Here is a 62,466-nt window from a genome sequence, read left to right as displayed (position 1 = left end):
ATCTAACTGGTTTATAAACTTCTCTTGGACGAAATGTTTAGTTATGGACCCAAATTAAGACTTGAATTCCAAAAGAACTAATTGTCCTAGGTCCTGCAGATTTGGATCGAACCTGATCGGTCTCACCGAAAGGATTCCAGTTCTAATTTATTGAAGTAAGGTCCAACTCAAATTCAACTTGATGCGAGGCCCAGTTGTGCCAACTAGCAATCCTATAAGTGATTGGACCCTACCGATTCTGAGGTCTTTCTTTTCTTCCTATAAGATTCGAGCCGGTTCACTCTAAAGCTACTCTTAAGTATTTATGAATATATACCTATGATTTTGCTAGTTGTACTGACCCAACTAATAAAACTCATATGATTTTAAGCCCAATCATCCAAATATGCCCTAAGCAAAAACATCATCTAAATCATATACCAAAAACTAATTTAAACTAGAATCGAATCTAGTTGGACCGGAACCCATTCAAGTTGTAGCCTATTGTAGCATTTGGGAAGTGTGGCCGCTAACGGGCCAAATCTCGCAATGGTAAATTAGCCCCACAAACCAGTGATGGTAACGTTAGTTGCTCGTAAATGATTAGTCCCACGTCGACTGTGTTATATAAAGGTGGCAATCCCTCTTTGCCTCATGGATCCAAGCCAACTCTACGCTTTGCGAACAATTAATAATTTACACTGCGTTTTGCACTGAATTTAGTATTTCTTCTCAATCAAATACCCCAGCAACCCACCCTCTTGTTCGCTTTTATTTTCTTTTATCTCTTTGTTGTCCAAAACTCACTAACACCATCCGAAGAGCAGCTTATTTTCCTTTCCTTTCCTTTTCCTTTTTTTTTTTTTTTTTTGCAAATGAAATTTTCTATACACTAGATTTAGAATTCTATTTGCCTTTCTATAGTTGTCAAGATGAGTTGTAGCATTCCTTGGATGCAGTACCCCACATTAGAGAATAGGATGGCTTCCCTAAGTTGCAATTGGTGAAAAAAATAATTTTCCATTGTAGCTAACATGGTCACTTAGATCAGATGGTTGGCAACAATTTATTTGTGACATCACTGGTATGGATCCCTCATTAATTGTACTGCCTTATGAGCCTGTCCTTCAAGTCTATTCTACACGAGTTCTCCTTCAATTATATTCCTCAATCCATAGGATAGATTATCCAATCCATCTTTGCTCTCGCATCTTTTGCATCAATTCTAGCAACGGCAAATTGGACCAGTCCTCCGATGTAACTTTATAGAATATTTGTTTTTTTTTTTGGTTAAAATAGATGATCTATATAATTCTAGCACGGACATATTCAAAAATACTAAAATATTGTACCTTCCGGAGCACTCTAGGCACAACTCACTTTTCTGGCCCACAAGGTACCTTCAGAGTGATTGGCCACATACGAGACTACCTAGTCCGTAGCCCCATAACCTTTTTATATATATGTTTAGCTTGGACAATCATGCTACTACTAACTATAATTCAAATATCTCGAAGCAGAGGATAACACCCACATAAAAAAAATCTGAACATAACCAATTTGTTCAGAAGATGATGAATTCAACTTCTTCTTCCCGCTGCCGCCTTGGTTTTGCATGCTAGAAGGACCAATTAAATCAAAAGAACGCTTTCCAACTGCAACTCAACATCCATTGTTTCATTAGCTGATTACTCCCTACAAATATAAAAAATACAATGGCCGTTGAAACTTTGTAGTAAAAAAAGTTTGATGTAGCTGGCAATTTGGCATCTAGTTCATAGTCTCTCTCTACCTCTCTTTGTTTAACTGCATATTTTAATAATTTCTTAATCTAATGCCGTATGAGCTGTGAAAACACGGATGCCGCAATTTTGCTTCCATTTATTTTTTTTTAAAAATGGTTGAAATCTTAAGTTTTAAATTATTAAAGAGTAAAAAGGTAAGGATGGACTAGAAATGTGAAAGATATTGCTCAAATTACGGTCGTAGTCTAGTTAAATTTCTAACCAAAAAAAGAAAAAAAGAAAAAAAATTGTTCCAAAATTTTGTAAAAATTGAATAATAAATAATAAATAATTAAAAAATCAAAAAATGAATGGTTGACTTAAGCTAAACCCTAGAAGGTGCCCACCTTGTTTTGAACTTGATTCCAACCTTAAGTCCCAAAATATGACCACATATAGTTCCTAAATAAAGAACTAACCTTCCATTCAAGAAGTTAAGATATGGCGGCATAAGGTATTGGACTCCCTTAGATTAAACCCTAACTTGAAATTGATCTTAGAATTGGATGCAGCTCAACTAAACTTTTACTCGGCCCAGACTCAACATGGAAAAAATTTAATAATTTCGTCCGAATCTAAGTTTCAGCCAAATATTAAAAATTTTACTTAACCCAACTTACTAGTTGCAGTCGAATATTAAATTTTTTTATCAAACTCTAATGGAATTTGAACAAATTTAAGTTAAACATCCCAAGGGGATTAGGGTTTAAAGATAAGCATCACAAAGTCAAATATTTTATGGAGAACACCAATCATCCATTTCCACCGGTGCTCCGTTTGATGGTGCCTAAAACTGCCATACTACCCCAAAAATATTGAGTGCCAAAGCCCCTTGATCTATGAGGCTAATAAAAAAAAGGGCTAGTTAACTAAATTCTTTTCTTTGACTAGAAGGAAATATATTTTATAGAATAAAAACCAACATGCTATAATCCAGTGGCCGTCGAATCCTGCAGCGGTTTTCCGGGTTTAGTGGATTCCGTTGCTTGCTATTCGGTATAAGCGAAAACTCCCATGTCTTATTTTGCACCTCTAAGAATAAGACAAACTACAAGTCTAATATAGATTAGGGTTGCAACTCATGCCTTCTTTATCGGAACCTAACTTCACCGGCTTATAATTTAGAATGAATTGGACCAATGTATACCTAACTTAAGTTGGCCTTGGATCCCAAAAATGTCAATTCCACTTCTGGTTTAAGAGCTTAGACAACTTGGCCCAACTAAGATCTCTATATTAGAACAACCAATTAGATCCAATCCAAGCCCAACTCCAATCTCTTTATAATTTGTCTCACATGATTTTTTTTTTTTTTCATGATATATGATAATTGTATACTCATGGAAGAGTTACTTTTTCATATCCGTTCTTTAAAAACTTCAACCAAATATAAGATATTTTTTTATTTTTTTTGTTGACTATAGTTTCTCTCCTCTTCCTGCAAATCAAATAAGTCATCATATTTACACAGTTGGCTATCGGTCTAGAGTATTCAAGCCATTCATGAAGCAACTTGACCTAGTCTCTTCCAGGCTAGCCCAATTCTATCTTTTTATGGATTGGGTACCGTTTATGGTTGGATTGGGTCGGGTTTACGTTGCATAGTTTTTGAACTAAGATTGACCTCGAGCTGAACCTCTGCAACGTCCGGATCTGGCCAATGGCTTTAACGAACCAAGGATATCCGGTTTACAAATGAGTGGAATAGGAGCAGTAGAACGGGACACCGGTTTTAGCCTTTCCTAGGCGCAGGCAGAAGCCGCTGCATAAGGTATCCCGGCGACAGCGAAGCTGAATAGAATAGAATAGAACACTAGTGGACGGAATAAAAAAAGTCAACCGCTCTTTGCCTATAAAAAGCCGTTACCACTCCCGTTCTTCTCCAAGTAGCCACAGGGAAGAATAAGGCATTTGTTGTGATCTCTATAGGGGCATTTGAGGAACATTAATAGAAAGAGAAAAGTATCGCAAGGGCTAGAATTGGAAGAGATGTCGAGCACAGCTGGAAAGGTGATAAAATGCCGAGGTTAGTACCTCGTCTTTTTTTTTTCTTTTCTTCTTTATTTTTTTTCTAAAGATTAGGCGGCCGTATTCACACTTATCGTGTATGAGCTGCCGTTGTATAAAAAAAAAAATCTTACTAGATTGGTATTTTTATCTTTTTATCTCTCTCTTTTTTTTAATTACTGTACGATCTTGGATTATCCTCTCGGTATAACCTAGAATAAAAGAAAAAAAAATTTGTGCTACTATAAAGACTCTAAACTCTTCCCCATTACCGATTTCTATAGATTTTTGGTTCGGCCTTCTAATGAAATTGAGGTCCTTGGATAGGTGTCCCATCTTTAAGACTTGCTTGCTCATGTGGTTCCCCAAGTGGGAGGAATGCCATCAACTAGGGCGCTATTTGCCGTTAACCACTCGCTTAAAAAATATTAAAGGGGCATTTTGGGAAGTTTAACTATTGTGCTTGAAAAGTTTTAACTACTTTTCCTCTCTCTTCAGGAAATTTTGGCTATGTCACTGTTCTGGACCTATATGGGCTTGCAAATAAAAGCTTATAACTTATTGTGATATCCTTAAGGATGGCTGCTAAAATAAAAGGGATAGAATCCTGTTTTTTATCATTGAAGAAAAAGGTTCTGCTTACTTATTTGTTAGGAATTTATGGACAGGGGATACATCTTACAATCAATTTTATGTATTCTATTATTACCTTTTTTTTTATTTCTCTTTTTAAATTTATTTTTGGAGAAAACTGGGCTGCTATGTGTCAAGTAAAAGAAGGCACATTTATATTTATAATAAAACTTGATCCATTTTTCATTTGATCTCTATGTTATTATGTGCAGCGGCCGTTGCCTGGGAGGCAGGGAAGCCATTGGTGATGGAGGAGGTCGAGGTGGCCCCACCACAGGCAATGGAGGTCCGTCTGAAGATTCTCTACACTGCCCTCTGCCACACTGATGTTTTCTTCTGGGAAGCCAAGGTTTATTTAAATCATGGTTACTGATTACATGTTTCCTAAATAATTTCTCATTTCATCCTATAATTCATGGTTAATTAACTTACAGTGTGAAGTGTAGAACAGATGATCTTTTTCATAACTCTAAGCATCATATAAGTTGGATTACTAAATGAATTTCTCTTTACTTTTTGAATTTTACAGGGTCAGAATCCTCTTTTCCCAAGGATCTTTGGCCATGAGGCAGGAGGGTATGATTCCTAATCACCATTTCAACCTTGAACTTTCCAAATTCTTTTACATTCTAGAGATTTGTCTTTAGCTTTTCTGAATTACCCACTACCATCATATGCCACATTACATGTTCATACTTCTTAATTTTTTTCTCTTAATATAGTATTTCTCACATCAATAATACCTTTGTTTTTTAAACATTGGCTTGTTGATGCTGTATGAATTGGTAGGTTGCAGTGTTTTGCAAAACTTTAACAATGATTTACTAAAGAAAATCTCTAGATTTTAGCTTTAAATAATATTAGTGGAAGTATTTTGCTACAATCAAGTTGGAAAAAATCCATCTCTCTCAATTAAAGATACCAATATCCTGGATCATAGTCTGCAACTTTGTGTTCATTGATTTTGAATTATTGTCGATTTTAGGATCATCGAGAGTGTAGGGGAGGGTGTGACTGATCTTGCACCAGGAGACCATGTCCTCCCAGTATTCACTGGTGAATGCAGAGAGTGTGCCCATTGCTTGTCTGAGGAGAGCAACATGTGTGAGCTCCTGAGGATCAACACTGACAGGGGAGTGATGATAAATGATGGGAAATCCAGGTTCTCCATCAATGGAAAGCCCATTTACCACTTTGTTGGTACCTCCACTTTCAGCGAGTACACCGTCGTTCACTCTGGCTGTGTAGCCAAGATCAACCCTTCGGCACCCCTCAACACTGTTTGCATTCTTAGCTGTGGCATTTCAACAGGTGAGACCACTTCTGAAAACTCTATATATTTTACTTGCATTTGAAAAATTGTTGCAAATATAAACAATTTTGATCATTGTAATTTCTCTGTGTCTTTATCTTCAGGCCTTGGTGCCACTTTAAATGTTGCAAAACCGACAAGGGGTTCGACGGTGGCTGTTTTCGGGTTGGGAGCTGTTGGCCTTGCTGTGAGTGTCATTCTTTCTTTTTCTTTTTTTTTTCTCTCTGTAATTTTATTTTCTTCAAGTTTTTTGAATATATCATGATATATCATCATCTCTGTAAACTAAATCGCTAATCTCTTTGACTACATAGCTATGTCCTTCAATTATTGATTCCCAACACATTTCTCTTGGATATAAGAAGAATAGTTCTTTCCTTCTGATCTGAATTTTAAATATCTAATTTGAATCATTGTGTTATGTAGGCTGCTGAAGGGGCTAGGATTGCAGGTGCTTCGAGAATTATTGGTGTTGATTTGAACCCAAGGAGATTTCATGAAGGTGAAATGATTCCTACTCTCAATCCTAGGAACTTTTTTACTCTGCAAATCTATTTTTAGCTCCAGTTTTAACTTTTTTTTTAGTTGGCATGAACTCATATTTCTGTATTTTCCTCGGAATTATGGATTCCCTCTCCTTATATACCAATTATACTGTGGTTTCTCTGTTACCTGCAGCCAAGAAGTTTGGCGTCAACGAGTTTGTAAATCCAAAAGACTACAACAAGCCAGTTCAAGAGGTTAGCAAATTTTTCTGTGATGATAAAATGGCTTCTCTTATGTTCATCACTAGTAGCCTATCCTCCTCTTCTTCTCTTGACAACATTACTAGCCTATTCAAGAGATAAGCCATTACTCCATAATAGATTTTGTAAGCCATTACTGAATATTATCAGGTGATTGCTGAGATGACTAATGGTGGAGTCGACCGAAGCATCGAATGCGTTGGAAATATTGATGCCATGGTATCTGCTTTCGAATGCGTTCGTGATGTAATTCCTCGCATCCTTGACATACTTGGATTTCAGAAACTTCTGCATGAATATATTGCTTCCAATTTGAACCACCATGGGAAGCATTTTTAACACTAGTGATTAAATCTCAGGGTTGGGGTGTTGCTGTACTTGTTGGTGTACCTCACAAAGATGCCTCGTTTAAGACCCATCCTGTGAATTTCTTGAATGAAAGGACCCTCAAGGGAACCTTCTTTGGAAACTACAAACCACGTTCGGATCTTCCTGCAGTTGTCGAGATGTATATGAACAAGGTCAGCAAATGATCTCAAAATCCCTTTTTATTGAGCTTTTCCGACTTTATGAACTCTAGTCCTCAAGGAGTTAAGATTGTTGGAGTTATTTAACCAAGAATTACATTTGCATATGGATTTATATTGTCAGAACATTGAATCGTTCTTCTACGATGGTTAAATGGTGCAGGAACTGGAACTGGAGAAATTCATCACCCATGAAATACCCTTCTCTGAGATCAACGAGGCATTTGACCTCATGCTTCAAGGGGACAGCCTCCGCTGCGTCATCCGAATGGATGGTTAGAGCCAATCCCAGATGTTGTAAGCAATTGCTCAGTTGAACTATACGTGTTTGTGAAGCTGCTGTCTGGTTGAATGGAGATGTGGCTTGGAATATATAGGTGTTCTTTGTGATAATTTTCTGCTTGTTTTTAATATGTCCTTTCCCTCTTGTTTCAGCTTTGCGTGTCTTTTGTAAAAAAATTCATGTACTGTACATAAGAAGTTTGTTGCTTCTTGGTTTGCTTTCTCGTTTCTTAAATTATGAAGCTTCTTTTCCTTTATTCAACATTTTACTAAGATTGGGGGCTCTTTCTTTTCCTTGACAATTTGCTTTAATGCTCTCTTTATCATCATATGTGAGGGCCCAAGCAGGCGTGCATTTAGTCCCACATCGATTATTCGCTAGGTAGATCTTGGGTACTTATACAGGATCATGGAACTCAAATAATATCTTTCGGCTAGCCATTTTGTGTAAGGTCCGCGATTGTTACATCATCTTCATTCAACTAGCAGGAATATGTATATGGTGTTTTTCTAAAATTTGGATACAGTTTAGGTCTACAGGAAGATTTTGAGATTCTGTTAAGAGCTCACCTACGGTATACAGAATACAGCTTCAATATATAAGTAGAACGTAAGTATGAAAGCCAACATGCATTGCAACATCTTTCTTAGGTGCTGTGCTCATGCTGATTGTTGCCTTTCTTTGGTGCTGCTGGAAGGAACGAAATAATGGAATCTTTCTGAATCGTAGTTTCTTACCTTCTTCCACTGTCTTCTTTGCTATCGAATTGTTCTCTTTGATCATATTAGGAAGCTTTGAGGATCACGTATTTCCTCTTTAGATGAGCATGGATGATGCATTCTTTCTGTTGTTGCTGGTGTCAGGCTCTCTCTCACAGTAATCCGCATAAAACGTTTATGCGGACTTGTATTGTATAAAACGCTGGTGTGCCTGCCGCAAGATCCGCATAATTATTTCTATGCGTATTTACTTTCGCATGGAAATTTTACGAACGTGTTCGGAAATCTCCACATGAAACTTATATGAGGGGCTGCTCCTCGCCACTCGATCAAGATCAGATGGTTGACGTTTATAATGGTATCCTGGTGCGGGTGCAAGATGGGGTCTCCTCGGCCACCGCCCGGCCTCCTCCCCGTCGGTCGGCTCTGCCCGGTCGATCCTTTCCGTTTGCCACCACCACCGGCCGGCCTTTCTTCCGCCGGCATCGCCGCTAATGACTTCTGGTACCTGGACAGTGGACACCAAGCAAAGTCAAACCAGCCAAGCGAAGGAACCGAGTCATTGACCACGAGTCAAACGCTCCTACTGAACTGCTTTGACCTGTCCTTTTGTTCATCCTTCTCATTAATTGGCCAAAGGGGCTCATCATATCTGACCATTCACCTGAGTTTCCGGTTTCCACTCTCCTTCTTCCATCCCCCTCACTTTGAATCCTGATGCTTGGCCACCAAGCAGACGACTTCTTCGGCCTGTACCAAGCGTGTCGATGATCTCTCCATTTCCATGCCTTGCTCGTCATTTAGAGCAAGTTATATAAGGCCACCATGGCTAGCTTCCAAAGCCCACGATTCACTAAAATACCAGTGGTTTGGATAATTGGGTGCTATAAGAGCCGGGATGGGTGTCAGCCTTTCTTGCTTGCCATATTTCAGCAAGTCTTCTCCCATGAGTTCGCTGCAGCCAAAAGAAGTAGTTCCATATTCCAAGCCAAATATAAAAGATTGTAGCAATAAGGAGGAGCAAGAGAAGAAAACTGTGGAGGAGGAGAAGGTTAGGCCAGAGGGTGCAGCCTTAGTAGTGCCTCACTTCCCTTTCCACTCTCTCCCAGGACTTCTCTAAGCGCATCTCTCTCTCTCTCTCTCTCTCTCTCTCTCTCTCTCTCTCCATCCTCTTGGAGTGCCTTTGTACGCCATGATCACCGAGGATAGCTTCGCCCAGTATGTAACTAAGATGCTTAGATTTATATAAGTTGGCTTGAGGAGGTTTCAAGGCTTCACATGTTATACGTGCGAAGGATGTAGTTTTGCAGGTTCAGAAGGCATTGTGTAGGTTTTATGTGAGTTGGCTTCAGAGGCTTCCTACTCTGAAAAATGATGTGGAGGCTCACGGAGGTGACGATGATGACTATGGAGAGAAGAGAAGGAAGGAGGTGGCCATGTCCATGGGCGAGACCAGTTTTGATTAGATGATCCATGGATTTGATACACGACCCTTCTGCTTGGCCCCAAATCCTGTCCCATTTTCTGTGCATATATATGCATGCATTTGGTCAGATTTCTCATCAGTTCTTGGATGGGCAATGTTTGCACAGATGCTTATGGGCCAATGCATGTGAAGCTGTGATAATACGAGAGAAAACATTGATGGCTATGGTTCTTGTTTCATCAATATACTCACACTTTTCATTGATGCATTCCTGTCATTTAAAAAAAAAAAAAACAACATGCTCGAGGAACTCAAAAAGTCACTCAAAAACTTGCCCTATGATTATTTTTAGTTACTCTCAAAAGTAGGGCATGTAGCATGTATTCACTATAATATAAAAATATTATCCGAACTGTTGAAGGGTTTTTAAATTATTTGTGATATTTTCTTGGGCATATATATATGTCTGTTTATATAACTCTCTAGTAACTGGGGGTTTATGAGAACAAGTAATTATATTTAATGTCCTCTCAAAAAATAATCAAATTGGTAAAGAATTATGTTAATTAATGATTTTTGAATGGCATGATTAGGATTTCATAAGCCTTCTGTTATTTTTATGGCGGCCTCCCATTGCTTCGTATAAATAAGACCTTAGGTTGCACCATCCTCTATTATTCTCCAAACAAGTCTTTATTTCCTGTCGGCTTAATCAGATGACAAAGAAAAGTTACTCTCAAAGATTGGGGATGAATAAAATTAGCAACAGCTGCAACCGAAGCTTGAGACAATTTTATTGGATGCACATATAAGCAATAAGTAGCATCTTTTTTTTTTTCTAGAAAAATTCGTACCAGTACAGAAAAATAAAATAGACAGCATCAGCTTGAGATTTTGGCATTAAATTTTAAGTAAACAAATATTAGCCCATATTTATATGATTTTCTTCTAAATCAAGAAAGCTTTGTTTCAATATCAAGTACTCTACATTTGAAATTTCAATTGTTATATTTATTTATTTTTTTATTGACTAAGTTTTTTTATTATTACATTTAATTCTTTGTACAAATAAATTTCAAAATTAATATAATATTAACTTTGAAATAATCGTGCGGGCTGGGCCGGCGGGGACGAACCCGACGCCTCTTGCGTTTGGGCTTCCCAAGTGATCTGACCATGTATTCTTGGATCACCATTTCCTCTAGATTTCATTGTTCGAGATCGATCTCCCGGCTCTCCCCCTCCCGCTCCGATGGGGAGCCTGAACCGGAGCCGGATCCCCTTCTCCGCTGCCGGCGGCGGGTCCCACCACCACCACAACCACACCCTCCCTGTCTTCACGAGGGCCCACCAGATCGGCGCCCTCGCTCTCGTCTTCGCCACCTTCCTCCTCACCCGCGCCTTTGACCGCCTCTCGTGTGTCTTCCCTTCCCCTGCTCCCCTCTCCACCGGCCGCTCCGCCGCCTCCCTCTTCGACCGCGCCGGCGCCCTCTCCTGGCCCGACCGGGGCTACGGCTCCGGCCTCGACCTCAAGATCTACGTCTACGAGGAGCGCGAGGTCGACGGCCTCCGCGAGCTCATGCGCGGCCGCGACGGCAACATCTCCCCCCAGGCCTGCCTCAAAGGACAATGGGGCACTCAGGTTTACTGCCATTAGCGATCTAGGGTCTTTATTTTTTTGTGCTTGCCTCGCTTGTTTGTAATCTGATAGGATTCAATTTTCTTGAGAACCAATTTTCTTGTACATATGGTCATAGAAAACGCTCAGTTTTTTTTTTTTAACTTTATCTCTTTGGTTAAATTTATTATGTTTATGGTTTCTTGATCCCTATGCATAGCGAAATGGCGAAAATAATAGAAGGCATATTCCGGATATCCGGAAAGTAAGATTTTAGTGGACGAAGTGTGGACGGTAGGGCTAAACAAAATAAATGATATGCAGAATTATTTAATTTTTGGGGAGATATATGGAGATGTGATTGTTGAGGTGACCATTGGTAGAACTAAAAACAACACAGATGTGCTTTTTTTTGTGTGTATGGTTGTGCGCCAATTTAGATTAAGGAATTTCATCAAGGCTGCAATAAGGCTGTATGGCTCATAATATTTTGTCTAACGAGAGGGTCAAAGAGAGCAAAATTGAGCACCATAGTGATGAGATTGTGGGAATGTCGTTTGGGTAAATTTATGATATTATCTGATATCTTAAGGATAACATGATGATTAGTTAATTCAGATAGTAATAACTATATGGTCATTTATTACAGATTCAAAAGATACTCCTGCAAGGATAGGAGCTTAGATTTGTGCAGAAAGGTCAAAAATGAGGATTGCATGCAGGGATGGGATGGTGCGAGGTGGGGTTGTGGGGTGCTGTTGAGGGATGATTGGTGGAGTGGTAGGTTTAGAAAGACCTGGATTGGAGCCATGTGGTAACGTCTGAAAATTTTTGTGCTGGGTCATTATTGAGCTAGCTTTGATAGGAAATACAGTTGCCAATTGATCCACGCTGCTCAAGTTCAGCTCAATATTTAAATTGGTCATATAATACATAATATGCACATAGACATAATATGTAATCGACCGTTGGAATAAATCTAATATCTGATGTTTGGGGCACTTCAGGTGAGAAAGCCAAACATTATTTGGGAAACTATAATGCAAGCTTGAACTGACTTCATTTTAATTTTGAACCTAGTTTTTATTCAAGCTCAGACCAAGCTTCAATAGATCATTAATCGAGCTTGTTTCAAGATTGATACAAACTTGACCGAATTTGGCTCAAGGCAATCAAGCTGATTGGAATAGGCTTATATGTTCAGCTTGGTTTGAAATTAGGCTTGATAAAATAGTAAACAAGCTGAGCTTGGTCTCAAAAGTCAAGCTTGATTGTACTGAAAACTCAATCAACCTTGGGCTTATTACATCCCCAATAGGATCAAGTATTGGTGGACATTTTGGACTCAGTTTATGAATCCTTCTTGACCTGATCAGCCATAAATGAGGTATGGCTTCATTTTTGTAGCTTATGCATTTGGAGTGCGTGAAGTTCTTGTAATTTCATTAAAAAAAAAAGGTTTGCATCAGGTAGGAAGGACTTCTTATTGTATGATGTGGTAATGCTGCCATGTAGTAGCAGGGTTATCATATTTTCATAGAGTTTCTCCGATATGTCTTACAGAAATGAGATTACCTTTTCTATCAATGAAGTTTTCATTTGTTTTTTTCCAAAATTTGGATTGACTGAAACTAGCCAGTGGGAGACCGAAAGTTACAAGCTGGTTCCGGCAAGGTAGTTCCGAACCTCAAGATGGCCAAATGAGACACCAAAGCTTGGCAAGAACATAAGCTGACAATCAATGATGTTTAATTGCAACAATATGCACTTACATAAGCTTACAGATATGCTGCATTTTCTTGATATCTGCTTATACTGATGTTCCATTCTGTTAGTTAATACCTGCATTTTGAAATTTGTGGAGCACATAGAAATGTTGACATGTTAACCTGTTTCTTCTTAAACTCATCTTGTCAACATACAGTGTGAAACAAGTAGGTTTACTGTTAAAGCAGTTTCATGCTGACCATCTAGCAGGTCCAGTCAAGTGGATCAAGCGTTTAATTGTTGACACAAGAAGCTGATCCAATCTGTACCTGACTTGATGTTTTCCACCTTTAGGAATTTAAGGGCCAAACCCAAATGTATAACAATTTTCATGTTTCATTATTGCGATTATTAAGCTTCTGAGGTTTGTCTTATCTAGGAGGTAAGAGCATTCATTCATTTTTTTTATATTTATTTTTATGTATTTCCTCTCTTTAGGTCAAAATCCACCAGTTACTTCTCAAGTCAAGATTCCGGACATTGAAGAAGGACGAGGCAGATTTATTCTTCGTTCCAGCTTATGTTAAATGTGTTCGGATGATGGGTGGTTTGAATGATACAGAGATAAATCAGACCTATGTGAAGGTAAACTTTGGTTGTGAAATTGGTGGTATTTTCTATATTCTGACCTCATATGCCGAAAATCATATGGCATGCTGATTAATGTGGCTCAGCAGGCTGCATGTTGTGATTGTGTGCCACTTTTTGTTCTTTAGATGTTGAGCACATGTTATATTGTCATTTATGTTTCAATTTCTTTGTTGCTGGCAAGAAAGTGGGATTCCTCAAAAGCTCATGAAACATGCCCTTTTGTAGTCATAGAAAGTTTGAACAAATCATGGGAGTAATCCCTCTATCTCTGACTTTTTTTGTAACATGCTTTGCTTTCAAAGTTTTCTGAAGGATGCTCATAATATTGCTCGACATTCAGGTTCTGAGCCAAATGCCATATTTCCGGTATTCAGGTGGTCGTGATCACATCTTTGTCTTCCCTAGGTATCATATTTCCAATTCTGCTGTGAAATACCCTTAATGCTTTCCGTACCAGGCATCCTTAGATTTGTTGATCGGATCATTTCTTATGATTTGTTCCTCTTGTTTGGGCTATTGCTTTAGTTGCTTGATACTCCCTTCCTGTGTGCTTACACTTCGTTTTTTTGACAAAAAATGCAGTGGTGCTGGTGCTCACTTATTTCGCTCCTGGGCAAAATATTTGAATCGATCCATCATCCTCACTCCAGAGGTATCATGTGCAATATGTGGTTATCCATGAGTGAAAAAAGAAAGAAGTTGAAATGACTTTTATCGGCTCATTCTTTTTTTTTTTTCTTTTGAGCAAACTGGTCTTTAATTATTTTCTTTCCTTCTACTTGTAATCAGACTCAGAATACTGCAATTACTACTGCTGATTATTTTAATATTATCTTAACCAAAATACACAAGGCTTTCTACATATGGTTGGATTTGTGGATCAAAATATATTCATCTAAGTTCGAAACTGTTTTATGGTAGACTTTGTGTTCACCATCCAACAAATCCATGCGTAATTCCTGCTTAAGGTAATTTCTAGTAAATGAAAATAGAATGATTGTCTGTATAGGGTAATCTAGTTGATTATTTTAGCTCAACGAATTGTAGTATATTACTTATCCTAACCTAATCTATTAGGACTAGGTTTACCTGGTCTTGTTATGCAGTTGATATCATTTGTGGTAGGTGGTTGATGATGGAGGTTTAGATTATGATTTAGATTATTTTTAGATGACACATTATCAAATTACGCTTAAGACTGCATTTGGATGCAAAATAGCTAGCCACCCCTTGAATAATTTTAACCATTCGTATTCACGCCTTAACCGGCTAACCAGCTAATAACTTTATTTGCTATCTGGTTGGTGCTTCCATGGTTAGTGGAATATAGTTGGGAAAAAGTGAAAGAATAGAGAGGGGGGAGAGAGAGAGCTTTGGGTGTTTAAAGTTATTTCACCCTCTATCCTGAAATAACTTTAATCTGGTTAAGTACCATTTTCACCTGTTGACTGAATAAATTTATTCACCACTTTTGTAAGTTTATTAAATAGCTCCTCTTTTAGTGAATAAGGTTAGCATTCCATAAGAAACCCAGAAATAGTGGGGTTGGTTAGGAAAGTGTTGATATTGCAATTTAAGTAACTTCATCAGGAAAAAAAAAGCAGCATTGTTGTTTCCAAAATCAATCAAGAGCAGCTTAGTGATTAGTGTCATTCACATGATTATTTCAAAAAAGATGTCTTTAGAAGTATCACAAAAGGTGCGACATACTAGAAGCTGTTATAGTTTCCACAACAGGGAGACCAAGTAATATTGCAATTTTTCATGCTTTGATTCTTACTTAACTCTTTAAGGACTGATTTATATATTCCTAGTCCAGATGTACATGAATCATAGCTATATGCAGACATCTATATTATTCATACTTTAAATTACTATACTATATGAACAATGTTAAGTTTTCTGTTATCTTAAGCCCTATATTTCTACTTGGCCACCATCCATCCTGTTCTGATACTTACTTCCAGGGAACGCATCAAGCAATACCAAACCTCCACTTGTTACCTGGTGTAACACTTCTGTATGCATAATTCTTGACTCTGTCCTCATCCACATGTGTGCATGTTCATGTGCATCCATGAAGCATGGTCAAGGATCAGACTTATGTATGCAACATAATACAGATAGGTTGATACAACTCTGTGGAAAAAAAGAGAAATGATATGGCTGGGTATCACGTGTGCGAGCACACACATATATGTATGTATATCTATGTATTTGTCTGTGTCCATATGCCATGCAGTAGCATCATCATTGAAAACTCCAGCCATTCATTATTCATTATTGAAAGGCCAACATTTATCAGAAAAGAAAAAAGAAAGGAAAAAGAAATGACTTCTCATCTGTGGAGTTATCTAAAAGTATCCCAAGCATATCTAAGAAGTATTAGGAGCCCTTTTTTTTCTAATTTAAGAAAAGGATACTTAAAATAAGTACCTGAAACATTTCCTAGCTGTATCCAACAAGTATAGATACACAAACATGGTATGCAATTTGAAGTGTCCATGCTTCCTAAAAGTGCATGTGCTCTCACATACTACATCAATAACTAGGATTTGTCCTAACTTTGGGTAGTGATTTTTTTTTTTGGTAACTATATTGACTTTTGTTGATGCACATAATTTTAGGGTTTTTTGTGTAATTCCATTTCGAACATAGAAAACAGTATTATTTACTTAGATGATCTGAAATTTTAGTTTGACTGTTGATTTGTTTTGTATTCCCATATAACAGTGCTGATGTTTTATTGTTAATTGAAGATGCTTACAAGTAACTATTTATTGATCGGTGCTGGGTTTTGTATAGGGGGACCGCACAGATAAGCGAGCTACAAGTGCTTTTAATACATGGAAAGATATCATCATCCCCGGGAATGTTGATGATGGGATGACTACAGTTCATGGATCCACTATTGTCCAACCATTACCCCTATCCAAGAGGAAATATCTGGCGAATTTTCTAGGGCGTGCCCAGGGAAAGGTTGGACGTCTTCAATTGGTGGAGCTAGCTAAGCAATATCCTGATAAGGTTAGCCTTTTATTACCACAAAGTCAATTTATTTTGGCATAAAATTTACTTTTACGGGAGCTTTCTCTTGTGAAATCATCGTTAGTTATGGTTATTTGTGACAATGGAAAAAATTAAAAAGAAAAAACTGGAAAACATAATCAAGGTAACAGCAATGTGATGCTGGCCCAAAATACTTCTGGCTGATTCGAGGAATCTTTAAGACTTGTGAATATCATAAATTTTCATGATTATAATTAATGAATTATAAAAGATGTTTGTACTTTGCATGAAACAGGCTTCATTTTCATGAATAAATGGATTAAAATAAGCTATACTGGTACTCTTTGGAAGCGGATATTAAAAAAATCTTTATCTAGAATCCTTAAGCCAAAAGCAAATATTAGAGATTTATGGACCTATTTTGGGAATGTATGTCTATAGCAGTGGAAAATTAACTAGATCAGGTTAAATGGCCTCTATGTTGCTGAATATAATTACAATTACTCAGTGCACATCCTAAAAACAGTTGGTTGCAATGGCAATGTCATGAGTTGATATTCCATTTTGAAGCTAGTCTTTACGTGTCGGCTTTCAAATGAGCAATTATTGATTCAAAGTAATCCCACAAGTATACATATGGAAAAACATTTAGAAAGTTATGCTATGGTGGTATGGTGGTATGGTGGTACTAGTTATTTAATATGATACTAAGCTTGCCTTTTCTGGCTTCCACCAAGCAAACCTCACTTTCTTCAATAATTAATTCTAATATGTACAGAAGTTATACATCCCATTGATTGTCAATATGGTTCTGGAATTTTGGAGGTCAGTAGCGTTTTTTTTTATAAAGAAACTCCAATGTCCGACCTCATAACATGATATTTACAACTGGCTTCATGGTGAAGTTATTGCCCTTATTCTACCAACAAAATTTTACATCTTGTCTGAAGATTGGCAGACAACATGTAGTCAACGTATTTGAGATAAGATACTAAAATGGTAAAACTTTTGCAGAAGTTTTATACTTGACCTGCATGCCTTGTTTCATCTATTTGCATCTGGATTAGTGGATCAGAGTATGATACAACATAGTTTGAGGAAATCAGCTCTCAACCAAAGCCAACATTTTGGATTGGTGCTGCACTATTTGTCCAAGCAATTTGGAAAGTGGGCTAATAAGAACCCTGTAAGAACATTGGGAAAAGGTCACATAACTTATTTGTTAAATTGCTTAGCTCATTCTATTAAATTTTATTGGACTTGGAAGGGGCTTTGACCAAGGTTTTAAATCCCGTGGGATGGGGCCATCCTGGTTTTTATATAGAACGGGGCATGCAGCCGTCTCGCCCCGTCCCAACATTTAGGATAGGGGATGCCCAGGATGCGCTAATTGGGATGCTAGGACGATGCAGGATGATCCTGTCTCGACACTTGGGATGCTACCCTGTCCAACATCGAGACATCCCTCCGGGATTGGAAACCATGGGTTTGACAAGAGGAAAGATGACAAGATTTATAAAGAATTATGTTCATCTTTGAGGCACCAATTATAAGCCAAAGAACCAAATAAATAAGGCTAATAAGCTGTCAACTTTTAACAAAGCGTGTGTATCAAGAAGTAAATTTCTATATGTTATCACAATGAAGAAGACTGTCTCACTGTTATTCGAAGCTACTATCCCTTAGTCAAATTCTAGGCTATTTTGGGTCACTTGTTAGGTTCCTTCCTTTAAATGCTGTAATGTATCCCTTAATCAAATTCTAGGCTATCTTGGGTACTTGTTAGGTTTTTTCCTTCAAATGCTGTATTGTTGTGATGTTAACTAACCAAAAGAAGGGATGTCTTTGAGCTTGAAATCAGAAAAAAAAAAAGGGAAAAGGTTCTGGTTTTATTGATCAATGCATTCTAAGCTTCATACTTCCATATGAAGATGTTTTTGAGTCTTACTTTATTGGCGGTTATCAAAGGTTGAATTTTGCAAAGAGAACTAATTGATGTTGATTTCTAAAGGGTGATAAAGAAGTGAACATGCTAAACTCTTTTGGTACCATGGTATGCTGTACCGGTCTGAACTGGACGGTATGGGGCGTTTCATACCGTACCGATTCTGAACTGGTACTTGGTATGGGTGGCGTGCCGACACTTGGTACGCTGAAAATACCGCACCAACATTGTGCTAGTGTGGCACCGGTACGGAGTCCAGTACTGAGACAGCGAACCTTGTCAGACACCAAGACTATCAAGTTGAAGCTTTTATAGGAATAGGTAGACTGTTGAGATTTAAAGGAGCTTTTTGGGAAAAAGGGGAACTTACATGATTTTTTGGCCTGAAGAGTAAGATATCCAACTTCTTTAGTACATATAAAGTTCTCTAAATATGTTTTGCAAGTTTAGTGGATTAAATGAAGGATTAAAGAAGGTACTTTTATATAAGACATATATGGCACTTTGAGATTCTTTATCATGAATTGAGGATCTTTCAACTTTAAAATCCTACACATATAAAACCATAACCATGAATCCTATCACCAAACATTTGGGGTCGGATTATGATTCTTTATCAGCAATCATATCTATTTAGAGCTACCTTTGGTGTTATTGTGAGTTTTCCAAATCTTGCCTCGCGACTTTCAATAGATGAATTCATCATTGTCTTGGTATATGCCAATTTCCATGTCTCAACTAAACAAGAGAAACCAATATAGCTTGCATTATATTGCAAGCTTTTGGGAGTGGTTTGTCATGACGGTTGCTCATAAAATATGTAAATTTTGTTCATGAAATGGCGTTAGACTCTCTCTCTCTCTCTTCTAGCATGTTTATAGAACCCTCTGCACAATTTTTGCATGGCTGCTTTGTTTCGATTATCTTTCATGTTATTACTTAATACCTCCATACAGCAAGCACATTGACTTCATGAACAGTTGGAATCTCCAGAGTTGAAGCTCACTGGGCCTGACAAATTGGGAAGGACTGAATATTTCAATCATTTGAGGAATGCTAAGTTCTGCCTAGCTCCACGTGGCGAGTCATCATGGACACTTCGGTTCTATGAAGCTTATTTTGTGGTCTCTCTCTCTCTCTCTCTCTCTCTCTCTCTCTCTCTCTCTCTCTCTGAGACATACATAGACATGCACAAAATGCCCGGAATTTTTGCATCTTTGAGCACACCAATTGCTACACAATATTTGTTGGTACTGTATATCTGTATAATACATTACTTCTTATCTAGTTGGTTTTCTGCATTAGATCTACGAGACTACAACATTTGCATACATACATCATACAGATGTGTTATTTTAGAAAACACAAATTTTTGCATGATTATAAAACTTTAAGAGAATAAATCCTGTACAGAACTAACTCTTCCCATGGCTTATGCTGTCCACCTCTTGTTACATGTGCAACCGCAACCCCCACCCAGAAGAGTTCTCATAAATCATGTAAGAAGAGTGCTCTTACAAGCACATTCTCCTTCTCATAATATGCATGTGTTGAAGGCGAACTGTGAAAGTATTTCTGGCTTGAATTTATTGGGGAAGACTGGGTGGTACTTCTTAACACCCTGATCTGAGTATAAATATTTTAGTATGTCATATGTGTGCTCGGAGCATAGGTTAAGCATCTGCGAAACCTTACTAATGCAGGAAAAACTTGAAACAGGAATGTGTCCCAGTTATCCTATCAGATCAAGTAGAACTACCTTTTCAGAACGTGATTGACTACACTCAGATATCCATCAAATGGCCATCTACTCGGATAGGCACTCAACTCCTGGAGTACCTAGAAAGCATACCGAGTGAGTTTGCTCACCTGTTTCTTTTAGTTTCTAACTTGCTGCAGGCATTTTTGCGGTTTGTAATACTAGAGCTTTTACCTTGTCAGATGAAGAGATAGAGGGTATGTTAGCTCACGGCAGGCAGGTCAGATGCCTTTGGGTTTATGCCCCAGAAACGGAGCCATGCTCTGCCATGGTAGGGATCATGTGGGAACTACAGAGAAAGGTGAGGCGATTTCACCAGTCTGCAGAAACATTTTGGCTCCACAACAGGACGATTGTTAACAGAGACTTGGTTGAATTCCAAAAATGGAGAATGCCTGTACCTTTGCCTTGATGAGATCTCAAAGTTGTTGATGACATCTCGGAGTTGAGACTGATTCTGTTGGATGCGAAAAGTCTATTTCTTTTCTTCATGTTATTTCGTTTGTGCTTGGAAACCTGTACATAAACATACAGATTTTTTGAAGTTGGAGATGTACAATAATTGGAAATTGATATACGGGCTTCTTTTGTATGGGACTAGGGCTCCAAAAAAGCATATTATTACGAAATGGAGTTCAAACATAAAAAATGGAGAATCTGATGTAGGTTTTGTCTGGCTTCTGAATCAGTTATATTGCAAGTTCAACTTCTTATGGCTGGATGACTGGACCTGCGGACCACATATTGTTAGTTAACTGATTTCACCTCGAGTTAGGCATTTGAGTCATGAATTACTATATGTTGACTCTCTGAGTTCCCATCTTTTGTTACTTTATGCGAGTTTCTATTATATGAATAGTTTATTTATTAGTTTAATTAGAATGCAGGTTAGCCTTCGCTAACACCTGCTGAAGTATGTAGGACAGTTTATTCCTTAGTATAATTCAAAAATGAAAATTTTTACCATAAATCTATCAGATATCTATTCTAGATAGTTGGGTTATAAAACAATATAGCTTCTGCAGCTTGGTGGTGGAGTGCTGGAAACTGAAGCTCCACAGTTTGATCTTGCATGGAGGCAAATTTAAATACTTATTAAAATTTTAATTTACAATAATTTTCATACTCATTTAAATAATTTTGCTTTAGTACCCCATACATATGTTTTTTTGCTTATTTTTTTCAAAACAAATTGTGTTTACATTTAGATAATTCATGCACATTTATTTTTTAAAAAAAACATATTGTTGTGAAACAAATTTCATACTCACATTTATCTTTTTAAAACAAAAATTTACATACATAACAATAATTTTGTTTTATTGCCGCAAATGTGCATGCTCATGTATGCAAATTTTAGTTTTTGTTCTAATTTTATAAACAAACCTTCTATATAAATAATTTTGCTTTATCACCAAGAATCCAAATCTCCGTTTTCCTCTTCAATGACATTTATAAAATTTTGAGGGCCGAGATAGAAAAAATAAGCAAGTTGTTAATATTTGTACTTGTATTGACTTAAACTAAAGTCACTGATTTTTTTATTCTTTTTCTCACACTTTCATATATGTGCATAAGTATGTGCACACATACATACATACATAGATACTTACATACATACATACATACATACGTGCGCGTGTGTATATATATATATGTTGGAGATTTTTTCTAGTAATATCATGTGATATAATTTTTTTTGTAGTTCGATCATGCATAGTTAAAATATTAATTTGCAATCATTTTCATACTTATTTAAATAATTTTGCTTTAGTATGCCATACATATTTTTTTTACTTAATTTTTCAAAACTAACTTTGTTTACACTTTGATAATTCATGCATATGTAGATTTTTTTTAAATATTGTTTTGAAATAAATTTCATACTCACACTTATCTTTTTAGAACAAAATTTATATACATGTTGATAATTTTGCTTTATTACCACAAATGTTCATTCTCATGCATGCAAATTTTAGTTTTTTGTTCTCATTTTATAAACAAATATTCTATATAAATAATTTTGCTTTATCACCATGAACCTATGTACTCCTTTTTCCTCTTCAATGAGATTTATAAAATTTCAAGGATGGAGATAGAAAAAAATGAGTCAAGTTATTAATATTTGTATCTGCGTTGACTCGTAACTAAAGTCACTAATTTTGTAACATCTAGTATTGATGCCTTTTCTCCCATTTTCACGAATGTGCACAAGTATGTTTATATGTACATACATACATACATACATACATACATACATACATACATACATACATATATATATATATATACACACACACACACACACATATGTGCACGCGCGCGCGCATGCATGAATACATAAGTCTGGGTATATATCTATCTATATATCTCTTTCTATATATATACATTTACATTTCTATATCTATATATGTATCGATGTTGGAAATTTTTCTAGTATTAGCATGTAATATAAATCACCTTTCTAATATCTAGAGATGGCCTAGTTTATTTATGAGTCGACTATAATTATGGAGACCAATAAAAATAAACGAGAAAGCCTTTAAATGCAGGTTTTTATTTTTTATTTTTTTTGTGAACAATAAGGAAGCCATTTAGCTCAAATATAGTCTTGAATATGTTAAACTAGTGAAATTAAATATATATAAACAAAAACGGATTTGATAATGGAGAAGTAGAAGCAAAAAAAAAAAAGACAAACATTACTAACAAATATTTTTAGGATTCAAATTTCAAACTTAGTGTAGAATAATAGATGACACATTTTTTAAGTAAACTAATATTTAAACTAACATATGAAATTGGTTGTATTATTCTTCATAACTTATTTGGAATGAGGTCTCAACGACAATTTTTTACTAAAGGTATTTTTTCTCAACAAAGAGTTTTCAACTAAATTATTTTTTTTTGAGCAAAAAACTTTTTATTCAAGTAACCCAAGAACTTTATCCTTAATTATTAATTTTGCATGAAAAAATAAATTTATTTATTTTATCAAAGATACACATCCAGAAATATCTCACCTATATAAAAAAAAATAGAAATAGAAAAGGTTTGACATTTCAGGCCAACGAAATAAAGGATCAAAGAAAAAAAAAGAATATGAAAATATTTATTTCTATACTTATTTTGGTGGGAGACGAATGTTCATTGGAGGCATGTTTGGGTCGTGGATAAAGCCACGTGTCGGTCAGCTAGAAAAAATCTCGACCTAAGCTGTCCCAGAGGAGGGTTCGAACGTTAAGCCGACCAGCCTGATCTCACCGTCGATTGCTACTAGATTAGCTTAATCTAAACCGTTCCTCTACCTTGTCTCCAACTATAAATACTTGGGACCGCTCGCCTCTTGAGCGGGATGTGGCGTTCGGTTTTTCCCCGCGGTTCTCTCGGTGCGTTCTTCTTCTCCTTCTCTGTCATATCTTGTTTCGGAGGATTTTTGGGTTCTTAAATATTTTGGGGGATCTTGCGGATCTTTAGCCGTTATTTTTGGGATTTTAGGGTTCTTTCACTTGTATTTGGATTTTTCTTCGGCTACTTGGTCTTTGATTTCTTGAACTGGAGATTATTAAAAACTATTATTGTTGAATTGGGTTTTCTTGAAGACGATTTATAAGATTCTTTGGTGGATGATTTGATTTAGGTCTTCCGCCAACAATTTGATTTATGATTTCCAGAATTTGGAATGATTTGTCTTATTCGAGGACCTTTAATTTACTGATTTGGGATTTCTTGGAAGGAATAGGTTCTTCGGTCAACAATTTGATTTAGGGTTTTCAGTTTTGAGAATGATCGATTTATAGGGTTCTTGGTTGATAATTTGATTAGGACCATTGGCGAACAATTTGTTTTAGGGTTTCCAGATTTGGGTTTGATTTGTTCTTATTTGAGGATTTGTGGTGTTCAATTTACTGATTTGGGATTTGTTGAAAGGAATAGATCTTCGGTCAACAATTCGATTTACAGTTTGCAGTATTGAGAATGATCGATTTATAGAATTCTTTGGTTGATAATTTGATTTAGGTCTTTGGTCAACAATTTGATTCAGGGTTTCCAGAGTTGGGAATGATTTGTTCTTACTTGAGGATCTGTGACCTTTAGTTTACAGACTTGGGATTTCTTGAAAAGAAATAAGTCTTCGGTCAAAAATTTGATTTATAGGATTCTTTGGTTGATTATATGATTGAGGTCTTTGGTTAACAATTTGATTTAGGGTTTCCAGAATTAAGAACGATTGGTTCTTGTTTGAGGATCTGTGACCTTTAATTTACTGATTTGGGATTTCTTGAAAGGGATTTAGAGTGTCCCTTGGCTGCTAGTTTGATCTAGGTTTCAGAATTTTGATTTAATTTGTTCCAGTCATATGGTGGAACTAGGGATGCTTTTGATAGATGTTCTAGGGTTCTTATAAGCTGGATCATATGTTCTTATTTGGTGTCTGCTGCCTTTATTCTGGGATTTGGGGCTCTATGAGCAGGGGTTTTGAGGGATCCTCTTTTAGTGGTTTAGATTTTCAAGAATTTGTCATGATCTGCTTTTTCTTTTTTGATGATCTGCATCCTTAAATAGGTTTTTCTATAAGAATTTGGAATATTCCGTAATTGATTAATTTTCATGTTGATTTAGAATATCTTGTTTTTGGTTGAAGCACTGTCTGTTACATATTGGTAACTTCTTGGTGTTATTATATTGTTTTGGTATACTGATGAGTCATGGTTTTGTGGTGCATCAGAGAATTATTGTTGCCACAGTGTAGATGTTTGTGATTTTTGCATATACGATTCTGTTTTTTTTTTCAGTGTATGATTTGTACTGATGTTCTGATGTTTAGAGTATTTTAGGTAGAATAAGGGCTCCGATATTGGTTGGTTTTCTAGGTCTGGGACCATTATGAATTCTTGTTGGTTGTCATATCTAAATCTTCATTAGCAGGTGTTGATAATCTGTTGATTGTTTTCTCAAAGTATTTTTTTTTATCATCTTGTTTAGATAGTTGATGTTCCATTAGCAATCTGCTTTTATAATGATTATTTGGTTGTTACTGCAGTATGTTGGTTTGAGGAGGGTTACTTCTTTGTTCAAGGGGCTATACCTCAATTTTTATGGAATTGGAAATTTGGCAAATGAAGCTGCTTTTATATAGTCGTAGGAAATACATCATAATTGGCTCCAGGTATTGTTGTAGGGAGTTCGATTGGTTAGATCTTCCTTTTACGCCTTTAGTTGCTTGACTTTATAGTTCATCTGTTCGGTGGTATTTTTTGCAGTTTTGTTCTTTTTTTAGCGATTTGTTTATGTTGACATGCTCCTCATTTCTTGATTGTGTCTTAAGATATCCGTTCTTGTAATTTAGGGATCTTGGAAAACAATTTCTTGTGCATTTTGGAAGAGTTTTTCGGCATTCATTTTGTTTAGTTTTTCAATATCTTAGAGATTGGGACACAAGTATGTCAAAGAAAACAGGTTCCAATTTAGTCTGATGACTAGTTGGTCTTTGTGCTGTGGATTTATGAGGTTTGGAATTGTCAAATTTTAAGTTATTAGGGAAGAGCTCTTTTTTTTATCCTAAATTATATTAATTTAACTTTTTATGAATGCCTTTTTTATAGCTTTTTTTTTTGAATTATCAGGGCCACATCTATATGGAGTTTCTAATCGGGACTTGGGATGTCCTTAGTTTGGATATGCCTTTATTTGCTGTTGTATGGCATGAAAATGATTGATGTATAAAGAGACACTTTCTCTTTGTTTTCTTCTCCCTCCCCAACCCCCTATCTCTCTCTCTCTCTCTTTTAGTTTTTTATATTGTATTTGCTATACTTGGTTTCACAAAGGTTAACATAAAAAAGGTTCTAAATTTTATAATGTCCTTTTGATTTCATGATAGTTCTAGAGATTCCTGCTCTGATTATTCTTTTGGGCTATATTTCTTGATGATTTTTTTTATTTGTTTCATAAATATCTTGAATTGATTATTGACTAAGGTAGCATCATATTCCAGAACAAAGATATGGCTGGAGTTAAGATATGGTTGTACAAGGGGAAATATGACCTTTCATGGATTATGTGAAGTGACTTTTTTCCCATATTGTTTTTTCAGCCTTGCAAAACTCTGTGCTGGTGGGGGTCTTTTTCTTCTTCCTAGGGATTTAGGGGAGTGTTGCATACTCACTGTTTTGCCAATCTTTATTCTAGTTGAATCCTTATCATAGGCAGTCTGTCAATGATCTTGTAGGAATTGGAGTATCTTGGACGGTTCATTTGTCAATATGTTTTGTTTATTCATTTATAATTCACATGTTCCCAAGCATTGTTTTAGGCTTTATTGCTTGGTGATTCTTTTGTTTATCTGTATCATGGTTTCATCTTTGACTAATGTGGCATCATATACTAAAATACAATTTGGAAGAGTTGCAGTTGAGAGAAGGTTTTACAGAGGGTGTTTATAATCTTATATGGATTGTCTCTATTAATTTTTTTCCCCCTAGTGGTTGTTGCAGCACTGCAGGAATCTCTAATTCATGGGTATCTGGAAGTATGTTTAACTTGATGATTTTCTAAGTATCACTGTTACTAGTTGTGTGCTTTTTAAGGTTTGGCATGTTAAGTTCTAGGCTTGGTTAGCAGCTCATTTCTCCTACAGTATGGTCTGTTTATTTCCTATATTATTGAATTCCTCATCATGGACTTATTTGCAGGGACCTGCACACAACCTAGGTTTTTAACAATTAATACTTTTTTGTGAGGTTCCTGACATTGAATTCTGTTTCAATTACCAACTCAACCACTTGGCATATGAATGTTCAATAAATATATGTGTGGTTCACGTGCTCTTTTTTGTTCCTTAATGCTTGTCTTGTTATATAATCCTTATTTTTTCTAAAATTATTAACTAAATGATGATATTAATCAGCATCTTTGTTGCTTTATTTTTAGCATTGGAATGATGTTTGCTGCTCAGGATCTCCCCCTCCCCACTTCCTTTAAGAATAATACACTGATGTGGTACCATGAGCCAAAGAAATGATATATAGGTGCTAGAGTCTAATATTTCATCTTCAGTTCTGGGTTTTCTTATCTTCGATACTGAGGTACATAAAGTAGTGCATTTTTGGGAGTCCCACTAGCAGGCCAAAATATTTTCTTGCTTCTATTGCAGTTTCACAGGTGGCTTTGCTGAAGAGGATTCTATTTTTTTAAATGTCTGGTATCGTGTATATTGCAGTTATTTTGATCCGGTGTTTATTGTCTAATGATGCAGTAAATTATGTTTTAGTTTGCATGTTGGGTCAAAGTTGGAGGGTATTTCAGAAATTCTGGATTTGGTTGATTGTAATGAGTTTCATTCTGTTATGTCATGGACAACTGCTCTTCTTCTGTTTCTTTAACCAAGACCATTATCCAGTCACACTCCTTGGTGGTACAGCTATGTGGATGGGGTATGCTTGAGATATAGCTTTCATGAATGAGGTATTTCATCATGCAGTGAAGTCATGCATATTATATATTATTGCCCAAGCTGCTTATTTGTTTCTTCTTTGGAGCAACAGAGGTGACACCATGAGGACTTGAGATAACGCCCTCAATTCAAGGGTTCTCCTATCTTTGATACTGATGTGGATTAAGTAAGCAGTTTCCAAGTCCAATCAGCAAGCCTAAACTACAGTCTCTGCTTTTGTTGCAGTTCTAAGGAGGTTTTGCCAACAAATATTCTTTCTTTATAGGCGACCCTCGGTATCGTGTATGTTGCACTTACTGTCTTTCTAGTCTCTATTGTCTGATATGTTTTATTTATGATTGCTAAGTGGAATTGTGCTCTTAGTTTGCATGCTTGGCTACAGATGGTGGGAATTCTCAAGAACTCTGGGTTTGGTTGATTGCAATGAGCTTCATTTCCTTTCCTTGTATGTGAGGTTCTCTTTTCCTTCTGTTTCTTTCATCAGTATGCTGATCCAGTCCTCAGTTTTCCTTAGTGATAATGCTACTGTGATAGGGTTGGCTTTGATGAGTGAGGTTTTTCATCTTGTAGTGAAGGTATGAAATGATATAGCTACAGTGGATGGATTGGCTTCATATATGGTTTTCAGGAGCGACATTTTTCATTATGTAGTGAAGATATGAGATGATATATTTCCCAGGTTGCTTACTCAGGACAAATAGTGATCACTGTTTCTTCAGTTCCAGTCCTGCAAGAGCTTGTAGTGGTGGGGACATTTTTTGTAGCGGGCAGTTCACAAGAACTTGGACCTTGTCAAATTTTCATGGATCTCATTTATGGTCATCCGCCTTTTAGGTTCTTGAAGAATTGCTTTTGGCATTCAAGTTGGTTTATGACCTGCCATTGTATAGTGCAATATGCGTGAGAGTTTTGACATGCTTTTAATTTTTCTTTTGGTTGGTCAGTGTGCTTTTTTTGTGGGGCACAGTGGCAAGGTTGTGACATTGAATGAATGTTTGGTCCAGGAGCACTGTGTGATTGTGATAGGTAAACTCTATTTTGGGGTAACATTGAATGTTTATTTTGTACATAAGATGGGCTTTTTCACTATATGGTGTTTGATATGTGATTTGGATGTAATCAGTTAAGTTAGGCATGTTCATTGACTGGCAGTATGCTTTCTTCTAGGTTATGATTCATTTCTTTGTCATTAAAGTTGTACTTTTTTGCAACACATCTTATCAATTTATGGTAGTCGAGCTTTCTGTCTCATGTCTCACCGGCAAGCTTGATTAGTTTATGACTTTCCAGAGTGGTACAGCATGCTAGTGTAACAACATAGAACTACAATTAAGACAGTGGGTTAGCTTGATTTGTCCCCATCCTTTTTGTGGATCACGTAAAATTCATCTCTACTTTAGTAGCCGTTCTGCATATTTTGCTGAAGGGATTTTTTTTGTTGGAATGTAGTTTTTGTCCATCATTTTATGTTGTTTGCTGACCTATATTGTCATGATGACTTGATGGTTCTTGTCTCTGATATTTCAAGAAGTAAATTGGAGTCCAAGGAATCATCTATTGCCAAGGTTCATCATTAGTTTTATCATTCTCATGGGTAGTCTCTTTGGTTTAGTTACTAACTGGTTCTCATGCATGATACCTTTGGGTTTGACTGCTAGATGGTACTCTGATTTATCTGAATGGTATTGACTAGTATCTTGATTAAACCACTAATTGTATACTACAAAGTCACTGATTTTGTGCGTATTAGTTAAAGGGACTCCACCTTTTTATCTAGGGCATCCTCCCTCATTATCTTCTCAACATCCAGGCTCCTTTTGTCTGAAAGGAGTTCCATATTTTTATGAACAGGACTTGACCTTGATGGAGAGTTTGGAAATGTATCCTTTGTATCGGAATGCAGCCAAAAGGATGGGGACTAATACAGGAGACAGAAAGGAAAGGGTGCGGACAAGGCTTCACAGGAAAGTAATTCATAGCTGGTCAAGATGGAATGGAAAAGAGAACAGTGACTTCTTGGATTGCTTTTTTCTTGCCTATTGAAGACCATGCAATATTGGAGTAATTGACTGTGCTTAAAGTGTCTTTAGGTATTCTCTGTCTCATTTCTATATGCTTTCACTTCTTCGTTATCTTACCAGTGGACTACAGAAAGAGTTATCTTGGCAAGCTAGATGAGAACAGAAAGAGTTATCTTGGCAAGCTAAATGTCAGTTTCCAGAGATTTGGACATCGGTAAAGTCTTTTCTGGCAGTGTGCTTTCAGAGTTTATTATACGAGAACAATGGTTGCCTTGTCCAAGTATCTTGGGAGCCACAAACATGGACTTCTTGTATTGCTTTTGTTGCCTATTGGAGTTTTTGACTGTATTTGAAGTATCTTTAGGTTATTTTCTCTCCAATTTATTTGAGCTTTCACTTCTTAGTTATCTTGGCAATGTGGATGCTAGTTTCCGGGGATCTGGACACTGGTATAGTCTTTTCTGGCTGTGTGCTTTCAGAGACTATATTGTACCAGAACAATGACTCTCTTGCAACTGTCATGGAAGTTGATGGATAGAAGTGTTTAGTAAGTGGCACTTTCTATTAACTTGTTGGGCATCTGGATCCATCTTCTTCCATTTTCCTTTCTTTTCCTTCTTGGCTAATGTCATCAAAAAAAAAGACAAAGGGTATTTCTTATCTCTGTTGATGCGGATCAATCAAAATACATTTCTCAGTTTCTATGGCAGGCAGAATTTATTATCCTTGTTTTGGTCGAATTTCACAGAGGTTTTGCTGTAGCAGGCTCTTTTCATTGGAGGAAGCTTTTGCTATTGGGCGTTGCTATTATTTGTCGTGTCAATGATTTGGTGGTCTAAATGATTTTGGTGATTTATGCCGTTTTTCAATCAGTGAACAGATCTGGGTCCTTATGCACACCTTGGGCTGTAATCAAAAGAACACTGTTAGAAATTTCATTTTTCTGGAAATTCTAGATTTGGATATTTGCAAAGAGCTTCATTGTCTTCCCCTATAGTCAAGGTTTTCCTTTCTTTAAATATTCGAAGTCAAAATTATTTGAAGTTATCAGCCACCGAGATTTCATAATCAATTTCATTATTTTCATCATGTATTATGGTTAATATGTCCATGTTTTATTGCTAAGTGATCCTCTTCTCCCTGGCTCAATCAGCAAATTTCTGCAGCGACAATATTGACTGAAGCAGTTATGTGAACGGGTTGGCTCTAGACATAATTCTCATGAAGGGGGTTTTACCTTAAAGATTCTTGTACGTATTTTGTTAAATGACATTTATTTTTTAGTCTTCTTACCAAAAGTTATTATTGTTTCTTGTTTCTTTGCAGCCTCTTGAGAGCTTGTAATGGTGAAGGCAATATTTGTTTATGGGGTTCTTCCAATTTGACTTTTGTAGAATCTACAAATTCCTTTTCCTTAGCCATCTGAATAGTTATATTGGTTGTTGATTTGGATAGATTATGAAGAACTCCGGACTTGGTTAAATTTCAACAGATTTCTTCCATAACTGACGCTGATTTTTGCATTTCAATCGGTTCAGAAAATACCTGATCAATGACTGTTATAGGGGTTATGAGTTCCTTTTTGTTAATTAGCCATCTGAATGGGTATCTTGGCTGTTAATTTGGGTAGATTATAAACTTGGAATTCGTAACTGAGGTGATCTTGTTCTGATTTTCCCCCCAATCAAAGTTTGTTCTCAGAATATCCCTTTCGTTCCTGCTATTGAATATAATGCTGTTTGTGCAAGAATTCTGGCACACAGTGTTAGCTTTTTGTGATAGGTAGGAGCCAGGATGTTACTACAAAAATGTTTGTTTGGTGTTTTTCATTCTGAGGTTGGTTATTTTGGTCGCTCCTTATTTATTTTTCTTGTATTCTTCTATCAATGTTCTCTTTGTTATCATTTCATTATTCTGTTATTTTATTATTTTTACCTGCACACACAAACAGTAGCTGCCTTGCCATGACATTGAAGGCTGTGAACTGTTAAAATATTAGATTTTTAGGTTCCGAGTTTCATCTGTTGTTTGATCTTTTCTTGGTAGCTTGCTTCTGAAAAAATTACATATTTGCATCCAAATAATTTCTCCTCAGTTATGGTCAGTATCCTGTTCACAGAGGCTGGAGTTCGATGCTTTTCATAGTGGCCCTGTCAAGATAGACCATGATATCCTCCATTATTGTGGTGGTGTCTGGTCATCTTGAAGCCACCTGACTATTACTCAGTTTCCACTCGTTCTCGTGGCTTTCTATTCTTTGTCACATTATTGCAAAACCTTTGATCATGAACTTTTCGAACTAAGAGTTGTGTGAGAAGTTTGCACTCTCTTGATCCCCTGGGGCTGGCTGCGCTCTAGTTCCCTTTGCTTTGCCAGAAATCACTCTGTTGGATCGATAGATCAAATTCATTCAACAAAGTGGAAAGACAACGAAAGCTGTGGATTGACCATTTTGCTAGGCGAAAAGTCTCCTTCGAAGGAAAGTTCGATGTATGGAAGAAGAGGTCTCGTCAACTTGAAGCCGCTAAAGCACTCCGAACGGCCTTTGATCACCTTCCCTATTGCAAAGAAATATTTTTGAAGGTCATTTACTACCAGTGTATTCCATCATTCTTGTGTAATCTCGTCAATACCATTTTGATTTCTGTGCTAATTGATACCGTTAATTTATTCCATCAATATCTAAATTCAGTCACCAACTTAACTCATTGCCCAAATAGCGGGATTTTTTGTGCTTTTCTTTATACCTGATTGGTTACTTATCACTTGATTTGGTATCTTAGACTGTAGAAGTGGATATTTGTGGTTTAGTGGTTCATGTCCAATGCTTAGGAATTTTTCAAGAAATCTTTTTTCGGAATTGGGACTATCTTATTTAGATTGCTTTTCCTTGTCAGTTGTTTTGGTTCGTGCCATGGTATCTTGTGGGACCATGCAGGAAGTACAGGAGGCTTTTGTTATTCATATTGTAGTAATTGTTTGCTAAAGGCTCTCGGTTATTAGGGCTTCTTAGGATGCAAACCTGCAGGATTCTTGGAAGATTCTGGATTTGGTTAGCTGCACATACTGTTATTTTCTTCCTATGGTGGTGATGTTCTTTTCTTTCTTCTGAGATCAATTTGTTCAACTTTCATGGATGTCATCGGCTGCTCTGTTCTTATACTTGGATGTCATCTCCATGTATGCTGATTAATATCTTTCCATGCTATGATCAACAATGTGTGTTCACATCTAAGTAATTCTCTTTTTTGATCAGTATTTTTATTCAATCAACAACTAATCAATTGCTTGGCTTGAGATATTTTCATTAGTGATGTGGACTATATCAGGTATAGCATTTCAGTCCTCACAAAAATGAAGCAGCATTTATTTCCTAGATCATTTGCAGCAGGCAGTATTTATTTTCTTTTTGCTTCATTGGGAGGAGATTACATGGGGATCCGGCAGGTTCTTGAAATTCATAAATTAGTTATCTGATTCATACTTGAGGTTGTAGAATGAGGAAGACTTTGGATGTCTGTGACCTAGTTTAAAAATTTATGATTTTATTGCAACTCAGGAGAGGAACAATGAATGGGAGAGAAGTGATTCATCAGTATCAAGGGAATAGCCAAGGAGGAATGGAATTGCAATAAGGGTTCATAGGCCAGCCAAATGTTTAATTAATGAAGGAATATGACTATGTAGCTGTCGACTTCTTGGAATTGTGCTTGCCCAAGGACTAAGCATTATCAAGGTGGCTATGTCTTGTTTATATCTTATTTGGACTTCGAGATCGCTTATTATCAAGATGTTTTCTTTCTTGGACTGTTCTTCAGTTGTTTTACTAAATATTTTCACCGTGCTCGTCATGCGATTATATCTGGTGCTGTGCATTCAGAAGTTTTGGATAGAATAACTATTTGTGGGCAAGCCAGATATTCAATCAACAAGAGGGAATGCTAGCAATTCCGAGGGAGAAATGGGGAAAGAATTATGTGAACTTCTTGGAATTGTGTGTTTTCAAGGACCAGCCAGTATTAAAATTTCTATCTTGTCTGGACTTAAAAGCATCCTCTTTCGGTTTCAACATTTAATATTGCTTGGGTTGCTGTTTGGATTCTCCATGGATCTTTTCTGGATTGCTTTTCAGAATTGTCTCTTGAAATACTTTTACCATTATATCTAGTGCTGTGCACGCAGGGGTTCTGGCCAGGCAGGGGATTCTTTGTCTTCATAATGTTGCTGTTATTTTTGGTGAACAGAGTTAGGTGGTGAAGGTCGGATTATCAGATAGATTTTTCAGAAAATTGTGGACTTGTGATTGCAAAGAATTTTGGATAACTTCATTTTCTTGTTATGTCGTTGAGGCTGTTTTTCCTTTTGGAATGACACAGATGATCCAATTTTTTTGCTATATTTTTATCCATGAATTTCTAGTTCTGGTTGTCATGTCTTTCTGGACGTTCTAGTTATGGTGCCTGCTCCCTTTTCGAACCATTCCTTTCTTTAAATACTCCTTCCGGGGTTGCTGAAGATGGTTTCAGAGATGACAGATTTTTTTTATGGCTTCCTGCACTTGCACAAGGTGGTTTCCATTAGTTTAGCCAGTGAGGCAAGTCAGTACAGCCAGTCACTGAAGTGCTTCTTCGTTATTGCACCATTGTCTTGACTCAATCACTGCCATAGTCCCCGCGTAGGGTGCGGCTAATTATTTTCATTGGTTATGTAGATTACATCAAATAGCATCTATTTCCTCGCCAAAATGAAGCAGCATCTATGGCTTAGGGATCTTTTAGTATAAGAGGTGATTGCTGCTTGTATAATTGCAGTCTTGCAAGATCTTGTAATGGTGAAGATGGTTTTTGTTCATGGGGGTTTGAGGGTGTTTTTCAAATTTATTACTTAACAATTTTTTCTTCATGACTCTCTGAACTTACTCTTCCTAATGGTTTGTCAGTCCTCATCTGATTTCATATTATAGGTTGTAGATTGGGAAAGATTTCGGGGAATCAGGACTTGGTTTGCAATTCAGGAGAGAGAATGAAATGGATGCAAATGATTAATTGACAAAGGGTTAGAGCACAGATTTGTGTGCAAGCTGGAGCAGAACAAAACGTAAGGCAAGCCTGATATTTAATAAAGAAAGAGGAATGCTTTTCTGGGCTAGGGGGAAAACGCCAACTTCTTGGAATTGCCACAGTGCCAGGCATCTTTCTTTTTTGGAATTTATCTTGGTACGATCACTTAGTGGAGTTTCAGTTGTTCCACAAAGTACATCCAAAATTGATACACAAATATTTTTAGTTTGGTCTGTGCACTGTGAACTTAAATTTGGTCTCGGTGTTTTTCGTGGTGGCCATAACTAGGCATTGATGTCCACTTTTATAGAGAAGTATCGTATGGTTGTGATAAGAACTCCATCAGTCCATTTTGAGGTTGGTGCTTATTTTTGACTGGAGTGCCTTAATATTAGTTCCTTTGGGGTGTTTCTCTTCAAAGATCCTTCTGTTTCCTTTCCTTATTTCTGCTCCAGTATATTAATTGCTACCAAGATACTGTCTGTTGTTGGAGTTCGAGATTGTGTTTTACAATAGTATTTTCTACTACTGGATGAGGCATGATTCAAAAGATCTGGTCTGTATGCTTTTTTTATAGGGCATTAACTCATGATTATTTTTAACGTCATGAAATGTATTCTACTTATGTCATGAAAATGTACTGTACTGTTGTTGTCGTTGAAGCATCTTTCGAGAAACATCATCTTCAAGGAATATTTAAAGGTACATCATGAAAGATCTTTTCTATATGCTTTTTTATTCATGTATTAAGTTGACAATGCAGTTCATGATTAGTGTCTTATGACGGAAAGTATATATTATTGTCTGATAAGCTTGCAGTTGACACCCAAATGGGTTTCTTTAACATTCATTCTACTTTTTTTGTGGTCCCAATCTTTGCTTTTCAGCTTCACACTGAGTGAATTTCTCTCATTGCTTTTGCCAGGATGATTTATTTGTTCACCCACACAAACAGAATGGGGGGGGTTGGAGTTTAGATGCCAGTAGTTCTGTTCTCAGATTCTGTTGCTGTCTAACAGATAGTTTATGCTGGAGGGGACTCTTTCTATGAGGGAACCCTTGATAATTTTTATATTGCAGTTATCTACTGCTGGCCTTTGTAATCTTAATTATCAGGTGGATTTTTCCTTTTTCAGTTTGGCTAAAGAAAATCGCAGAATTTTCTAAATTAGTTTCATTTGTGGGAGCTCCACTTTTCCCATCTGCTTCCTCGTTTTCATTATTAGTCAGTACTTCTTATTTCTCTGTTTTTATTAATCAGTACTTATTCCATCTGCTACCTGGTATTTCTCTATTATTTGTTGGTTGTATATGCGTTTTACCATTGAGATGTATCTCTCTTTTTAAGGGATGGTGTCAAGTGAAGAGAGGCATAAATGAGTTGGGCTGAAGGTTGAAAGTAGAGAACTGAGGAGACTAAACATTTGGACGTGAGAGTATTAGCATGGATGCCAACAGTTGTGTTAGGGACACGAGATTGTTTTCTTTCTTGAGTTCCCTTACTCCCTTGTCTGGTCATTTGATCATAACCCTATTGACACAAGTTAAGGTGTAGAAGCAGTACAGAAGACATGATTGGCTGGTGGAGGTACTTGCAAGAGTTATATATGTGGATTCCTGTTAGATCTAACATTCCATTGTGTTACAGGGCTTTGACATTTTTTGTTCTGTGCTTTCATCTTTGTTTAAATGTTTTCATATCTAATGGTGAGGGTGGATGTTTATTTTGTGCAATATCTGCAGGAGCTTAGGCTTGTCGGGATATTACATTTTTTACAACATTCTATTATGATATTATTGATAATATCCTAAGAACATGTTGAATCTGATACCATATATTTGGTTGCAAGGAGAAAATTTTAGTATTTGCTTGCTTAGCTCTTTGCGTGGTTTTATGGGTTTTTTTGACTGTCGGAATGGGGCATCATTCCTAGTGTCCGGATGGGTTGTTCCACCATTGTCTGTGCCAGGATTGAAGTCTTGGAATGGAGTGTGCGCTTCTCCATAGAAAAACAGGATGGTTCGTCTCATGGGATTTGAATCACTTGCTAATAGCAAGGTTCTTGATAGTTTCTGTTTTGTTATGATGATTCCATCTTTTGTTTGGGATGCTCCTTGGTATATCATTTTGTTTGCAGTATTCTGAATTTTGATTATCATCTTTTCCTTTAGCGCAGTCTATGTAGGAGGCTTGGCTTATGGCAGGATGTCACACATTCTCTTTCATTGCAGCAAGTGCTAGATCTTTTTTAGCTATTCCCTGCTCAAAAAAAGGGAAAAAATAGAATTCAGGGATTTATGGTTAATTGTTAGTAAAGGTTTATTAGTTATGCACCAGAATGTTATTGCACTGGGCCAACGCGTAACTAGATTTCAAAAGCTAAATGCGTAACTAGGCTTATTTTTAGTTTTTGAGGCTGTGAGATTTGGAAGGACATTGCTCTAAAATTTTGATCGATTCATCGGTATCTTGCCATTGTGCTTTAGGTGGATAAAAGTGCTTGTTGATTTGGGGAATGATTTAGAGAGTGGTGTTTTTTTGTTGGTGCTTTGGTGGAATGGCAAGCATCCAGTCATTCTAACTTCTTTTTTTTTTTTTTTTTTTTGGTAAAAATGGCTACTCATTCATATAAATCTAACATGAGTACAACCAGTCAAATTACGGAAAAGAAATGACAATAAAGCAAAAGGAGCATCTGATGCAGACGTTCACAAAATATCTCCGGAGTGCCGGGCAACAAAGAGGCGACCCAGTCTGTGGTCCTATTTGCTTTCCTAACACGTGATTTGTGTGAAAGCCGCTCATCAGCTGAGCCATCTTGCGAGTCTTCTGAATAAGGGGGTGATCATCACCATACATGTCCGCCCTCCGGATTCAATCGATCACCATCGCTGAGTCCCTCTCAAGGTGCATCCGCTCGACACCAAGCACTTGCCTCGCATAGGATAAATCCTCCTAGGCAGTCCGCAACTCTGCCCCAACTACTGTAAGCTCTGGTATACGCCGCCCTCCTGCGGCAAGCATCCTACCACAGTGATCCCTGATCACAAATCCAACCCCTCCAGTCACACCATCCACTGACCTGCTGCCGTCGAAGTTTACTTTGAGATAGTCAAGGGATGAGGGTACCCAAGAAATAAGGGCAAAACGGGGCGCTGAAACAACGTGAAGAGTACCCCAGGTATCCCTAGCCATCCCAGAAGAAAATACGGTAGCAGCCGCAATAACCTCCCTCGCGGTGTCGCGCCGCTTTATCCACCACCATCCTCGGAAGCGACCGCCACCTCTCGAATATGCCGACGTTCCTGTCTAGCCAAATGTGATAAAACAGGTACGCCCTAAGAATTCCATCCACCGCCGATCTAGGGCTCCGCGTAAAGTCTCTCAACACTTGCATCAGATCCTGCCGCTAAGACCACCGCGTCAGGTAGAGGGATCGAGACCTCCGCCATATCTCTCGAGCCCTAGGGCACTGTAGAAGAACATGCTCGGTGGTCTCCACGATATCACCACACTCCTCACAGCACTGAGGGACCCGCATGCCACACCGGACTACAGACTCCCGATCGAAAGGCAGCCCCAAGCCACCTTCCAGATGAAGAGTGCCACTCCGGGATGAATTTGTAGCCTCCATATCCAGCCACTCGCAATCCGTGGAACTGGCGCCCTGCTGAACAGTGCGTGAAGATCTCTAGGGCCCGCACCCGTGATTGCCCCGTCGGCATCCAAACTAACCTGTCAGACTCCCCCCCAGTAGGGACTGGCAGGGATAAAACCAACTCCGCCAGCTGCTCATCCCCACCCTCCAATGGCCCCCCTCTGAGTCCAGTAAATCGCTAACCCTACACCCTGCTAATTTCGCTGAGTCCACCATGGTCGGCATGCGGCAGATCGGCTACTCGGTCAACCCAACTGTCTTTCATCACATTTATAGAACGACCATCACCAATGGCCTATCTGATCTTCGGAAGCACCACCATAGTCCTAGCACACATCTCCCTCCAGACCGGAGAGTGGTGACGGCCCAGCTTGCCCCCAGGTACCAAATCTCCATACTTGGCTCTCATCAGTGAGGACCACATACTCTCGGGCTCAAGCACAAATCTAACTGCATGCCTCACCGCTAATACCTCCCGTCTCGCCACCAAAGACTGCACCCCCAGACTTCTAGCACTGATCGGCTGATATACAACTTCCCAAGCCACCAGATGGATACCGCCTCTACCACTGCTCTTCCCCTAGATAAAATCCATAAAAAGCTGCTCAAGAGACCTCAGAATTGCCACCGGGATAACGGCGTAGGATAGTAGATAAATAGGGACTGAGGTAAGCACTGAGCTAACCAGGAGTGATCCTACCCATCATAGAAAGTGTGTGTATCTGCCAGCCCTCTAACCTGCGTCTGATGTTGAGCCCAAGGGAGGTGCAATCCCTAGTTCTCAACCGTCGGCCACATAGTGGAACCCCCAGGTATGTCATCGTACCCACCTGCTCACCCACCCCCAGGACCTCTAATATAGAGTGCTTTAGTGCCACTCTAGTCTTCGGGCTAAATATAACAACCGATTTGGTCAAATTGACCCGTTGACCCGACACAGCACAGTAATCCCGAAAAATCTGACCTATAACCCGGGCCGCCTGCCTAGACGACCGGGCTAAAAGCAAGCAAGCAATCATTAGCGAAGAGCAGATAAGAAATCGCTGAGGCCCCCGTTGCCGGTCTGTAAGCCTCCAACTTCTGACTGGCCACTGCTTGCCGCAGAGATCTAGACAATGCATTCGCACAAATAATGAACAATAGTAGAGAAAGGAGGCAACCCTGGCACAACCCCCCTGACGACGCAAAGAAATGGGATGGCGCACCATTCACTAAAATAGCAAAAAAAAGGAGCACTAATACAGCCCATAGCCCACCTGATCCATGTCTCATGAAACCCATACCCCCGCAAAGACTGCTGCACAAAGTTCCACCTCATCCTGTCATAGACCCTCTCCATGTCAAGCTTGATCCCCATCAAGCTTCTCATCATCGGAGCCCTACCAAGATCAAACATAAACTCCTGAGCAATGAGTACATTGTCAGATATACTCTGCTCCTCCAAGAAAGCCCCTGCTCTGGGCTAATAAGCCTAGGAAGAACATCCCTCAACCTGACAGCAAGAATCTTCGTCGTCACCTTGTACAGAGTCATACAAAGGCTAATCGGACGAAAATGACTCAGCTCTGTAGCGTCCTGCTGCTTCGAAATCAGGATGATGAAAGTCCTTTGCCACTCAGTCGCCATCACTGTCGTGCTGAAAAACTGCTGTATGGCCTCCGTCACATTCTCGTCCAGCTATTATCCAATATCTCTGAAAGAACATAGGTGGAAACCCATCCGGCCCTAGAGCCTTGTCCCCCCCAAGGGACCACACCGCCTCCCTAATCTCCCTCTCTGATACCTGCCTGATCAGTGCTGTAGTCTCCTCCTCTGTAACCCAACCACTGGCGACGGTATATCTGCTAGGCTCACACCTGTAGTCTGCTCTGTTTACCTGGCCCTAAAGAAACTCACCAAAATCCTCTGGATCACATCTGGATCCTCCAACTGTTGCCCATCCTCACCTCTGATAACTCTGATCCTGTTCTGATGCCTTTTAATCATTGTCGCCTGGTGAAAAAAATCTGGTATTTCTATCTCCCTCCATAATCCACTGTACCCTCGTCTTCTGTCTCCAGAATATCTCCTGTTGTCTGAGGAGGGCATCATGCAGTGCCAATAATGATCTGAGCTCCCCTACCTCCTCATCCAACAACCCCCCCTCGAGCCTCCTGAGCTTGTAAACTGGCGACAACCACCTCTGACTCCTCAATCCTCCTAAAAATATCACCCACCTCCTCTTGATTCCATCTCCTCAGCCTCCTCCTCGCCAACTCCAATTTGCAGGACACCCGATACATAGCATCACCCCTAACTGGAATGCTCCATGCCTCCCTCACCATCTTCCATGAACGTGGATAACAAAGCCACAACTTCTCGAATCTGAAAGGGGGGTGCACTGGGTCATATGCATTTGTCCTCACCAATAAAGCGCTGTGACCGGACGCAATCCTAGGCAAGTGACTCACACGGTGATTCGAAAAGCTTTGGACCCACCCAGCTGTCGCACCGGCTCTGTCGAGTCTCTCCTAAACTCTAGCCTGACCCTGCTGATTGTTGCACCATGGAAAACCTAGGGGTCCGAGAATCTCAAGTCAATCAGTCCATTTGTGGTCAAAAAGTTCTGAAATTCCTTGATCTTCCTCTCATAAGAGAAGATCTTACCCCTCATCTTCTACTGAGGATCAACAATATAATTGAAGTCACTAGCCATCAACAAAGGGTAGCCCTAACAAATCAATTGCGATGCCTCCTCCCACAGCGTCCGTCTCTCCCTGAAGTCAGCATTAGCATACACTGTTGCAAGAACCCAAGGAGCACTAGCGCCCTCCGAGATCACCATAATCACCTCTTGGTCACACACATGAAAAATGTGTGTCTACATGAACCCTGCTCCAAGTGACAATAATTCCACCCGACAGCCCACAAGACTCCACTGCATAGAATCCCCACGACCTAGGGATCTCTCTCCTAGCCTTTTGTAGGCCCCAACCCGACAACCGAGTCTCAAACAACACACAGATGTTTTGGATTGTGCTATTGCACAAACCTGCGAAAAGCCAGGGCAAAAGAAGGCTTTCCCCGCGCCACGGCAATTCCATAGGAAAACCTTCATTAATCACCCATGAAAGTATCACAACCCACTACCCCGGGGTTGCAATTAATGAAACACCACCTCATCCATAGCCCCTCCATAGGCCCCTCCACTATATATATACATACATGTGTGTGTATACACACACACATGTATATATATAGATGTATGTATATACATATACACACACACATGTATATATATATAGAGTATTAATTAAAGGATTGAAAGGGTGAATTAATGTGGGACTATAAAAATATATAAAATACTTTTAAGAGTTACAAAAAGTAAGGATATTTTTTGTCCTATAAAAAATGGATAGATTGATAACGTACTATAACAGAGAGTAGGTTATCAATCCTTAAAATTTCACATAGGAAAAATGACAGCCGGAACTTGTGCATGGCTGTCAACATTTCGGGGGAAATTGACAGGCCGTTCCTGGGTGGAATCGTTTTTCAAGAAATGACCTTGAGTTTTAGCGTGGTTCAACCTTGAATCAGAATCAGTATATCTTTTAAATATCACAGACTTTTATGTCATCTCAGCTCGTTGCTTGGTATCCTGGCTTCCCAGGGATCAAACCATCAAAAATCCGGTCAAGGGAGAGCTGATACCTTCTTGCTTCAGCCTCTTATCCCAACTTTGGGCCAAATAATATTTACTAAATTCTTGAAGCAAACCTCTCTTCTACAAAGTAACCTGTTTGAGTTTGGAAAGCTCCAGACTCTAAAATAGCACCAGCACGGATGGTGGCAGTCTGCGTTCCCAGAGACTGTTTCCTACCAAGATTAAACTGCAACCAGGCATTTTTTGTGTCCCATTCTCGAACATTCTCCTCCTTATATGTCCTGCTGCTTCCAATCATTGGCCTTTTAGTAACAAAAAGCAACCCTCTCATACTCTGAATATAAATCAAGAATAATTCATAATATTCACAAATTTTTTTAATTCGACCTGATTGGCTTGAACGAAAGAATCGCGAAATAAATATTTTAATAATTCGAAGAATATTGCTCCTAAAGAGCTTAAAGTCCATTCCGGTTTTCCGAAGAAAAAAAAAAAAAGGGAAGAGAAGAAGAAGAAGGTCCCTTCCTTTTCACTTCCTGATAGCCTCACCCTAATTAAAAACCTCTCATTTCCTTATTTCTTTCACGATTTCATGCGATTGAAGTCCCAAAAGAACCTCCTTTTTCCCTCCCCTTTCTTGATAGGCTATTATTTTGCCAGACTAAATTCTCCTTTCCAAAGGAAACCGGTCCATTTGCTGAGGCTACGTGGCTCGGACCGTACCATTTCTAAATTAACCCTTTCCATGCCTTGCCGTTTGGTGACGGACCAACGGAAAGTAGGCCTCAAAGGGGAATTTGATGAGAGAATACTAAAAAATGGAGCAGAAGATGATCGAAGTCCTTCAAAGGTTTGCCACTTTGATGGAATTGAAACAAACCCATCTCCAGATCTTAGTCCATGGACTAGGAGAAAGCAATCATCTTCTTCCCAAGCTAATGGATCTCTCGCTGGTCTTCCACTCTCTTGACTATGCCATTCAAATCTTTGGGAGCCTCTCAAAATCCAAATGTTGTGGTCTACAACACCATGATCAATGTTTCATTGAGAAAAGTACCCCAATGAGGCCTTTTCAACTTAACAATAGGATGAGGGCTTTGGAATTTTACCCAACAAACTTTCAACCTTCACCTTCCTGCTTAAAGCCTGTGAATTCTTTGAAGTCTTTGGGAGTGTTGCAAAGGGGTCCATTGGCCAGATAACAAGTGTTGCATTTGCACTTGATGTCTTTTTTGGTTCAAAAGTGCCCTTTTTGAGATGTCTACTCTAAATGTAGTAGACGGTGGACTTGGCCCGTCAAGTTTTCGATATATGCCTCAAAGAGATTGTTAGTTTTCCTTGGATCTATACATTGGAGCAATATATGAACACGTGGGGAGATGGCGCAGGCGATGGCTCTGTTTGAGTTGATGCCACAAAGGAATATTATATCTTGGAATACTGTTCTTACTGGTCTTTCTAGAGCTGGAGACATGGCCTCGGCACAATTAGTCTTTGATAGGATGACAACCAGGAATACCATTTCATGGAATGCCATGATTTCCGGTTACGTGATGAGCGGAGACATAGTACCTGCACGATCAATGTTCGATCAGATGGTGGACAAAGATGTTGTTTCATGGACAACCATGATCTCAGCTTACGCTAAAGCTGGCAACATAGAATCTGCGAGAACGCTCTTTGATCAGATGCCAGCTAAAAATGTGGTTTCATGGAATGCAATGATTGCAGGGTACAACCAGAACCATCAATTCAATGAGGCATTGCATATGTTTCAGTGGATGCTGCTAGATGGGAAGTTCCCACCAGATGAGGCTACTCTGACCAGTGTTGTCTCTGCCTGTGCTAACCTGGGCAGCCTTGAACATGGGAACTGGATCCATTCTTACATAAAGAGGAGCAATGTTCAACTTACAGTTGCATTCGGAAATGCACTAATGGACATGTTTGCAAAGTGTGGGGATGTGAAGAGTTCAGAGTTGGTATTCCATCAGATGGCAAGAAGGTGTGTAATTACATGGACAACAATGATCTCGGGTTTTGCTTTCAGTGGCCAATGCAGAGAAGCTTTGTCTCTTTTCAGTAAAATGTGTAGAGAGGGAATAGAACCAGATGATGTCATCTTTATTGCTGTTCTTTCTGCATGCACTCATGGAGGGCTTGTTGAAGAAGGTAAGGCTATCTTTGATAAAATGGTGAGGCAATATAGGATCAAGCCGAGAATGGAGCATTATGGATGCATGGTGGACCTCCTTGGCCGAGCAGGAAGATTGGATGAAGCAGTTAGGTTTATTGAGAGCATGCCCATGGAACCCAGTGTAGTTATATGGGCAACTTTACTCAGTTCTTGCATCACACATGGAGCTGGGGAGTTGCCAGGAATTTGTGAGGTCGAAAGGTTGTTGGACTTGGAGCCCATCAAATCACTGGGTATTCAGGTGCTAATATCAAATTCCAGTGCCTTTGAGGAATTGGGAGGGAGTTGATGAATGTCCGTGCCAGATGCGTCAGAGGAATTGGAAAAGTGCCTGGTTGTAGCTTCAAACAAGTGGGCGGAGAGGTCCATAGAACTTTTAGTTAAGGAGCTAAGGCATGAACAGAGGAAAGAGATCTTATGAGGCCTTGGATGGACTAACAAAATTGATGAAGACAAGTAGGCTATGTGCCCTATGCAACTCGAGTATGGCTTATTACCAGATAAGACACTGAGAAGGGCTTTCGCGAAGATTGGCTACTAGGGTATCATGACCAGCTAACGGAGTAGAAAAATGAACACATTGCAAGAAATGGAAATGGAATGGATTCAGTAATCAGGCCTGGGAAGCTTTATCTGGAGTCAGGGTTAACTGCAAGAGATCTCAAGGGCCAGAGAGCGAAGGGCTACTACTGTGGCAAATCTAACATGATGAGCAATTGGAATCATTACATCAGGTTTGCCACAGACAGTGCTGACAAGAAGGTTTTGCCTAACTAATATCACAGGGTGCTTGTGTACAGCCAAACCACCTGGTTTTCTTAATACAGTTCCAGAGGTGAGAAGACCTATCTTGAGATGGCATTTGGCAGCCTATAGAGCTGAATGGTTATAATTGTGGAGAAGCCAACAAAACACCGAAACTTGTTGCGGCACATTATTGCTAATGTAGTTTTAGCACAGTCAAATACCTATTCAAAACTGGTAGTGAGTTCAACAGAGCCTGCTTCTCGGTGATACTATGCTCAGTAAACTTGCTCATTCATTCCCTTTGTTATTTATCTTATGCAAAAGAATAGAGAACTTTCAGATAAGAATTCAAACTTCATAATAATGTTAGAGTATCTTTGAATGAACTCTTGGATATTGGATCTTTTGCAATTGTTTCCACTTATTACAGTAATATACTTTTCATCTTCACTGCAATGAAAGCCATATAAATCTACTAATGAACTTGGGACATATAAGCCTTACCATGAACTAAATAGTGAACAAGTAGAAGCTTTATTTCATTTCCACCATAGGATCCTAGATATCAGGATCAAATTTTCATGAAACCACCTCATCATTCTCCTAAAAGCAAAATTATTTGCAGGGAAACATCTATTAGGGAGTTGGCTTAAAAAAATCATGTGCTTCATTTGATCAAGGATCAATTATTATTATTATTATTTAAGAGCATCAAAAATTCTGCAGTCGCTAGGAGGGCATTTTTCAAGGATTAGTAGGTGAGAGTGCTTTCTACTGACAAGCTGCTTTAGCCTCGATTTATTTATCATGTTCTCATTTTCTTTTCTTTTCTTTTTTCCCTTACTGTCTATAACCACAGCTGTTTGTATATCAAGTTTATAAGTTATCCTACTTATCCTTTCGAAATTCTACTTTAAATTCTGTGGTGGCATATCTTATTTGATTGATAGTTGATTTGGAAGAAATTTTCTAGATGCAGCAAGCTACTCGGAATTATAGTACACTGGAGAGAAGAGAAAGAGGAAGAGGAAGAGCACAAGAGGACATCATGTGGTGCTCGGCATTCATTTATCAGGAACAAAAACATCCATATCAGTCGTGCTCATGTTCTTCAATCATAAATAGATTCTTCATTTGCATTACAGCTGCAGGCTCCAAATTCTCTTATTTGCCTTGAAAAGCCACGAAGTACAATTCTGTCCAGGCCAGTACAAATTCATTATGATGGCATACAAAACTTTTGGTCATCACCCTGGATCTTAAAATCCACATTAAAAAACTGATTATTCAGAGGAAGCCTCAAATATAATTTGTTTATTGATTAATTATGTTCGTTCTACTGATGTGGCAGGCTAAATAAAGCATCAGACAAACATTAGTGATAGTCCCTTATAGCATTCCGGCAAAAGAAATTTGATGAATTAGATCCAAATAGCTGGGAGTTGATTTAATGATTATGATTTCATTCAGAGTTAAATTCATATGGGAGGACAAACTCCTTTGGCTGTGTATTTAGTAGGTCTAGGAAGATAAACATCATATCCAAGTGCCGGAAGTCTGAAAATGATTGAAGTGCCGGTACAATTATAATCCATTTGGCATTTCGTTCTTCAAGAGGGTATTCTTACAATTAAATATCTAAACATTCATGGATCATGAATTGTTGAATTTGGAGATGTATTGTTTCCTCTACATGGGCAAGTTACAATATAATGATTCTTCTCTCTCTTCTGTAGGGATTGTAGTGAACTTTGCGATTCAAACACTATGGAAGTACCATTTTATTTTGCTCTCTCTCTCTAGAAAAAAAGAAGCAAATTACATCTAATAAGGACTTGTTTAGTTACTTTTCAATGCATCATGGACTAATATGCATTCGTGGCAGAGCTGGATTGGAGGGTGGTAGGGCGGCGAGGGCATTAAGATCTTGTCAAGGTTAGGTAACGAGATCATTTGCATATTATTCAAATACAGAAATTAATAGAAGCAAATGCTAAAGCCTTGCGCATTGAGATTTATGATTACATTAGATGAAAAATATTGATTGACAATCAATATTTAGTTGGGTTTAAGAAATCGGCAAAAGAATATCCTGATAATGATATATCTATAATCCTATAGTTGATAGTTGAAGTTATTCGAGCCATCAAAAGATAGTGCATCTACAAATCCAATGTTGCGGCTTTTTACCAAAATATTCTAATAAAGCAATTAATTAATTAGCCTACACAACTTTGAAGTGACATCAAGAGAGCAATGTAGTCTTTTTTTTTTGATTTTTAACAATTATCTTATACTCTTTAAAAAATCTCGAGGAAGGATGATAATTTATTTTGTGTTTTTCCGAACTAAAATATCATGGTCTTTTTATAAAAAACGAAAATATTTGTAATTAAAAAAAAAGTGGAAAGGGAGGTCTAGCAAACTCTCGTGGGCTCACCCAATACAAGTTCAAATGTTCTACAAACTCGGATAAAAAAATTGAATCTGGGAAAAAGATTTAATCAATGCAAAAAGAAAATATCATATATTCAGATAATAAATATCAGTAAACATATCATCATGTCATCAGCAATAGCAGTAACAAAAACCATTTTTAGTTCGCAACCATCTCATACTCTGAATATAAATCAAGAATAATTCATAATATTTGCAATTTTTTTTAATTCGACCTGATTGGTTTGAATGAAAGAATCGTGAATAGTTCATGAATATTTCAATTATTCGGAGAATATTGATCCTAAAAGAGCTTAATGTCGATTCCGGTTTACCCAAAAAAAAAAGAGGAGCTTATAGTCCATTTTGAACGGCTAGGATGAACTATAGCAAACAAAACTGGCGCCCGCAAGGGGCAGAGCAACGTAACCCAAAAAAAAGGCAGAACGAAACCCTCCAAAACCTAAAGCAAAACCCGCCCTTCTTCTCTCTTCCTTCACTCTCCTCCAATCCCCGCCGGCTTCGCCTCTCTCTCGATCTATCGTTCTCTCTTTGGATCTCTAATGGCGGACGGAGTGGAAGAAGCGACTGAGAGCGTGGCCGACTTTTCCTTGGACTCCTCCAAGGCCGAAGCCCCAAGCAAGAAGTATCTCCCTCCTCGCCGTCTCCTTCTCTATAGAGCTGTTCTTTCATCCACTGCGGTCTCTCGCCCCCTATTTCTATCTCTTTCTCTGTCTCTTGCAGCGCTCTCAAGAAGGAGTTGAAGAAGAAGCAGAAGGAAGAGGAGAAGCGGCTCAAAGAGGAAGAGAAGAAGAAGAAGGTCCCTCCTTTTCGCTTCCTGATAGCCTCACACTAATTAAAAACCTCTCATTTCCTTATTTCTTTCATGATTTCATGCGATTGAAGTCCCAAAAGAACCTCCTTTTTCCCTCCCCCTTCTTGATAGGCTATTATTATGTAGTTCTACCAATTTGTTTCTTGCTTTTCTTTAGGCCGCAGCGATGACGAATTCGCAGTCTCAAAAGCCATCTTCTGCGGAGGATGAAGATATGGACCCTACGGTTTGTTTGCTTCGCTTCCTTTATTTCTCTGCGAGAATCTGGTACTTGTTTGTTTCTGTGGTCTGACCCAATGCGGATTAAATTGTTCTCTATTTGATTTGAGCAATACTATGGAGTAGGCTGAAGGTCCTTGCTTCCCTGAAGGCAGTTGGAGTGAATACGTACCCTTCATAAATTTCTGTGTCGTGTCCATGGTTTGAGTATGTTGAGAAGTATGGAAGTTTGAGTGTGGGAGCACCTTAAGGATGTTGAAATCAGTTTTAGCAGTCTTTGTTGTGCGGATATTGCTTAGAAACTTGTTTTGCTATGCGCATTCCATCTGTTGTAATATGATTATAGGGCATTATTAGTGAAAATGGTTTGCCTGATGTTAGGGAGAATTATGCACAAGCGAGCTTCTTCATCGAAGCTCTATTTTATGACTTATATGGTGGTGGTGTTAAAGTTTCAATTCATGACTGACGCAGTATCAATGACCAAGAATGAGTTCATCGTTATTTATTTAGTCATTTATTCTTTATTTACTTCCTTACTTATTTACTTTGTGGTGTGTGCACATGTGTTTGTGTGTACATTTGTATTTGTGATCTTGTGAACCTAACTACTAGAGTGTCATTGGAGCAGACTTTATGGTTTTAATTTATTTTATTTATATGTTATGTGTGTTGTATCTATCTAGATCTATCTATATTTATATTTACATATTATATATATTTATATGAATGGTAGAGGAGTTGGGCCAGAAAAGAGTTATTAATCGAGTCACAATTTTTCCTTGGCTACATAGAAAAACCATCACGAGTTTAAAGGCAACTGACCTTTATCAGATATATGTGGTTCCAATAAGAGTTTGGATTAGTTCAACATGGTCATATTAAGTGGTTGTATAAGGAGTTGACATGCAACTTGTTGTTATGTTTGGTCATTAGCCAACTAATTTAGGCCTTTTCTCATTTAGGGAATAACACTGTTTATTGGTCCATGTTAGTTGCCAAGAATTTTAATGGTATAAACCATAAAGGAAACTATGATTTGAATTGCATGCACGCTGTGCAGTTACTTTTGCTTTATAACTCACTTGTTTTGTTGTAAAACTTCAATTGTTGATTTTCTTGTGTATATTTAATTAGTACTTCACTACGACTGCAAGCTATACTTTTTTATGTGATTATGCTGTGTTTTTTCTTGCAAATGTAACTTAAACCATATGTTATAAAACACAATTACTGTAAGTGACCATTTGGGGGGAGACATTATCTGACGTTTCCTTTTGTTTTTCATAGGGATGTTAATTAATCTTTTTTTTATGTTAATTAGGGACTCAGACATGGATGGAGGTTGAATTTGCTAGATACCATGCTGGTGTGAAACGTGGCGATATTGTTGGTGTCTGTGGATATCCAGGTTTGTGAGCTTGCAGTCTACATTCTCACAGTCACGTCTCCCATACATCATTAGTATTTTAGTATGCAGTAACATATTGATTGAATACTCATTAGATTGTTCTGGCTTCATGGTGTAGTGCGTTACCAATTTTTTTCTTGGGACTGTCCATTTTCAACTTAAAGATTTGCTGATAATGAAATTCATAATACAATTGTAGTTTTAGCCTCATAATTCTGTTTTAAGAAATATCATATTACTTTACATGCTGTACAAGAAAATAGTTCTTAAAGGGATTCCGCTTACATGGGTTTGATGGTCTTGTTAAGCCAATGGGCTCTATTTTATTGTAAAATGGTCCAGTTTAAATAAAGAAATTTCTAATTCCTGGGAATCGAGCTAGGAATATATATGAAGATGAAACAGCGCTTAGGCAGCTTAGTTTGCACAGCTTAGACTGTCCTTTTTGCTGTTGGAATTTGTCTTATGAAGCTTATGGACAATGTTGGTGGCATGTACATGCTTTGTCCAACAGCTTTGGATTGTTTCCTACCCTTTGCAATATGTTATTGTTTTCTGTTTGTGGTTATCAGTGGTTCAATTTCCCTTGCCCTATACTGGCATGGTTTGAAAATTATTGAGAGGGATTTCTTGCAGAAAAGCAAAGAAGGGACAAGGGCACCATCACATTGTGGATCTCCAATCAGGAATTTGCCATGCGAATTTTTTGAATCTCCACATGATGTGTTTATTGTTTCTTGCTGCAGTCAGAAATCTATTAAGTGATGAACCACATCTTTGTCTTCTTTCGATGAAGATGGATGCCAATAGATTATTGACAAATTATAGTTATGAAAAAAAACTAGGAATTTTAATAGCTTAAGTCATTCTAATCGCATATTGACATTTAATCAGTTGAGCTAGGTTCTATCTGTCATTATTTGGTCCATTGATTACAATGTTTTAGTTGATATACTTGTGGATAACCATGAAGTACAATTACGCAAAAATCATGTTATGTGTAGAATTAGTTTTACCATTTTTACACATCTTACTAACTTTCATAAGGGAGAGAAATGTAATCCGTACAACATTTAAGCAGTTGGCTAAGCTATATCACTCAATATTAGTGGTAAGTAGTTCAGTCTTGACTTATACCATAGTCAAGATGCTGTGCCAACAACTACCAGTTATATAAGAATATCCTTACCTTCACAAGTGATATGTGTGGCACATAATATGGGCGAGAAGGATTTGCAATTTGCTAGTAATACATCAAGTAAAAATGTAGTTACTGCAGCCACCATGAGTGATGGAACAATAGACAAGTTGACTCTAGCATGAACACAGTAAGCAATCAGCGCATGAATTATTCTTCTTTGTGGTTGAAGAGTTATGCTATCTTCTCCCAAAAAATAAGTTTTGTTAGCACATGATTCAGTGTCATCTTTCTTATGCTACAGGGAAGAGTAAAAGAGGAGAGCTTAGTATCTTTCCAAAGAAGTTTATTGTCCTCTCCCCGTGCCTTCACATGATGCCAAGACAGAAAGCTGCCCCAGGTGCTGATAATGCTGCGACGAAGGTGAAAAATATGTGAATATAAAAAACCTTCAGTCTAACATATTTTGTTATTTTAATCAACTTGGTCTCATGTGGATTTTCCTATCGTTTGTGCAAATGGATTCAACTTGGTATGCAGAACAATGAAGGAAAAACAGCATCAGATGTATGGGTTCCAGGAATGACAAGGAATCCCGAAACATATGTTCTGAAAGATCAGGTATCTGACTCTTCCAGTCTTCCTTGTCTGCATGAAGGGTCTCCTGAAATAATGTATTCAAATATAGCACAGATATAATATACATTGTTTATCATGACTGCCTTTGGCTTGGTAAATAGGGATCATGAACTTAATGGTGTCAAACCCATTCCATAATTGTACTCTCATTTCTGCCCTTTTCCCATTTTTATTGCTTCACTGGACAGTGAGGAACACAAAGCCTGTCACTGTCCAGAGAATTTTGTTCTTCCTCTTGCTTCTTTTCATGTCTTTGGTTTCTTAGATTACAAACCTGCAACAACATAAGGGGCTGCAATTAAAAACTTACAGCTAGATGACTATTTATTGTTAGAAGAGGTGTCATACCGCTTTTTCATTTGAAGTACTTATTCTGGAAAAAGTTCAATATGAAATTTCTACAATACCTTTACCATGTAATTTTAACTATATTCTCGCAATTTGTACCATTCAGGGGCTGTTAATAGGATCTAGACATTAAGCATTCTTTAGTTGGCAGGGGCTGTGGTGCATTTCCATATGTCAGTTTTTTGTTGGCAGGATATGCAGAACATCTGGTGATCTCTGACTCATGTACTCTTAATCAATTGAGATAGAACTTCTAATTTAATCCTGGCTTGCACTTTGTTTTGTGTGTTTGCTTTACTGCCTTGCGTGCATGTGTTTAATTTATGTTTCTTTGGCTGACATCGGGTGGGGGGGGGGATGGGACTCTGATTCTTTTTTGAGGGTTTGCATATCCGGTTTATGCCTAACTAAATATGTGAAAGTACTATATGAAGAAAAGATAGCCAAGTTGTTCATGACACTAGTATTCCACTGATTCTTTTCACTGTGAATTACTGATTTGTTTGACTTTGCTGATTTTTGGGCATCAATATGTGTCCTTTATTGTTCAGATTAAGTCAAGTCTTAGCATTCAAATTGTTGGTCACAATAAAAGTGTTATTGTTACTAAAAATAGATGAAGACATTCTAAAGAGGAGAGAAAAGGTTGGACAAGGTGGTGCAACGATTCTAGGGTGTAATGTGGATATTATTAAATTCATAGTGAATAGTGTAATCTTAATAACTTTATCTTATAAGATGCAGTAAAAACTTGTGTATGTTGAAATTTTTAACCGCTTGCGATCCTATGGTTGAGGTTGTAAACTTGTAAAGTGTAAATGATATTTTGTTAACAAAAAATAGATCAAAGAAATTTAAAGCACTAGGGTTGGTTAGATCTGGTGGTAATGCACTTCTTGGATGCAATGTCTATTTCACAATATGAGAATTTTACTTTTTTGATTTTAATAAAAATGAAACTAAAGGATTGAGGAAAAATTTTAAATTTTCCGATGAGATTCGATTAGTGGATTTGGAGGGTTGGACAATGAAGATTGTTTTCACTTGCATTAGATGGGAGAGAAAGAGAATATGAAGGTTGTATATTGGATAAGGTGGAATCACAAGAAAGATACCGTGAAGGAAAAAATTAGAGAGGTTGAAATGCAAGAAAGCATTGGAGTTGCAGCAATAGAAATATTATTAGAAGGCGAACTTGTAGATGTGTGTTGGAGTTCGAAAAATGTAAAAACTAGATAAACTGGATAAACTGGATTCTGACTGAAGTAAGAACTGGAGGAGACTTGCATGAAATTTAAGGACATTTGATAGCTTATGATGACCAAGGATATGGCCCAACAATGGAGTAAATGGCAAAGTTTTGTTAATTTTACCAAATTGACTTGAATCATTTCAACAGACTTGTCTGATATGGTTATTCTTACACATGATTGTTGTGAAAACCCAGATAGACTTGCAGTGCTTGCAAAACTTGTCCTGAGATAGTTCTTCCCCACCCCACCCCCCTCAAAATGCTTAGCAAACTGGGGGACTGAGCAGTATGAAATTGTTCAAGAGAGATATACTGTACATCATAAATAGTCTTATGAAGATAATTTGCCGCTAGTTGCTTGGAGGTAGACTGTGGAAAGTCCGATCACATAATGGAGATTATGCTAAGATGCCTTTTTTGCTTGGGGCGAGAATTCTTTATTATATTTTTGAATCCCAGTCATGGTGTTCCAGATCGTCTTCCAAAAAGAGCTGGAAGGGGCAATTAGCATGGGGGAAGATTTTTATTGATGGTTTTTATTTAAAATTTGTATCGACACGGCCGGGTGCACCTTTTCTTATCATCATCATGACTAAAGCAATCTGCAAGTATATTGGAGTTCTTTAACTCTCCAAGCAAATGAATTATGTGTAATAACCTCATCAATTGTGCTCTGTTCATATGCTCTCCAAACTCTATTTCAATAATTTCTTAGTGATCCTAATATAATATCTGAGAAAATGTTTGTCTAGCTAGATTCCATAAGTGATTCTTTTTTAAGTTTCTTTGCATTTTTTATAGTTAAAGTTTTACGCCATTTTGGTTATGAAATATTATATGATTGTATGTGCCAATTAATAGTTTAGTCTCATAACTTTCACTAATATTTGGTTGTGATATATGCAATTTTTTATTGTTTTTAATTCAAGGAGAATGTTTATCATGTTTAACATAAATTCAGTTGCATAATTATTGATTGAATTTGGTCGATTTCATTGAATATCCACCTCTTTGATGCAGGAAACTCGATATCGTCAAAGATATCTGGATCTGATGTTGAATCATGAGGTTAGGCAAATATTTAAGACCCGGGCAAAGATTATTTCTTACATCCGACATTTCCTTGACAACCTTGGTTTTTTGGAGGTTTGGTTCTGGTCCCATATTTTATTTCTTGATATTGTCTTTACCTTTTACTTATGTTAACTTTAAAAACATTGCTCTGTATTGTCAGGTGGAAACACCAATTGATGAACATGATTGCTGGTGGAGCAGCTGCAAAGGCCCCTTTGTTACTCATCACAATGAATTGAACATGAAGTTGTACATGCGTATTGCTCCTGAGCTGTACCTCAACGAGTTAGTTGTTGGTGGGCTGGACCGTGTTTATGAAATTGGAAAACAGTTTAGGAATGAGGGGATTGATTTAACTCATAATCCTCTGAATTCACTATTGTGAGTTTTATATGGCTTTGCAGACTACAATGATTTGATGGCACTCACGAACAAATGTTATCTGGTAGCACCAATATATCTTTTTGAAGGAAAAAAAGAGGGGGTCGGGGTGGGGTGGGGGGTATCGGAGTTATATTTACTCAGTTCCAAATGTTGTGGATGCGCCTCCCAAGACTTGAAGCAGGAAGCTTCTCCAGATGTAGGGGGTTTGTATCCATGGGGGCATTGTGTAATTAACAAGAGTGTCCCTGAAAACTGTAAAATGTCATATTTGCTGAGAAGTAGGTTAATTTCTGTGGCATTATGGTTATGGTTTACTTATTCAGAAAAATTCCTATCAGGAATGATCAAAGAGCTAACAGCGGTTATAAAAATAAAGTATCATGCAAATGGAGTGGACAAGGATCCTATAGAGATTGATTTACTCCCCCCTTCAGGTACTCCCTTATACACAATATAATTATTTGAGGTTAAAGCATCACTTTATACAAGTTTAATCTGAATACAAGTGATTAATGTCATTTTAATCAACGACTCGACATGATTGAAAGGATTGGAAGCTATGGCCAACCTCAGTATACCAAAAGATCTTTCAAGTGAAGCAACAAACAAATATTTGTTGCTTGCATGTGAAAAATTTGATGTCAAATGCCCCCCCTCCTCAGACTACCACAGGCTGCTGGACAAGGTTGATACTTTATCCTTTGTCATCTCTTTATCTCAATCATTGTTAGGTCACTATAGCAATAGGAAATTGAGTGGAATAGGCAGCTGTAGAAGAAAGGGATTACTTGAGCTGTTGAAAGTATTTGCATTGTAAACATGCCCACTATTATACTTCTGATTGACAAACTTGAGATTTTAAGATAGAACAATGGCAAGAACAGCAGGAAAAAATGAAAAACTGAAGATGCCGCAATGTTAACAAAAATAGCAAGAACCCATGTCTACATGGTTCATATATTTAAATTTTGCATTCTTCCTATGAATAAAAGAAAATTCCATTTCTAAAGGGAGATAATTTGCTCATAATCATCGAATTTTGATAAATAATTTTTCTTCTTATATTTCTCCCAATAATTATTCCCAAAAAGAGTAAAATTTCTTCTTCTTATTTGATTGACAGCTTGTAGGCATTTCTTGGAGGAGACATGTGTAAATCCAACTTTTATTATTAACCATCCAGAGATAATTGAGTCCATTAGCTAAGTGGCATAGGTCAAGACCTGGCCTGACTGAGGCGGTTTGAATTGTTCGTGTTAACAAACATGAGGTTTGTGATATCAAACCAGATTTGCTGGTTACAAACTCATGGTTCATTTATGTTCATCTAATACTATCCAATATATACCATTCAGGTATGTAATGCATACCCAACCAAGAATTGAATGATCCTGTTGTACAGCGTGAACGATTTGCTGAACAGCTGAAGGTACTGTTTCTAAATTCAGTTATATATTTTGAAAAAAATAATGTTTGATATCATTGCTACGGTAGTTTTCTTAATTGATTTCACCTTCCAGATTCTTTCTGTTGGTCCATGAAATTGTCGATTATCTGTGGTTCTGACCTGGTGAGAATTGTTGCAGGATCGACAATCAGGTGATGATGAGGCAATGGCTTTAGATGAAACAATTTTTGCACCTGCCCTGAATACGGGCTGCCCCCCGACTGGTGGTTGGGGATTGGGTATAGATCGGCTAACAATGTTGTTTACAGATTCCCAAAATATAAAGGTTTGCTGTTTTCATATTTCTGAGTTTAGTTTCTTCATGTACTGATTTTTTTTTTTTATGAGTTTTACTAATAGTTAAATAACATGATGAATACTGAATTTTGCGAGTGCAGGAAGTTCTTCTCTTTCCTGCCATGAAGCCTCAAGACGAGCCTTCTACTAAAGGTAATTAAGCAACATGTTTGATCAAATCTGTGACCCTTCTCTTGTGAACATGAAAATGGAGATCACATGCTTAAAGATTAAACCAAACAGTTGCGCTGGCATAATAGTTACCCTAGTTACTTTTCATGCCCCAAAGTGTTGGTTTGGGATGATGACTAGGATCTGATCCTAGAGAATAAAGATTGTGGAATATGATATCTTTTTGTTATTTTTTTAGAGTGAGGCACTCTGGTGGTATTCCTCAAAAAAAAAAGGGGCACTTTGGTCAGAGGTTATTAGATTTTCTGTTGGATCTGGAGCAACCATCATTACAAAAAATGGAGTTCATGTTCCATTTCAAATACAATTTTCAATTAAGCTTATGGGTTTGAATGAACATCATTCAGATGATTGATGAGTGGGACAGAAACTTATGGAAAGACAGGTCTTGGAGGGAGGAAAAATTGTTCAATCAAATGAGCAGCAGGATTCTTGGATGAAAATTGTTAGGAGTGGATCAGCAAGAGTAAGACAAACTTTTGTCCAGCTGAACAGGATGAGAAATTGCAAAAGTCATTGTTGTGCTAGAATAAGTGATTGAAAAACATTTTCAAGCAACTTGATTGGAAAGAAGTGGAGACTGAGAACATATATATCTCGTGGTAGTTTGTCAAGAGAGTAAGTATTCTTGAAAGGAAGAAGGCTGTCAAATTATAACCTTGTTTGAAGATTCTGCACACATACACGGCAGAATCCTTTTGGAGTAAGTAGTGGGGTGGGGGTGGTGCTGTTTCTTTGCCTTCTGACACCTATGGTGAATACTTTTTGGTGATTGTATTGTCAAAGGTCTTTGGAGGGTGTAGATCCTGTCTATGATATGCTATCTCTTACCTTACATGTCAAGTAAAGGTGGCACTTATGGATTCAGTTTTGTAACTTTCTCTAGAGTATTTCACAAAAATTTCTCCTATAGTTGGCAGCCTTTATAGGTCGAAACCTGAGTGTTCATTTGGCAACGACTTTCACATCATCTACGGTGGCGCTGGTTTGCTTTGATCGTATGTGGATGCTTGTTAATGGGGACATGGTCTTCTTTTCTTTCTTTCTTCTTTTTTGTTATTTTTTTTTTGTGGAGGGGGGGCGTTGTGCTGTGGAATGATGCCACAACAATGTTATTTTCAGGATAAAATTGTTTTGCATTTGGAGAGGTTTTGTGTCTGTGTACTGTGTATGTGGATTTTTTTGGGGGGGGGGATGAGGATTGATGCCTTCATTCAACAATGTTATTGTCAGGGTGAAATTGTTATGCATTTGGAGAGGTTGGTAATAGTAAGAATTAGATCTCTATAGAAGGTTGTCAACAGCAAAAGGGAATGATTGATGTGACCTGCAGAGTTTGTGGGGAGAGAAAATGATGAAATTGCAGCAAACATCTCAGGTGGGATAGTGCCTGTTGAGTAGGAGAGAAGGTTGTCTTTTTATGGGCTGTGTCATTGCACGAGGGGGTGGAGATCTAAGGGGTTGAGGAAGAGGTGTCTTTTATTGTAAGTGGAACTATGTCATTGGGTCCATGTTCTAAGGAGGCGGAGTAGGGCAGGGCGGTGATTGAAGTATTGTGCATAACTTCTAGATGCCCCTGAGAGAAGGCTCAAAAGAGGAGGTTGGTGTTGCAATTTGAGGGCTGTATGGCAATGCAAATTGTGGGTTAAAAGTGAAGGGAACAATGACAGCCAACTGCTGTGAGTGGATTTGTTGCCTAACTTTCTTTGCAAAGGATCGATATTGGTTGGTACCTTTTCTGTAGTGAGATGGCCTAACCATGCAAGCACTTATGTCTCCTAGAGGTACATGTTGCCCGGTACTTTTTGGCTGACTTTGTTACATTATGGCTGCATTATGGCAGAATGTCTCGTGTTCTAAGCTGTAATATTTTTCAAAGCAGTCAACCATTCCTGATTGATGCCTTTGATATACTTTTGGATGCAGCTTAATTGGATCTCTTAAAAAATCATGCCTTGGTGCTGAAGTTGTGCCTCAATACTTATTTTTTAAAGAGGAATATATGCCTGCTGGGGTAGGTAATATTGTAATCTCCAGTGTCCATCTTTTGTGTTTCATTCAAATTTTCAGAGTATAGAAACTATTGTTATGCTTCTTGCACACCGATATCAAATATTTGTGCTTGATATTTGTTAGCCTTACTGCTATTCGAACATATTAATGGCGAGCTTCATTTAAACCGATGTTGAATATGTTTCTTTATACAAGTGTGCTAGTTGAATTTTGAATTGCCTTGTCTATGTGAGATGCAGGATAATTCACGAGGTGAAGAACCTTTTAAGCCAACAAAAGAATTGCTATGTATTCATTGCCTTGTAACCACATGGAAATGATGTTGGTGGTTTAACAAGGGAAGTATGCTTGTATTCTGAGACTCGAGTGGACATGGAATATAAATGAAGCAATGCTAACTATTACCAATGCAGGCAAATAACCTTAGAGTAGTCGGCAGTTCGCCCCCCTATGTTCTTCCTACAGGGGACCTGCCACCCCTTAAGTGCAGTTAACCAGGTATAAATCCTCTGTTTTCGGGGTCTTGCCTGCAGCTTTGTTAGTTTATAATTTTTTAGGTTTGCGTTTTCTTCTGTGGATAAGAGTGATGTTGCTACCAGGGGGGAATTTGAGAATTTGTTATTCACCTTCCAGCTATAAGTGATCGAGATCAGGTGTTAGCCTGATGAATAATGCTTAAGGTTTATTATATCAACTATCTTATCTGAGATTATTTTAAAATTAAGTTTTCATTAGTGGCAGTTGGTTAAAGTCATCATCAGAATTTTCTTTTTTTTTGGCCGGAATCTCAGAAATAAAAAAAAAAGAAAAGAAAAAAAAATCTAAATATCTGGTATTGAAACATCCCATCAGGAGGTTGAACTCATATCATGGCATAATCAATTTTCTACAATTTAAAATTAAATATCTACGATAAGGGTCTGTGGGTTCATGGAACAATGAATGTTTTGCCAAAACTGAAAAAAGTCAGGATAAATTCTTTGAAGCTATGGTTTTGAAGCTGTAACAATTTGCAGTGGTAGGTGGGACAAAGCCTGATAAGTTTTTTTTTCCTTTTTGTTTGGACAAGCCATTTTTATCCATACTGTACCATGGTACTACTGTCATAATAGTGATTATTGCGGTTAAAATACAAAAATGTGCTTCTCTTTATTTATATTCTTTGTTGATTAGGGGTTGTTTTGGTCATTTCATAGATACAGGGTATGATAGAATTGTCCCTTGAGAGAGAAAAAAAGGTAGGATAGAATAGGGAAGAATCTCGATTCCAGTATCTTGGGTATTTCTGATCTTCGTTTATTCTTAGCTACTCGTAGGCTTGTGTGGCATTAAAGGGATGAGATGGAATAAGTGCCTATCCATGTCCAACTTTGAGGCTTATTACTGAATAGTTAGAGGTGGGCTTGAATTTGGCCTTCAAAGGCAAACACCTACCTCTGGTTGAGTTCTCCTAGTGTTTAACTCGGTACGGCTAGATTTGGATCTCACCTCTAGTGAGATTGTTTGGTCATTATCTATCGACTTCCAAGGTGGAGGAATAAGATTTTTGCAAAGCGAAATAATTTTTTGCTTAAATTTGATTCAATAGTTAGCCTTGCTCACAGGAATACATATGAAGCTTAAGCTTTGTGGCACGGTCCATGTAATGGCCATGTAAGTTTTTATAATTTCTACTCCTCGAGGAACTACCGAAATATGGGCATATGACCGTTTAAATACCTTGTGGTTTGGTTTAAAACAAATGCAAGCAGTTAAGCGAAGAGTCAAGAGACGGAGGAAGCAACCCATATAGAAAAAGAGCATTTCAAGTGTAACCTTGCAACCTGGGCAGCATCAAGCCGGCTTAGGAGGTTCCAACAGCTACATTATTATTATTATCAATATTTCAGAAGAACAAGAATAGGTCAAGCCGGCTTAGGATCAGATGGAAGACCTCCTGTGGATATAAAACTTCATTATGGCTTCTCCCTCTATCCATCAAAAGCCATCAGTAACCATGTGCATCAAGCCTTTGCTCCTCTCCCTCTTTGGATTCGTTTTCTTCGCCTTCTCATTTTGCGGGTAAATCAATCCTTTTTATTCTTTTAATTTCTTTCGAGATTATTACCGATCCTTTTTCTTGCTTTAGTGCAGCATTATTTACTAAGAAGTTTTTTTTTTTTTTTGGCCTAGTTCAATGTAATTAATCAGACAACCTTAATATTGATTTTAAATTTATGGAAAGGAGGTCCGAGCATTTACTTGGATGTTTGGATCAAGAAAAATGTCTAATGTTGATGAGTAGGTTACTAGCTTCCTCACTTCATTAAGTGAAAAATAAGAAAAAGTGTTCTATTATTTTTCGGAGAGCAAGCTAGCAGAACAAACCATGCAGCCATGCAAGTGAGAATATCCAACCTTCATTACATCTCAACTCACAGATTCTTTTTCCCTCTCCAAAATTCGTGATGTTTTTTTTTTTTTCGAGATTACATGATGGTTTCAATCAAATTGACCCTACTAAAGGATCAGTGCAGAAATTCCTTTTATATTGGAACAGGGTCCTGCAGTTCCACAATGGTACATAGATCCAAACCATTTGGCACCCCATGCATGCAAACTTGGAACGCATTTTCGGGCGTGAAGCACTAGAACAATATTATGCATAACCTTATAATCGACACCTGGAATACTTATTCTGACTTATCAAGGGAGACTTAGCATCTAACCAATGGAAAGAGTTGGTATAGCATTTTGATGCTAAGAAAATTTCCAAATTTGCGACCTCTCTCTCCTGTAGCATCCAAATGGCTCCAAAGGATCCACTTATCCTAATTATAATCCCATATATACTTTTTTCCCAACGAGTTAAAGCCAATTTGCTGCCGTGTAGTCTCCAGCCCTTTTGAATCATTAAAACTCTCACTATTGTTCATCCGAGCATGATCAAAGATAAAATGGTCAAATATAATTAAGGAACCATCTGTTAAGAACTTCACCGATCGAGTTTTAAGATCTACCAACCCGGGCTGCCAATAATCTCACTTGGTTATCTTCGCAGATGGGAAGTGATGATGGAGTACATAGGAGCCACCGGCATCCCAGCGGGATTCACCGGCGTCCCGATCGACCGCAAGATCGACTTCCACTTCCTTCTAAGCTTCGCCATCGATGCAGACGCCTCCCGGGAAGCCTCAAAATGCATCTTCTCCCCCTACTGGGCCTCCACTCTCTCCCCAAGAGCTGTCCGAGCTGCGAAAAGCTCGCCATCCTAATGTCAAGGTCCTTGCGAGCCTCGCCGGCGGAGTCTCGGTAAGAAAGTTATCCGTTGGTACAAGCCGGCCGACCGTCAGTTGTGGATCGCCAATGCCTTCACCTCCCTCCAGTCCCTTGCAAGAAGATACCACCTAGATGGTATCGACGTCGACTATGAGAACTTTCCAAAGAACGACACCTCTTTCGCTTCTGCACTGGAGAATTGATCACCATGCTTAAGAACCAAAGTGTGATTACGGTTGCCAGTATTGCACCGTATTATAAAAACTGTGGATCATTATGTGGAGTTATACAGGCAATACGGTGGTGTCATAGACTATGTCAATCACCAGTTTATACTGATCGGGTGAGGCTGCCAACGGGCTACTTCGAGGCATTCAAGCTGAGGGCCACGCAGTTCAATGCAAACTAAGTTGCTGCGAGCTATGAGGTGAATGGGAGGGGGATACAAGGGGATGCCTTCTTTGAGGCATTGAAGATGTTGGAGAGCAATGGCTTTGAGGTTAATGGGGTGATGATCTTCTCGGGCTGATGTCTCCTCATCCAACGGATACTACTATGAGAGGAAATCTCAGGCCTTCTTGCTTAATTCTACTGCTGATGGGAATGTTGGTTTGAGCATTGTAAGGGGTGGT

General features: G+C 38.1%; 2 protein-coding genes, 1 non-coding gene and 2 pseudogenes across 52 annotated transcripts; all 5 read left to right on the top strand.

The window, feature by feature from the left end:
* Window positions 1-3,637: 3,637 nt before the first annotated feature.
* Window positions 3,638-7,493, top strand: LOC103713788 (alcohol dehydrogenase 3-like). The gene is made up of 10 exons (XM_008800816.3): window positions 3,638-3,789; window positions 4,616-4,752; window positions 4,933-4,979; window positions 5,389-5,714; window positions 5,820-5,902; window positions 6,142-6,217; window positions 6,394-6,455; window positions 6,612-6,707; window positions 6,821-6,982; window positions 7,152-7,493. Exons 1-10 carry the CDS (start codon window positions 3,753-3,755, stop codon window positions 7,266-7,268), a joined length of 1,143 nt encoding a protein of 380 aa, XP_008799038.2. The 5' UTR covers window positions 3,638-3,752; the 3' UTR covers window positions 7,269-7,493.
* Window positions 7,494-10,623: 3,130 nt separating this feature from the next.
* Window positions 10,624-20,790, top strand: LOC103713745 (probable glucuronosyltransferase Os03g0107900). Its single transcript, XM_039133687.1, has 8 exons — window positions 10,624-11,058; window positions 13,240-13,386; window positions 13,733-13,797; window positions 13,975-14,044; window positions 16,198-16,419; window positions 19,327-19,470; window positions 20,066-20,201; window positions 20,288-20,790. Exons 1-8 carry the CDS (start codon window positions 10,669-10,671, stop codon window positions 20,515-20,517), a joined length of 1,404 nt encoding a protein of 467 aa, XP_038989615.1. The 5' UTR covers window positions 10,624-10,668; the 3' UTR covers window positions 20,518-20,790.
* A 2,621-nt stretch (window positions 20,791-23,411) lies between these two features.
* Window positions 23,412-36,506, top strand: LOC103700834. 50 transcript variants are annotated; one of them, XR_005514867.1, is made up of 9 exons: window positions 23,416-23,494; window positions 25,150-25,275; window positions 27,039-27,843; window positions 27,944-28,006; window positions 28,132-28,136; window positions 28,241-28,395; window positions 28,506-28,587; window positions 29,413-35,344; window positions 35,568-35,843. It is a non-coding gene; the product is annotated as an uncharacterized LOC103700834 (transcript). The 50 variants fall into 50 exon arrangements; XR_005514865.1 differs by having other exon boundaries at window positions 27,039-27,572; window positions 27,653-27,843; window positions 27,925-28,006; window positions 28,241-35,344; XR_005514879.1 differs by lacking the exons at window positions 28,132-28,136; window positions 28,241-28,395; window positions 28,506-28,587 and having other exon boundaries at window positions 27,039-27,572; window positions 27,787-27,843.
* Window positions 36,507-42,335: 5,829 nt separating this feature from the next.
* Window positions 42,336-46,033, top strand: LOC103700915 (annotated as a pseudogene).
* Window positions 46,034-47,717: 1,684 nt separating this feature from the next.
* LOC103700835 lies at window positions 47,718-58,791 on the top strand (annotated as a pseudogene).
* Window positions 58,792-62,466: the final 3,675 nt, after the last annotated feature.

The sequence above is a fragment of the Phoenix dactylifera genome, chromosome 1 (genome assembly GCF_009389715.1).
Source record: "Phoenix dactylifera cultivar Barhee BC4 chromosome 1, palm_55x_up_171113_PBpolish2nd_filt_p, whole genome shotgun sequence".
Lineage (NCBI taxonomy): Eukaryota > Viridiplantae > Streptophyta > Magnoliopsida > Arecales > Arecaceae > Phoenix > Phoenix dactylifera.
The sequence above is the reverse complement of the archived record's forward strand: the minus strand, read 5'-3'. Positions and strand labels throughout refer to the sequence as shown.

Coding starts and splice junctions, on each gene's coding strand:
- LOC103713788 (XM_008800816.3), top strand. CDS start 3,753: ATGTCGAGCACAGCTGGAAAGGTGATAAAATGCCGAG. Junction 3,790..4,615: donor AAAGGTGATAAAATGCCGAG/GTTAGTACCTCG, acceptor TATTATGTGCAG/CGGCCGTTGCCTGGGAGGCA. Junction 5,903..6,141: donor TGGGAGCTGTTGGCCTTGCT/GTGAGTGTCATT, acceptor TGTGTTATGTAG/GCTGCTGAAGGGGCTAGGAT.
- LOC103713745 (XM_039133687.1), top strand. CDS start 10,669: ATGGGGAGCCTGAACCGGAGCCGGATCCCCTTCTCCGCTGCCGGCGGC. Junction 11,059..13,239: donor AAGGACAATGGGGCACTCAG/GTTTACTGCCAT, acceptor TCCTCTCTTTAG/GTCAAAATCCACCAGTTACT. Junction 16,420..19,326: donor CTAAGCAATATCCTGATAAG/GTTAGCCTTTTA, acceptor CTTCATGAACAG/TTGGAATCTCCAGAGTTGAA.